Below are 71,885 nucleotides of genomic sequence, written 5' to 3'. Positions count from 1 at the left end.
ATTTTAATTACAATTAGAAAATATCATGTTACAAATTTTGATTGTTAAATTTGTAAATAGTCATTGATAATGATATATAAAAGAGATAGAATGATGAAAGAATGAGAGAGATATACATTAGAAAAAAAAGGAGAAAGAAAAAGAGATAACTCTTTAATTTTAGAAAAAAAATTTGATTTCAATATAAGGTGAGAGTGACATGTAACATATATGTTCGTTATAGAATTAGTAAGATATATTAAATGTAAGCATTAATATTATGAGGAGTGTTAGGAGCCAGCAAGTTTTGTAATTTATAGCCATCAATTAATCGTCATTGATATTTTTAATGGTGTGAGATTTCATCCAATAATGTGAGATTACTCACTTTTCTTTTACTGGTTAAGTGCTTGCCAAATTTTAATTAAAGTGCTAGCCTTCTAAAATTTCTCTAATATTATTACTCTTTACTCTCTCTCTCATGCGCGCGCGCACACACATATGTCTATTTTCTTATAGATTTTCAGAATTATGGCATATATATATATAAAAATAATTGGATTTGTGAAGAAGGGGATATTATGAGGATGATTGAAGAGCATTTTAAAAATCTATTTAAAACTTTAACCAGATCAGAGTGGCAAAGGTGCATAAACAAGATTTTGAAGAGGGTCACACGAGAAATAAATGATGATTTAATGGAAGAAATTAAGGATAGTGAGATAAGAGATGCTGCCTTTAGTATGGGAGCTCTTAGAACACCGGGACCTGATGGATTAAATGGACTCTTTTTCCAAAAGTATTGGGACGACATAAGCAAGGAAGTTGGAGATGTGGTCAAGGATTTTTTTTATAAACAAAAGATTACCAGAGAGTATAGAAAAAACTACTGTGGTCTTAATTCCAAAAATCAAGCAACCAGAGAGCCTTAATCATTTGAGATCGATAAGCTGTTTCAATTACATTTACAAAATCATTGCAAAAATCATAGTCTTGAGGCTCAACAAGCTAATTTCACCTATTCAAAGTGCTTTTGTGGGCGGGAGACTAATTTAGGATAACATAATTATAGTTCAAAAAGCCTATCACAGTTTAGAAAAGAAAGGAAAAGAAGCTTTAGGAAATTTGGCAATCAAGCTAGACATGAATAAGGCCTACGACCGCTTGGAATGAAATTTTTTGGAAAAATTCCTTCTAGCTTTTGGGATCCAAAAAGAATGGGTGCAACTGGTGATGACGTGTGTTAAGAGTGCAAATTATAGATTTAAAGTGAATGGAAACTTAACACAAAAGATGTATCCGCAAAGAGGACTTAGACAAGGTGATCCTTTATCACCATACCTATTCATATTAGCTGCTGAGGTTTTCTCCATCCTCATGGAGGAAGTACATAGATATGGCCGAATCTCAGGGTTCAAAATCAGACCAGGGGCTCCAACTCTCACTCATCTCCTTTTTGCAGATGATTGCATCATTTTGGCTGAAGCAAAAGAAGAAAAAATCTACCAGATTATACTTATACTAAATAAATATACGGAAGCATTAGGTCAAAAGATCAATGTGGAGAAATCAGAGATCACCTATGAAAGACAGGTTCCAATACAAGTAAGGGTGAGCATAGAGAAAATCTTGGAAATGTCAGCTTGGGATAATCTGAAAAAATATTTAGGCCTCCCAGCTCAGTAGGAAAGATAAAAAAGTAGGGCTCTATGATGGATAGAAGAGAAAGTTATGAACAAGATGGATGGATGGATGGAAGGAAAAACTTTTGAATTAAGCAGGTAAGAAGGTTTTAATAAAGTCAGTGATAGAAACTATCCCGACATACGCTATGAATGTGATCATGTTTCCCAACAATTTTTGTCAAAGACTAACTGCAAGAATTACCCGATTTTGACGGGCAGCACCAAGTAGAGATCGAGGCATACATTGAAAGGATTGGGAAACCATTAGCAAGTGCAAGCTGGAAAGTGGGTTAGGATTTAAAGATTTCTAATGTCAGAATATTGCCCACCTAGCGAAGCAAGCTTGGAGGATGATTAAGGATCCAGAGGCACTGTGGGTAAAAATTTTAAAATCCATATATTTTTCCAACTCGGACTTTTGGGATGCGCAAGTTCAAAGGCAAGCATCATGGGTGTGGAGAAGCCTCTTAATTGGGAGAGATTTTTTGAGAAGAAATGACAAATGGAGTGTGGGAAATGGAGAAAAAATAGTAATAGGGAAAGATAATTGGATTGCAGGCATGACAAAAGGTAGTGACAGGACGGGCAGCACGAATATGAGAGTATACGAGCTAATAATTAGAGGAGAAGGGTGGAATAGAGTTAAGATTGACGCAGAAATTTTTCAACATATGATTTAAAAAATCTTTCAGACACCTGTCAGCTTGAGGGAAAGGGAAGATTTCTTATACTGGCCTTATAAATAGGACGGCATGTACACTATTAAATCGGGATATTCCATAACAAGAAAGGAAGCGTCGGTAGGAAAACAACAACAAAAGCCTTCGAGCTCAATAACTGGAGCAGACTGGAGGGAGTTATGGAAAGGTATATGGGAGTTACAAGTACCACAAAAACTTAAAATATTTTTGTGGAAAGCTTCTCAAAATGTTGTACCAGTAAACTCTAATTTACACAAAAAGAAGTTAACTAAGACACCAATATGTCAGATTTGTCGTGAGGAGGAGGAAACTACTGAACACGCCCTTCTACGATGCCCGTGGACCAGAGCTACTTGGTTTGGAGCGCAATGTCAGTACATTCCAACAAAAGAGACAGTATCATCTTTTGGGAATTGGTTCTTAGAAAACATTTTAAAGACAAAGCAAATCGAAGGGAAAGAACAAGATATCATGATTAGTAAAGTTGCTGCCTTATGCTGGGAGATTTGGAAGGCACGAAATAGAGCAATATACCAAAAAGAGGTGGTGACTCCTAAGTTGATGATCATGAAAGCTAGAACAGGAGAACAGGAATACAGAAAAGCCATACAATTAGACATAATAAACAAACACAGTATCAGGAAAGACAGGGTGGGGCACATTACCTGGAGAACACTGCCAGAGAGTTGGTTAAAAGCTAATGTTGACGCAGCATTCAGAGCAAGCACAGGGGAGGCAGCAACCGTGGTTGTGATCAGAGACACAGATGGAAAGCTTCTGTTGGGAGCAGCAGAGATAATTGCTTCATGTTCAGCACTCGCGGCAGAAGCAAATGCTATAAGAAATTCAATGATCATAATAAGTAATTTAGGACTAAGCAATGTTTTGATAGAATCAGATTGCTTACCCTTAATCCAAACATTGAAATCAAAAGGTAGCTTGGGGGAAGTGGATTCGATTCTGATGGATATTGCATAGATGAAGCAGGAAGCCTCTGGTGGAGAGTTCACATGGACACCTAGGGAAGGGAATCAACTGCCCCACCTTGTGGCCACCCTCATGCTCAGCAGAAAACTCATCAATGATTGGAACCGGCGTCCATCGGGAGAAATAGCAAGAATCTTAAAGAGGGAGAAGACGGCAGCATGGCGAAGTAGAAGAAGACAGGAAGATTCGCCTTAGCACCTCAATCAGGGAGAAGAAGTGCGGAGACACGGTATCACAACAGAGCAAGAGCGGCCGTTGACCACCGTGACAGCGAACGGTGAGGCAACGTGCTGGCGGACTCTGGTGCAGCAAATCGGTGATGAAAGGGGTAATAATATGCAATGGCAAGAGAAATCAATGCAACCGGTAATAGAGATGCTTCGAGGAACACAAGCACAACGAGGAGCAACTAGCAAGAAGCAACGACGATCCTCGAAAGCGGAGGAGCAAAGTAGCGGGCTTGAAGGTGCAGTATCAATGCAACCGTTGGTGGAGGCCAAAGGTGGCAATGGATACCAGGCCTATGGAGGGGACGACGTATCCGTTGAGGAAGACGGCGCAAAGTCAATTGGAACAGAGGACAACCATTTGAAGCTAGGTAGATGGCGACGAGAACGGCGGTGTGGAAGTGTCACCAAAGCTGCAATGGAACCAGAGAAGCGAAGCAAAGGAAAGACCAGCAATTGCAGAACCAATGATGGTCTCAACGACCATGTGGGCACGAGAAGGAACCGGCCTAGCGGGTGAAGTGTGCGACGGTGGCATGTTCGCAGCGGATGAAGGTCTTCTTGGAAGTTCGGAGGTGTTAGAGCGGCCTAGCACACATGCAGCGAAGGAGGAAGAAGTTTGAAATCTGGGTCCGAACTTGGGTTAGACCTGCATTTCCTTGAATCTGGGCCTAGATTTGACAAAAAAAAATTATACCGAAAGAAATTAAAATAACTTGTTTCAATATCAGTCGTCATTATTAAATACCTTTTTTCTTCACAAAATTTTAAAATTAGTAAATATGTATTTTGAATATTTTGATTGCTGAAAGAGAGTCACCTACTATATATATTATAGGGATAAGTATTGTTTTGGTTCCTAACGTTGAGGGTCAGAATCGAAACCGTCCCCAACGTAATTTCCTATTTAAAATCATCCTTAATGTTTTTTTTTTCGTATTAAAATCGTCCTTTTTAATAAAATTTTTAATTTTATTCCTAAACTATACCCCTAATCGCCAGCGAGCCACCGCGACCACCTTTCTCCCTCTCCCCTTTCTTCTTCCTCTTCTCTCATCTCTTCTCTGTCCCCTTGCCCCACACTCCTCTCCTCTGCCACCGAATAGCCGCCGCGCCCCCTCAGTGACGACGTTGCCACCCAACCTTCGCCACTGCGCCCTTACCGGCGTCCCAACCCGTCACCACCCCCTGTCCGAACCCTAACCCAGCCAACCACCCCCGCGACCCTCTACCCTCTTCTCCCCTCGCGTCTCCTCTCAGCGTCGAACCACCATCGCGAACCAACCTCCCCATGGCCGAACCCCTGACCCGTAGCCTCCACCATCGACGAGCCATGGCGACCCAACCCAGCGCCGCCGCGGCGTCCAAGCCCCTCCCCTTCGTGCGAAGCCCTTTCCCCTTCCCCTTGCTCCATCGCTCCTCCTACTGTCTTCGAAGGTTAGAACAGGGCAAAATCCCTGTTTCCATTTCACTGCGTACTGACCGCTGCCACGTCGCCAGCGCCACCACCAGGCCAACTGAGTTGCTCCGCCCGTTCCTCACCACCACGTTTCCTTCTCCTTCCCTGCTCCAATTTTCTGCTTCCCAGGTCTCAATTTTTTTCTTCTGTTTATTTTGTTGGTGTTGGTGCTGGTGGTGGTGCTGGTGCTGGTGCTGGTGGTGGTGTTGGTGCTGGTTGTGGTGGTGGTGTTGGTGTTGGTGTTAGTGGTGATGGAGGAGGTAATTGTGCTGGTAGTGGTGAGGGTATTTTTGTCCGAAAAATTAAAAAGACGATTTTAATACGAAAAAATGTTAAGGATGATTTTAAATCGGAAATTACGTTGGGGACGGTTTCGATTCTGACCCTCAACGTTAGGGACCAAAACAATAGTTATTCCTATATTATACTAGTATTTTTGTCCATAATAACGAAACGAGAATATAAATATTTTGAAATTATGTGAATTTTATCATGACATTATAGGTTATGGCCAAAAAATTTATAAAATCAAACTAATTTTACAAAAAAATCGTAGGAGATAAAAGTTTTCGTTGACGAAAAAAACCAGAATTTTCGCAAATAAAAGAATCAAATAATAAATTTTATTATTTTTTTTATGTTTTTTTCAATAGTCTAGTTACAACCGACCCAATTGAAAAAAAAAAAAAGTCTTAAAAAGTTTAATGATCAATTACATAAACTCCTTTAGCATGGGCATCAAGATTGCATAATCACCCCAAAGCCCCAAACAAAAAAGTGAAAAACAGACAAAAGAAGAGTTCAAGTAAGTAAACAATACAACAACCAAATAAATTCTTTGAAAAAAAAAAAAACCCTCCATAGAGTCCTTTCTAAATCACATGGTCTTCCATGAGCAACACACAACTAACATAAGGCCTCCACTAAAAGACACAATGAGTGTCATCAATCCAAACAAGTATTATCAATTTAAAACAAATATAAATCTTTTCTCCAAATCTTCACTTTAAGTGATCCACTAGTTTATTACAAATAATCCCTGTTATATGCACACAAGGAGCAAGCACGTCAAGAGTAATTAGTTTCTATGAGTTGTACTACATTATTCTAATTGAATTTTGTTGTGTTGCTATTCTTTTCTAAACTTTTTAATAAGTAAAATTTTTTGGCAATTACTCAAATGAAGATAGTAAAAATATTTTTTTTATGAAGATGTTTTGTTTAAAAATATAATTTATTTATTTAATCATACTTTAAACAAAGACAACACTTTTATAATATATCAAAATCTAGTCATACAATTCATCATTTAAGAATAAAAAAAAAATATTTTTATATGAAGACAATTATAAAATTTTTATGATAGTATTCACTAAATTCTTTAACATTTCCTAATGAAATATTAAAAGCCCAGTCTTTTATATTAGATTCATAAATTTATTTCTCTCAAAGTTTAGCATGGAATATGTATTCACCTTTTTTTTTACCATCTCACCAAATACTGTTCTTTAGATATGAATACTACGTCATCCAATGATCCTAACTCCTCTTCAAGAATAAATTGTGTCACTAATTCTACACCAAGCATAGCTGCACCCGCATTACATCCTATACCTACAAATTCACACAAAAAAAACAAGCACATTATTATTATGGTTCAAGAGATAACCACCCTGCAGTCACATGTTTTTTATGAATATACTCTATACATAATTACCAACTCCTTTTTTCCTTGAGACAAAAAAAAAAAAAACTCTTTTTTCCTTCATGGTGTTTACTATGACCTATTCTTTCACTCCTATTAATCGGTCTCAACTTAATTAAGTTACTTTTGAAGAAATAGTTTAAACAATAAATGTTTATATTAAAAATAGCTTATAAATAAGTTATTTTGTATTTGATTTTTTAGTTCTAAAAATATTTATTTTAAGAGAAAAGTCATAAAAAGTTTTTTTTATTATGAGAGAAGTCATTTTTTTTAACTTCTCCTTAAGCACCAAAATAATTTTTTAAAAAGTTGCAATTTTATTTTAAAAATTGTACCAGACATTAATACTATATCTTTTCATAAGTTAAAAGTTAAAAAAAATCACTTATGAACCTATCCAAACCGGACCTAAGCATTCAATTTTTTTCATTCATTCCAATGGTGTTTTATTATCTCTCAAACTTCATCCTGTTGAAATTCTTTATTTTCAAAGAGTTTAAGATTTCTAATTCTCCATATTGTCCACACTTTTGCAAAGCATAAATTGATCCAAATTTTTCTCCCACATTTTGTTTCATTTTGATCACACCATGAATCAAAGAAAGTGTTTAGATCCACCAGCCTAACCCATCTAATCCCTTCCATATGCATTGCCTTTTCTCACCGTTTTTCTACGTACTTACATAAGCCGCAATTTACTTCATTTAAACCTAGGACTCTTCACCTTCACCAGTCTCATCTTTGTATTAAATTTATTGCCAACAATAATAAATTATATCATCATCTCCACTCTTAAGAGATCTAATTCCCTTCAAATATTATCAAAACAATGTTTGAATTCTGACATGCCTAACTTTTCTTTTCAAGCTGTGTTCACCAGTGATCTAACCAGAAGCTTTCTTCTTTTGAGAAATTCTAAACTAATCTATCTTCATCACCTGCACACACAGAACAATTTGTAACATAAAATCTAACTCTTCTATTAAAAAAAATTCACAGTTTACAATTGTCTCGAATTTTAACGTGGATATCAAGTAGAGTCTTAGAAATTTATCTTTTAGAGATATTTCACCAATCCAAATAGGTGAAGTCTCTGGTGGCCAAAATACTAATGGCTAAAAATGGCTAAAAGTTGACTTTCAAATAAAATAGTGACACTTGGTGGGTTTGGTTTGTTAACTTTTCAATATTCTAAAAGGTTAAGTGAGTGTGCAATAATTACTAAAAAGTTACCTTGTGGATATAATTGTCATTTGAGATTATCTCATGTGTTGTTGGATCTTAAACAAAAATATTATTAGGCCATTATACAAAATAAAATCAAAACTCCTCAAATATAAGGTCCAATAATTTTTTTGGTTAGATTGTAAAATAAAGTTTATTTCTTTAATAATTTGTTCCTGTATTTGTATTTCTCTACAAAAAAATAACCGTAAAAAACATTATGATACCTAAAAATTTTATTAAGAGAACAAAATTAGTATTTTTTTACGAGATATATTTGTAAGCTTTATTTTTTATATTTGTTTAAAAAATTGTTGGATTGTGGGAGTGTTCGTTTTTTTTTTAATAATGATACAAGAAAATAATAATGAATTAATATAAATATATAAACATTTGTAAAATTAAGTATATTAATAAAATTTTAATAACTTAATTAACATATCAAAAAATTTAATAATTAAAAAGTATCTTTTTGCTATTTTAATATGTTGACAATATTGTTTATAATACGTTTAATAATAATGTCTTTGTAAATATTTTGTGTCATTATATTTTATTGGTTATCTTTTGTATAATATAAAAAAAAGTACATGCCAATATATAATTGTGTAAGAGAGATAAAAAAACATAAATTTAAAAAAGACTAAAATTCAAACTAAACAATCACAATTTTTTTTTTAAAATTTAGGTTCAAATAATGAAATCTCTTTCTCTTTGTAAATTAATTATTCAATAAATTTTTGTGATTTGATTGCATAATTGATTCTGTATAAAATTTACAAGTAAATTTTTTTTAATGAAATTAAGCGTTCCATGCAAGACTAAAACTTCACTAAATAAAGGGTTATGCTATATGTACATTAAAATTAGTCACTAAAGTCAGCCACCAAAATAAAATATATATTAAAATATAAATATACATGTATTATATCTATTATATACTATTAATTTTATAACCAAAATGTGTCACATGTCAATTTCTTATTGCAATTAAAATAAAATTTTTTTTTCCAAAATTAACGAATTCTTCCCTCATCTCTCACCCTTTCTCTATCTCTCTCATTCTTTCACTCACTCTATCTCTCTTATATATCATTATTAATTATTAATTATAAATTTGACAATCAAAATATACAACATGACATTCTCTAATTACATTCAAATAAAATTAAAATTTTAAAATTGAATATAGTTATATTATATATTGTATTTATATATTACTAACTAATTTAATAACTAAAATGTGTCATATGACACTCTCTTATTAAAATTTAGAGAAAAATATTTTCTTCCAAAATTACTAAACCTTCTTCTTACATTCTCTTATCTATCTCTCTTTTTTTCTGTTTCTCTCTATCATTCGCATTCTATATATAATTTATATTTTATATTAGTAATTTGACAAATCAAAATATGCCGCCCAATATTCTTTTATTGTAATCAAATAAAATTTTTCTTTAGCTTCCAAAATTAACAATAAGTTTTTTAGTATTTCATATGAAAGAGTTTAACTTTTTAATAATAATTAATTTTAACATTCCTTATCTAAAATTTGAAAGAATTTATAACTTGTATACTCTTAAATTTAATTAGGTGTTAAGTTTGTTGTACAAATAAAAATAATTAATTTTATACTTGTTATTTAAAAATAATATTTGTTACTCTATATATATATATATATATATATATATATATAATTAGATATTAGCATAAAAAAATTTATATCAATTCTAACTTTTAATCACAGTATTAGTATTTTTTTAAATTATATACAATAAATATTTGAAAAAAAAAAGTGAAAACATAAATTAGAAAGATAATAAGTAGAAAAAAATTAAAGCTAAATAAAAAATATGTATATAATAAAAATTTTTAATTAAATTATATTATGTTGTTAATTTTATTTTTTGTAGAACAAAATGGTAGAGAAAGATAGACAATGAGAGAAAAGAGAGAGAAAGATAAAAAAGAAGAATGGGAGTAGGAGTTTGTTAATTTTGGAAGTTAACAATTTTTTTATTTTAATTACAATAAAAGAATATTTGGTGGCACATTTTTTATTTGTCAAATTTCTAATATAAAATATAAATTATATATAGAGTGCGAATGATAGAGAGAAATAGAAAAAAAAAGAGGTAGATAAGAGAATGTAAGAAGGAAATTTAGTAATTTTGGAAGAAAATATTTTCTTTAAATTTTAATAAGAGAGTGTCATGTGACACTTTTTAGTTATTAAATTAGTTAGTAATATATAAATATAATATATAATATAGCTATATTCAATTTCAAAATTTTAATTTTGTTTGAATGTAATTAGAGAATGTCATGTTGTATATTTTGATTGTCAAATTTATAATTAGTAATTGATAATGATATATAAGAGAGATAGAGTGAGTGAAGGAATGAGAGAGATAAAGAAAGGGATAGAGAGAGGAAGAGAGAACTCTTTAATTTTCGAGAGAAAAATTTGATTTTAATTGCAATGAAAAAATAACATGTGGCATATTTTAGTTGTAAAATCAGTAGTATATAATAAATAATAAATATGTATTTATATTCTAACATATATTTTATATTGGTGACTGACTTTAATGTTTATAATATATATTTTACAAATATTAATATATTTATATTAATTCATTATTATTTTTTTGTATAATTATTAAAAAAAACCGAACACTCTACAATCCAACAATTTTTTAAACAAATATAAAAAATAAATCTTACAAATATATCTTGTAAAAAAATATTAATTTTGTTCCCTTAATAAAATTTTTAGGGCATTATAATATTTTTTACGGTTATTTTTTAGAGAAATACAAATAAACTAAGGAATAAATTATTGAAGAAATAAACTTTATTTTATAATTGTGCCAAAAAAAATTATTAGACCTTATGCTTGTGCAGTTTTGATTTTATTTTGTATAATGGCCCAATAAAATTTTTGTCCAAGATCCAACAACACATAAAATAACCTCAAATGACAATTCTATCCACATAATAATTTCCTAGTAATTATTGCACACTCTTAACCACCCTTCAGACTATTCAAAAATTGTGAAACCAAATCTACCAGGTGTCATTATTTTATTTGAAGGTCAACTCTTAGCCATTTTTAGCCATTAATATTCTAGCCACCAGAGACTTCACCATCCAAATATCCTCCCAAAAACTTATTTTACCTCCATTACCAATAAGAAACTAAATATCTTTTTTGGCTATCTCCAGAAATACAGAAATTTCTTTCACATCCCTTTTGATATCTCTCCAGGGCTCTCTTGATTTTGGATTATGCTCTGAGACTGATTCTTATATGACATAAGGTCATCATTACAAAAAGAGACTATCCTCTTTCACATTGGCTTCTGCTCGTTCGAGTATCTCTACTACCATTTGAATAAAAGAACTGTATTTTTTATTGTGATGTCCCGTACTTAGACCATCTTCAATTTTTACTAATAATTAATTTTAATATTAATTATTTAAAACATAAAAAAATTTAATGTATATATATTTACGTTTGATTAGGTATTAAATATACTGTATAAATGCCAATGAGTAATAGCTCAAATGGCATAGTCTCTCCATACTCAATTAAGAGGTTGCGGAATAATTAATTTTCATATTTATTATTTAAAAATAATATTTTTTTATAAATATAATATATAATTAAACATTAGTAAAAAAATATTATATTAATAGTTATACAATTAATGTAAAATTATTTTTTTGAAACAATTAAATCTTGATTTTAATTATTAATCATAACATTAGTATTTTTTTTAAATTATATATACTAAATATTTAAAAGAAGAGAAACAAAAATATAAATTACAAAGATAAATAATAAAAATTTAAAATCAAATAAAAAAACTATAATAATGTGCATATAATAATAATAATAATAATAATAATAATAATAATAATAATAATAATAATAATAATAATAATAATAATAATAATAATTTTATGTGAATAATATTATGGGATTACTTTTTATAATTTTATGAATTTATTTAAATGATATTATTTTATTAATTTTATTTTTTATAGAACAAAAATTTAGAGAGATAGATAGAGAATGAGAGAAAAAAGATAGAGAAAGACAAAGAAAAAGAATGAGAGGAAGAGTTTGTTAATTTTGGAGAAAAAGATTTTATTTTAGTCATTATGAAAGAATATCTCGTGGCATATTGGTTTGTCAAACTAATAATACAAAATATAAATTATAAGTTATAAGTTATATATAGAGTTGGAATGGTAGAAAAAAAATAGAAAATGGGAGAGAGGTAGATAAGAAGATGGAAAAAGAGAATTTATTAATTTTATTTCAATTTTAATAAGAACGTGTGATAAATTTTAGTTGTTAAATTAGTAATATAATATAGCTATATTTTAATTTTAATTTTAATTATAATTAAAAAATATCATGTTATAGATTTTAATTGTTAAATTTGTAATTAATCATTAATAATAATATATAAGAGAGATAGAGTGAGTAAAAGAATGAGAAAAATAAAGATTAGAGAGAGAGAAAGAGAAACTCTTTAATTTTAGAGAAAAAAATTTGATTTCAATATAAGGTGAGGGTAATATATAACATATTTGGTTATAGAATTAGTAAGATATAAGACTTGTTTGGGTGAGTTTCTAAGAAAAAAAATCTTTTTTCGAGTTATCTTTTTTTAAAAGATGTTATGAAAAAGTAAAAGTAATTTTATGTTTGGATATCTCATGCAAAAAAATTTTTTATCTATCAATTATGTTTGGGTATAATAATATATAAGTACTTTTTGTGTATTTATTATATGAAAAATATCTTTTTTTTAGAAAAAGAAATTTAAAAAAAAATGTAAATTACAACTACTCAAAAAATATTTTTTTTTCTAGTACTTTTATTTTTACTACTAAAAATTTGCTAAACACACTAAAGAATAAAAAAAGATTTTTTTATTGAAAAAAGATTTTTTTTCATCAAAATAATAACACCCAAACAAGCATGTAATAAATGTAAGCAATAATATGTTGCCTTAATTCTGAAAATTTATAAGAAAATAGACATATATATTTTTTCATATATTATACTTGTTCAAGATGGATAGGCAAGGGAGGGTCAAGAGGCACTTTGTATGGTGGGCAGCATAAATATGAATGATAATATTATTCTTCTACTGATGGTACAAGCTTGGTGGTGTTTTTGGTTATGAATAAAGTGATAATGTTAGGAAATAAAATATAAAGGGGCCTGAATGGGCATAGTGAGCAGTGAAATGCATGTACACACAAGTGAAGCATATGATAGGGTAGGAAATATACTCTATGTGGAGTCCCCACACATTGAAAATGGAACACATGAGGATGAGAGGCTTTTGTTGTTTGCATTGTTGGCTCTGGCGTCTCTCACATGCACACATCGGAACATGTTCTTGTTCCCGTATCCAAAGGCTACTTTCATTGACCCTTTTTACACTCATAATTTTGCATTGCCAGATTCTATCTTTTTGAGCTTCTCCATGTGCTCACACAGCTCACATCGCAGTGTTAGTGGGGTCGATTAATCCATAAACAATTCTTTGGGACCCTTTTTTCCAGCTCAAACTCCTCTTCCCATGCCCCTTAATCCTTCCCTTCTTATTATTTATTCCTACTTTTGATAAGGACTATATATATAATTAATTTATAAATATTTATAAATTGTCAAATTGCTCATGCATGGACATTCTATGTTCAAAGTTATTAGTTGTATTGTCATAATTCATCCAACCCCCCAATCTCATTATAATATACTTTCAAGTATACAAAAGCTTAATATTATTCTTGCCGATGCATATTTTCATAATCAGCAAGGGTTAATTAAGTTCTTTGTTACAACAAAATTTATTCATGAACATAATCCACCATCCAATAGAGAAATTTTTTTTTATGGCGGTTATACTTATAAAATATAGTAGCTAATATTATAGCACACATATCAACATTTGGCAAATGATAGGTTCAGCGACAAAAAAGGATACAACGAAAACAGCACTAGTAGCAAGCAATGATGGCAACGTAGTAAAGACGCATTTTTGCTCAATCGAATAAGCATCAATGCTTATATGGCAAAAGTTTTACCTAAACTTATCAATTCCTCCAATGGCGTTACCTTAACATAAAATATCTCGTTTCGAATTGGTTTTAGGTGTCATCATATACTACTAATATATATATATATATATATAATCAATTTACTATCTTAGCCTTAGCTTGAGACATACACAAGCTAATTATATATAAGAGATCAACACTAATTAATTTGCTAAAGGGTTTATTATTTTTGGAGCTTTGCAAATATGCTAATGCTACGGCCCACATACCTCTTTATTTCTTATACTTTTCAGTTTTTGCGTCCTTTAATTCTGAATTCTACTCATATATTCTATTCTATTCCTTCAATATTCCGATCTGGTTTCTAACTTTCCAACTGTTTGTTTATGCAGGTCCAAGATGAGGTCATTAATTGCTGCTAATCGAAGATACTACATATACAACGAGCTAAATAATTAGTTAAGCATCTATCTTATCCAACTTTGCTTAAGCAATACTAAACTATAGTAACGGACTAACGGTTAGAGTTTGATGGATTCAAGAATGTTATATAATCGATAAATATGTTTTTTTTTTTTTTGCACATGTTTACTCCAAACTTAATTTTCATTCTCACATGGTATGTTGTAGTGTATTTAAGCCTTATTGTTAGTTGATGTTACTAAAAGAGCTTTATGTGGTGCAATGCATGGACACTACTAGAATGGTTTTGAAGTCTAGAGCTTAATTAATTGATATGCTGATCAGGAACCAAACCATGTTGACATATCATATCATATCTCATCACATGATTATATTTAGATTAATTTAATTTGTAGAAAGAAATAAAGAAATAAAGAACGCTACATACATAAGGCCCAAGCTACATTCTGATCATCCCCATGTGAACTCACTCACATACAACTCTCTCAAAAAACAAACATCACCCTCTAAAATCCATTCTCTTTCCCCTTTCCTATTTTGTTTTTTTTATTAGTTAAATAATGCCTCTTCAATAATTAGTGAAGTCTCGGAATTCAGATATCGAAAACACGTACTAATAAATAATAAATGCTTCCAACTGTTTTATTTTTGGTGCTAAGTTCTAGCAATAATAAAATTGTTTGTACCTCTTCTACTCTTATCTTATTTCTTGGTTCTCTTCAATAATGGTGGAACAACAGCACAAAAACCAGAGACCCCCAAAGAGTAGTAGTAGTAGTAGGGGCTTGTATGTGAAGATGAACCTCTTTCATCACAAACATGGCTACAACTACAACAAGCTCAATCAGCATTATCAACAGCAACAACAAGATAGAAGCTGCTTCTGCAGATACTACAAATGGCTTCTATGGCTCTCTCTCTCCCTCTACTTCTTCACCTCTTTTCTCATCACCAATAACAACAACACCACCGCCCAAAAGACAGAACCAACCGAGAACTTCGTTAAATCCCATGTTGTACCTCGTACACTGTTAGAATCCAGCAACATTGCAAGCAAACTCAAGAATATGAAGGTGTTCATCTACGAGCTCCCATCAAAGTACAACACAGATTGGTTAACCAACGAGAGGTGCAGCACTCACTTGTTTGCGTCGGAAGTCGCCATTCACAGAGCACTCTTGACCAGCGACCTTCGAACCTTTGACCCCAACCAAGCTGACTTCTTCTTCGTCCCGGTCTACGTCTCCTGCAACTTCAGCACCGTCAATGGCTTCCCTTCAATCTCACACGCCCGCAACCTCATTTCCTCCGCGGTGCAACTCATCTCCACACACCACCCTTTCTGGAACCGCACCTCCGGATCCGACCACGTCTTCGTCGCTTCCCATGATTTTGGCGCTTGTTTCCACAATCTCGTAACTACCTAATAACTCCACACATTTTTTTGCGTGCATTTTCTTTCTTCCTTAGTTCCAATGACCTGACTCTCTTGTTTCTTTTCTTATTGAAGGAAGATGTGGCCATGCAGCATGGGATACTGGAAATAATGAAGAACTCAATAGTGTTGCAGACGTTCGGCGTTGAGTACCAGCACCCGTGCCAACAAGTTGAGAATGTAGTCATACCGCCTTACGTGTCGCCGGAAAGTGTACGGAAGACTCTTGCTAAGAATTCTCCGGCGAACGGACGCAGAGACATTTTTGCGTTCTTCCGTGGGAAAATGGAGGTTCATCCTAAGAACATAAGCGGAAGGTTTTACAGCAAGTAAGTAATTACTAATTAATCAGTAATGACCCCACACTCTCATCATTGATCAATAATTAAGCCGCATTTGGATTTTAACTGAAAAACTTTTGCTGAATTGACGTTTTTTCTATTTTTGTTTCTTTTAGGAGAGTGAGGACGGTGATATGGCGTAAATTCAGCGGTGACCGGAGATTTTACCTCAAGAGGCATAGGTTTGCCGGTTACCAGTCAGAGATAGCGAGGTCTGTTTTCTGTTTGTGTCCACTTGGGTGGGCCCCCTGGAGTCCCAGACTGGTTGAGTCTGTTTTATTAGGATGCGTGCCCGTAATTATCTCAGACGGTATTCGGTTACCGTTTTCGTCTGCCGTGAGGTGGCCGGATATTTCCGTTAGGGTGGCCGAGAGGGACGTCGGGAAGCTTGGGAGGATCCTTGAGCGCGTGGCAGCGACGAACCTCACGGCGATTCAGAGGAACCTGTGGGACCCGAGAACGAGGCGGGCCCTGATGTTCAACGAGGAGGTGCAGGAAGGGGATGCCACGTGGCAGACTCTGGTTAGTCTGAGTGAGAAGCTTGGTAGGTCTTACGGTAGGTCTACAGTTTCTGGCGAATTGGAGAGTGACACGTAAGGCTTTCGGGTTAAAGTTCTTCCCAGCTTGGAATTGCTGGCTGCATATGATGATGGATGACAGCTATTCGATTTTGAATTCGGTCTCTGGCTATGTGTCAGTGGGGACCACACCACACAGAGGGTAGATGGATGGATATTAACTATGGAGTAGCGACTTTTGGTCCAGCTCGTTAATGCTAACGTGGAGGGTTTATTATTCTTTATGACATGGCAAAGCAACCATTGTTGTATAATTATTAATTTCCGATGTAAATAAACCATACTAATTATTAAATGAATTCATGATATGGATGTGAAATAAACAGTCATAGTATATGTATATTTTTTGGTGTTGGGACTGAGAAGTGATGAATTGTCAGAAGTTGAAATGTGTACGTCTGTTGTTATTTGGATTGAGGCAGTGAATAAGTGTGGTCACGGGTAAGGTGAGGAATGGACGTGAAATTTAATTGAGGGAGAAAGAATCCAACGGTGGCATTGGAGTGTAGTTTTTATGAGTGAATGAATGCTTAATGTCAGCATTCAAAAATAGGTAGGTAGCTAAAGCTTAAAAGCTAGCTGGCCACTCTGTAATGGAATGTAATTTTCATTGTCTTTTTCTCTCTGTTTGTTCTTGTACCAAAATGCTTTTTTGTACCAACTCCCAATAACTTATTTTCGTTGCATGAGCGCCTCTATTAACGTGTTATGTTAGTAACATTGGCTATCAAAGCTTCAGTAAGTTGTGCAGTCTCTGTTTCTTTCCTAATCCGTGAATCCGTGAATCATAAGTGTCTTTGTTTTCTTGTTTAAAATTTCCAAAACATGGTTTACTCATTAGTGGAAGAACTCAATTGAAATTTCAAAGTACGTTACTCTAAATAATTTCTGAGAATTACAAAAGGATATTTAAGAATAATAATTTCTGTAGTAAAATATAGGAAAGTAAAATCAAGGGGACCAACCCAATTTGGTTAATCAGGTGAGTACTATGAATCTATGATATCTTCATGCAAAGATAATGCCTGCAAATTACTAAATAATTTAACATATTCAATTAAATTGCTTCATGAAATTGAAGACCAAATGATGACTGACCCTTGTCAATATCACATAGCTGATCAATTTTCTTAAATTTTTTATAATATATAAAAAATGGATCCACAAATAAAGATAAGAGAAACACATGGCCCTTTCAATGAGACAGAGTCTTACTGATAACTTTTTCAATGGGCTAGGCCCTTGTCCAGAAGCAATTACCCTACAGTTTTGGGCTTCATATTTTCCTTATCTCTTTAATCTAGCATCCAAATCCAGTACAATTTTATTTGAAGGTCTAGAATCATTGGATATGATAAATACCATGATAAAGTCCAAAGAAAGACCTCCTTACCAAAAAACAGAAGTCCAAAGAAAGACCATCTTTTTTTCAGTTTAGGATTTTCACACAGATCATCATTAACATAGGGAAAAAAAAACATTAACATAAAAATAAAAATAAATTAACCAATCAAAGCGCCCAACGAGCGCCCAACGAGGTGACAGAATAATTATAAGAAAATCAAAGTGATCGGTTGACTCGTCCGCTTAAATAAGTATTGGAGTTCGAATTTTGTTTTGTGTATGTAGTAATTCATGACAGACCTTTAAATGGAATTCAGATTCGCAACGAATTATTCGTTAACCTGTCGAGCTAGGAGATACGGTGCCTAACAAAAACAAATTATGAGAAAGAAAATGGAGAAAAACAAACATTGCCTTTGTATTTGTATCCCCCGTGAGGCCGTGACAAAGTCAAAGGATCAAAATGGAAAGTGTGTGAAGCCAATGAAGTTGCATGAATCCAAATCATTCTTTTTAAACAAGGCATGGGGAAATGCAGCAACTATGGTAGTATCCTAATTCCATTCATGTGACATTTGACAATGCCACAATTAAACGACAAAGTAAGGTTTCTGGTCATTCACGAGATCAAACAGAAATCCATGGTACTAAACTGCGTAAGATGCCATTTAGGGGGAAGATCGATATTAGTTCACGTGAAATATCAAATACACTTCAACTTGGCCTAGGAGCCAATGAGGCATGTATAAAATTTGCTCATACCATATAGTTTAATGTGTCTATCACATGACATATAGAAAAACCCTAAACTAATACTCGCATGGTAATGAGAATCAAAAGAATGATCTGAGAAAATTCTATGTGATAGAAACACTATCATTTTCTGTTATATATTGAATATATAGTTATTTTGGGGGGGTCCAATAATTCAGCAACATAGTCCAATAGTTATCTTTCACACGGCTTACTTTCAACTTTCAAGGGAACATGGTCCGTTTTTCTCTTATACATGACACACCATGAATTCGAATTTTTGTTTATATATATCTATCATTGATTTAATTACTTTTAAGAAAAATAAATACAAAAAATGTATAGAAAGAAAGATAAGAGATATAGTCCTATATTAGAAAAAGCATACAAATTGATGTATATATATATTTTGGTACATGCATCCAAATTGAATTATTTAATTCAATAAGTAATAGTGAAAATTAAACACACAATTGGCAGAAACAACAAATACATCACAATCTTGAATGTTGGGGGTGGCTTGGACGCTCAACTGCCCTTGCAATTACACTTTAATTAAGCAGGTGGGGTCATCTCAATTACCATCCCCTTTAAGAGTATAAATAATTAATTAGCATTCTGGAGTAAGGGTATGGTCTCTATTGGGATCACGGCAATAGTCATAGACCAAGTAATTGTTTTGGACCCATTGCATTGCATTATACTGTTGAGGACTTAGTGAATTGTAGCCAGGTGGTGAAGGTGAGGGTGGCTGGCATGAGGAGGAAGATTGAGTGGTGCAACCTTGGAGCTTGAAATCTTTGTATCTTCCAATGAATGGTTGGTATTTGTAATCAGCTTTGTATTTACCATTCTCTGTGGCCCATGATGATGCATCCCATATTGATCCGTACACGTACATTGCTCTTTCAGGGAATGTTGCATCATTCTTTCTTGGGTAATTCCTTATTGGAACATCGTCCACCAAAAATCTGCATTCAAATTCATCTATATTAACAATCATAACAAAATAATAATAATGTTATGAATATGTAACAAAGATTACATGATGTCAGTGGGTGTCCATAGAATAGCATAGTGGTGAAAATCTTGTGTTGGATCGAACCAAAGGTGAAACCTCATCTCTCTTCCTATCACATTATTCTTGTCTCCGCTTCCTCTCATGAACACATTTGTCTGCAGCACATATTGCTTACCTGGGATGGTACCAAGGAACTCAATGTCCACTTCATCATGGTCTCCTGGGTAGTCTTGGTTGTTTGAAAGCTACAGCAATTCCCAAATTAATTAATAATAATGGATATATTCTTAATAAAAAATGTTATTCGTACGCTACAATCAATTTGTATTTGTATTCAAACATGTATTTTATACTGGTAGCTGACTTTGGTAGTTGATTTTAGTGTACACGAAGCATAATTGATTCTTAATTAAAGAGTTATACACTAATGATTCTCACATAGAGACATGTAATCACTCCTGCAGTGTAACCAGATTGAAGCTTAATGGCAGCACCAAAGTATCCGGATCGATACGGCCGGATTGACTTGAATCCACTTCCTGTTTTAAACAAACAAATTCAAAATGTCTAAGAAGCATAATAATGCTATAGAGTTGTTACATGGTTACATGAACGTGTCATTTCAATTCAGCAAAATTTTCAAGCATTTTCTTTTGAAGCACATTATTTAATAATGTACCAGAGTAAGAGTCAAGCCAAATAGTTAGTGAGCCAGATTGGTCTAGTCTTTGGTGCTGAGGTCCCCAAAGGTTTCTATAAGCTTGATCAAAGGCAACAGAACTAACTTGGGAACTAGGGTAGTAGCCAGGTGAAGGTGGAGACTCATCAGCAATGATTCCACAAAGCATGAGTGAGATTATAAGAGAGAATAGAAGAGGAAGCATTTGAAGGAGAGAAGAGGAAAGCAATGATGGCATTGTTGGAACAGAGTGACTCTGCTTAAAATGCAGGGTTGATGGCCTACAAGTTATAGTTAGTGATCATGGAAGACTGTGGCTACCAAAAGTTAGAGTATGTGTATGTATTTATAGGGATTTTGGAGGGCCCCACACTTCCTATGGACTGGTAAAGTTGGTTACTAATTTCTAATACTAAACATTTTTTTGTAAAAGAGAAAAACCCAAAATAGCTTCTGAGAATTATTTAAAAAGGCAACGAGGTCTTTGACAAAAAAATCCAACTCGATCTCTGACAATTACCTCGAAAGGACAACGAGGTTTCTGTGTCAAAAAAAAGTTAATATTATTTTTTTTGACACAGGAGCTAATCAGTTCCAAAAAAAATATCAAGGACCGAATTGGGTGTTTTTTTTTTTGGGGGTCTCGTTGTCCTTTCGAGTTAGTTGTCAGAGGCCAGGTGGGGTATTCACTCTTTGTAAAATTATGTGTAATGAGTAAACACTCACGTACAGTTATTTTTACGTGAAATTGATAATTAAAAATTATTAGATAATAATTTAATTAAATTTATCAATTATCTAATAATTTTTAAATATTAACTTCACATAAAAATAACTGCATACAAATTTTTATAATGTAATATTTGGTATTTAGAGTTTAGGGTTTATATATATATATATATATATATATATATATATATATATATATATGAAAAATCAACTATTAATTAGCCACTTTATAAAAATTTTGATATACCAGAAAAATACATATTTAGTATTTCATAAAAAATATTATACTGTTATAAATAAATTTGGTTATTAATATATTATAAATTTAATTATTTTAATAATTAATTATTTAGTTAAAAAATATATAAACCAATATTATAAATATACACAAATACACCATGATTAATTTGTTAACTGATCATCTACGTGCACATGCTATTTGAATGAGTTTATTAAGAAATAATATTTATACTATTTTTTACATTCACTTCTTTTATACATACACCTCCATTTTGTCTTCTCTTTTCTCTTTATTGATCACTTTTTAATATCGAAAGTAAAAAAGAAAAAGAAAAGGAAAATATGCACACACTTAATACACATAACAGCTTTTTCTTGCCATTTTACCCAGAGTAATGAGGGTTGAATAATTGATTAGTCAACACTCAATGAGCAACTTCGACAGGAACTCACAACCAACCACAACCTACAAAATGATTAAAGAAACGGTAAGACACATGTTAAGAATAAGCATAGGGAGTCTAAGCGTACAACGTGTACAATGAAAGTTTAGAAAGTATTAGAAATATGACTATTAGTCTTAGTTTGGTAAAGCTTTTACTTTTGAAAAGTAGCTTATAAAAGCTAATTTTTAAAAGATGACTTTTTAAAAGTTGTAGCATTTATGTTTGGTAAATCAAATTAAAAATTACTTTTAATAATCACAAGCAACAACAATTGCATTTGGTAAAATAGCTTTTAAAATTTAAAAATACTATAATAGACATAAATGCAAGCATTAAATTTGAAAATTAGTTAACATATGAGGTTATATTAGACTTTTAAATTTTGAAAAGCACAAGCCAACTTTGAAAAGCTCTATCTTAGGTGCTTTCAAAAGTACCTCTATCTTTTAAAAGTTATAAGCACAAGTACATGATCTTTTTTATTTACCAAACACAAAATGAGGAGCTTGAGCTTTTAAAAAGCACATGCACCTCTTCGAAAAGATTTACCAAACCAAGCCTTACATTGTCCTATCAGGTTACGCTTTTGGGATAAGTGGTTTCATGATATGGTACTAGAGTTCTAGATCCAAAAGGTCAAGAGTTATGACATGAGATGTTTATTCTCCTAGTATCCGGATGGTTATTCTCCCTAACAGTACTTGTCGATTATAAAACAAAAAAAAAATTATTGAAAATATAAAAAATTTAAAATTTTAATTTTATGTATTTATTTTATATTCATCAAATGAAAATATTTAAAATTTTTCAATAATAATATTAGCTAAATCCTATTTGACAACATATAATTTTTTTTATATCCGGAAAATATATCTCAACTTGAAGCTTCTTTGATTATTTCATGCAATCATGCACCGTTGTTGCTAACAAACAGTTGTATATAATTATTATCTGCTTTCATCACTCTGTTTGCAACATCAACAACTTTGTACGTTTTGTCTCTAACAATCATTCAATAAAAATTATGTCTAATCAACTGCCCTTACAATAATAAAATGCAAAATCTCAACAACTAAGATATATATGGATAAAGTAGTGGTTAATTTTGTTATATGGTGGTTAATTTTGTTAATACCAAATGAAACTTGTTCCGTAGTAGTTTGCTAAATGTGGAGGTTAGTTATGTGAATGCATAATTGCCAAATTTTGCATGGTTCCTCGTCTCTGATTGGATAATGGATAGGATTGGAAGTTGGATGAATACAAATACAAAGACCCCTGCTTTTTCGTAAAGAAACAAAAGAAGAACAATTCAACTACGCAAGTTGTTCTCATCATCATGTGCAATGTGGATTCATCTTCCATATGTTTCGCAATTTTGCTTCCATCTTTTATGCTACAAATTCATTGTCAATCCTTTTCCATGCACAACCATCTTTAATGCTTCATTTTCGACAATTATTTCACAATATTAACTAACAATAGTTGGAATGAACAAGTCATTGTTAAAACATAGATAATAGGCATTAATTTGATACAGTAATAACTCTTGAAGAATGAATGTACTAATAATGTAGTGTCATAATTATTATACCATATGCTTATATGAAAATTGAAATACATTAATTTGTTCAACTAAATCTGATTTGGGATGTATATCAATTAATTAGTCGGCAATCATAAGTTATGAAACTCGATTCTTGTAATGTGGGAACCCCGTTAAGGACTATGCATGGCACAAGAATTGGACGAACGTGTTTGTTGGGTTATTGTTGGGGGGTGCCTATGCCCTACAAGAAATGGTATGAGATTTAGTGCGGTATCATTCTCTCGAAAAGTTAATGTACCATCAAAATCAAAATAGTGAAATTATGGGAATTCCTAATCTATGGAATCATGTCATGTAAATAATTATGGGACCATGTGGAATGTGTTCCAAATCATACCAACCCTGAAACAATGTGCAATGGCTCTCACATGACCTTTCTACTCACATTTTTTACCATATTAGGAAAATCATTTTCTCTTTTTTATCATTAAATTTATAATTTTTATTATGTACGAATTTATTATCTTAATTTAAAAGTAATTATATTTTTTATTTTTATTTTACTAATTTCTTCATTTTAAAAAAGACTATACTTCTTTGTGTTCGTTATTATGCTGAACTCTAGTGTTTTTTATGTTTGTCTATAGACACATTAAATGTTGATCTAATTTTAAATGAATTTTGTCTTTAGTTTAATGTTAGATGATGTATGGATTAACACAACTTTTTGTAGATGATATATATAAAGTATTGATGACATAACATGGATCTTTTATTTTTAATTACCATAATTATTATTGTTCGGTTGTCGGTTACCGGACAGTTCGGGTTGGATTCCTGGGTGGTGGTAAGGACTCGCCAAGGCGCGGACTGCCGGTCAGGGGTGCGCGAGGTCCCGAGTACTTTATGCGAAGGGGGGTGCCACCTGCAAAGACACTTCGACGCTCTAGTCAGTAAAGTGTGCAGGCGGAAAGGGTGGAGTGATATATGACGTACCTCCGGGGAAGGGTGTGCCCCCGACGCGCCAGTAATGATCGTGGGGGATATTGATGGCGCGTGGCTTCTTCGTTCGTGTGTTGTCGCCGGGTTGGCTGGCCGTGGGAGGGACGTGCCCCCTGCGCGCGTGTCTCTTGGTTGCTGAGGCGACCGTTTTGTCGCTTCGTTCTTCGCGCTGAGCATTAAATGCTCATAATGGGTTATAAAAACCCCGCGCGCAAAGACCATTTTACCCCTGGCCTTTTCGCGCTTTGTGCAGCGGTTTTTAAACGGTTTCTTCTTTCTTTTGCTCCCACTCTTGCTATTCCCATTTTCTTCTCTCCCTGATATCCAAAGCTTCTTGTTCTTCGCGCTGAGCATTAAATGCTCATAATGGGTTATAAAAACCCCGCGCGCAAAGACCATTTTACCCCTGGCCTTTTCGCGCTTTGTGCAGCGGTTTTTAAACGGTTTCTTCTTTCTTTTGCTCCCACTCTTGCTATTCCCATTTTCTTCTCTCCCTGATATCCAAAGCTTCTTGTTCGAGCGTCTCTGTGCCTCTTCCTTCACTTTCAAGTTCCTGCAACCAATTCAGGTGACTCTCCATCCCTATTCTCTTGCGCTTTGTTTGTGTTTTATTGTTGTGTGCTTGTTGCTTGTGTTTGCTACTCTGCTTGGCTTTCGTTGCTGGATGTCCTTCCAGTGCTTAGGTAGATGAGTTAGGGGAGGGGTACCATTCCAGGGTAGGTTTTTGGGCGGTTTGCTTGATAGGTGTAGATTTGTCCATGCTCCATTTTAACTGTTTAGCAGGATTATCGTAGTTTCTGGGTATTTTCCGGGCTCCCGATTTCATAGTCTAACGGAGTGGTACCCCACTTGTAGGTATGCCTCGCATTGTCGCTCGATGTTCTACTTCTGCCGCAAATTACGACCCGTACGCCTGGGTGACCTCCGATGTGAAAGATTCTCCGAATCAAATGGATCTGGAGGAACTGACGGAGTTCCGGCAAGCCGGGTACCTCTGTGGTGGCACAGACGAGGAGCTCAATTATGAGACCATCGTCCCTGCCTCCGATGAGCGGTTGTATGAGATCAACTTTCATGCTCCCCGGGTTGCTGATTGGATTTGGTTTTATAAAGCCATGTTCACTCAGGTTGGCGTTCGGATACCGTTTTCCGATTTCTAGATGGCGCTTCTTAGTCGGATATCCGTGTCGCCGTCACAGCTCCATCCGAACAGCTGGGCTTCTATCCGCTGTTTCGAGATGGTTTGCGAGTATCTCGAGCTGCCGGTGTCGGTGGATGTCTTTCTCTTCTTCTTCAACCTTACCAATCCCTCCAAACAAGGGAAAGCGAGGAAAGGGTTCCCCTCTTTCCGGTCTGCCCAAGGTAGGAGAATATTTGGTCTGTTTGAGGACTCCTACCATGGGTTCAAAGATAAGTTCTTCAAAGTCCGCCCCGTTAAAGGGCGTCACCCCTTTTGGTTGTCGTTAGAGGGGGAGCGCCTTATCCCCACTTATTGGAGTTTTGGGGCGGGGTCGAACTCTTTTATTAAGGTGACGTATAAAAGGATGTCCTTTGTAGATAAGAAAATAGCCGATGTGTTATTTGCTCTTTTTGAGAAGAACCCCGTGAATCCCTATCTCCTTATGGGTGAACGGGAGGCCGCCAGGAGCTATATCCGTGAGTCATCTTGTTTTGTGTTTGTGTTGTTTGTCACCTTTTGCTTTACCTGATCTAACGACTGATGTGTTTGTCTGTTTGCTGCAGTGGAAATGTCTGCTACAGTAACGGGACTTGAGAACCTGATGAAGACCTTCTTCGAGGAAAGCGATGAAGAGAAGGTTGAGGAGAGAGATGCCGGGAGGTCGGAGGGTCCTTCCGGGGAGAAGGAGAGTCAGGCTGAGCCCTCTCCCAGGGACGCCGTTATGACGGGGAAGAAGCCCGTCGAGGTGCAGAGCTCCCCCATTCCCGAAGAGGCGGCCGTTGGGGGCACTCATCCTCTTCCCACCAAGACTATGATGATGTGGAGCTCATTCATACTCCTAAGAGGCGGAGGGCGTCTGCCAGCCCGGAGGGGACTCTCACCATCATGGAGAGAAACTTTGATGCTACAAAATTCATTGACTCCCAGCTGATCCCTGGGACGGAGGAGCACTTTCTCGGCACTGACCTGGCCGGGCAGGCAAGATGGATGTACCGGACTTTGCTCCGGGGAGCCGTGATAGCTCGAAAGGCTGAGTTCAAGTTGTCGGGAATGCAGGCTCTCCGGAGGAAACTTGAATCCTCTGGCAAGGCTAACAATGATTTCAAAGCACAAGTCGAGCTGCTCCAGAGCCAGTTGTCCGAGACGGGGGAGAAGCTCAAGGTTTCGGAGGAAAAAGCGACCTCTGTCGCGGAGAAACTGAAGGCTTCCGATGAGACGGTGGCCCGTTTAGCCGAGCGGGAGATGACCTTGGAGAGTCAGCTGAATGCCGCTCAAGGTCGGGTGGCGGGCTTGGAGAAGGAGTGTGACCAAGCCATCTTGCTGGCTAAAGCCGCCAAAGCCGAGGTCGAGGAGCTCAGGAAGAAGCTGAAAGCGACCAAATAGCAGGGGAAGAATGCGATTTCTATGACTGAAGATGCCCTGAAAGCTCAAGTGAAGATCGTGGCTCCCGACTTCGATACGTCGGCTATCGGGGTCTTCAAGATGGTCCAAGATGGCAAGATCGTCGATATGCCTAGGAAGTGATCTGTTGTAACTTGGATATTTTAGTGTGGATTTGCTGAACTTTTTGCTGAACGTTTTGCAATTTGAAACTTTATAACTTGTGCTTATCTTAGTCGTCTAGCCGATTTGCCATTATTATCTTTTGTCTTTGCTTGTTGTATTGTTTTCATTACCGCCTTTTCGGGGCGGGCTTATTGCTTGTGCCCGTTTTGCCGTTTTACGTTGGTAATGGTTTTGGACCGCTTTGGTCGTGTTGTCGCCGCCGTTAGTTATGGCTGTGGTCCAAATGGTTCCCGGGGTGATCAGTCCCGGGCTGCCGTTTTAGGACGCAATTGTGTGAAACACGTATTGGGAAGCAACAGATAAGTAAGAAAATATTTTGACAAGTGAGAATTAATCGTCAACTAGGCAAGTTTGTTAACATGGCAAGTATTCGATAGGAGTAAATAGCTAAAAAGTAACAAGCGCTAAAAATTTACATGTTAACAAAGCAAGCATATATGAGCCCGTTAGGCCTCTTGGTCGGTGTGCCCGAGTTAGGAGTAGAACCTCCTCAAGTTACCTGCATTCCATGTTCTAGGGATTTCTTTGCCGTCAAGTCTCTCGAGTTTGTAGGCACCCTTGCCAAGTACTTCTTTAATTCTGTAGAGACCTTCCCAATTTGCCGCCAGCTTCCCTTCTCCCGGGGTCGGTAGACCGACATCGTTGCGTCGCAGGACGAGGTCTCTTTCCTCAAAATCCCTTCTGAAGACTTTAGCGTTGTAGCACAGGGCTATTCTTTGTTTCAACGCCGTTTCTGACAGGTGGGCCATCTCCCTCGTCTCCTCCACCAGGTCCTTTTCCACCGCTTCGTCCACACCTGCGAGTAGTAGCCGGGGCTCGGTTTGCCGATTTCAACGGGTATTACCGCGTCGACCCCGTACGTTAGGCGAAAAGGGGTTTCCCCCGTAGCGCTTTGCTCAGTTGTTCGGTAGGACCACAGGACCGAAGCGAGCTCATCGGCCCATGCGCCTTTCTTGTTGTCTAGGCATTTCTTGAGGCCAAGTAAGATGACTTTGTTTGCGGACTCCACTTGTCCATTTGTCTGGGGGTGTTCCACTGAGAAAAACTTCTGTTTTATTCCTAGGCCGGTGAGGAACTCCGTGAACTTCTTGTCAGTGAATTGCGTCCCATTATCCGAAATGACGACCTCCGGGATACCGAAACGGGTTATCACCTGCCTCCACATGAACTTCCGGCAGTTGGAGGAAGATATGCTGGCCAGTGGCTCAGCCTCTATCCATTTGGTGTAGTAGTCGATGGCGACTATGAGGTATTTGACTTGCCTTGGGCCAACTGGGAAAGGTCCCAGGAGGTCAACTCCCCATTGAGCGAAAGGTCGTGTGGTCGTCAGCAGGCTCAGCTCGGAAGCCGGCGCCTTGTGGAAGTTGGCGTTTTGTTGACACTTTACACACTTTCTGACAAATTCTCTCGAGTCTTTCATCATTGATGGCCAGTAGTATCCAGCTCGGATGAGCTTCCTCGCTAGGGCTTTGCCCCCGATGTGGTGGCCGCAACAACCCTCGTGGATTTCTCTAAGTACATAGTCCGTCTGGTCGGGGTGCAAGCACTTCAATAGGGGTTGGCTGAGCCCCTTTCTGAACAGTTGCCCTTGTATGATTGCATAACTGGCCGCCTCCCTTCTCAATGTTTTGGCCGCTTTCTCATCGTCAGGCAGCTTGCCGAGTTCCAGGAAGTTTGCGATGGGGTCCAACCATGAGGGGCTTGACTTTGTCAAATGGAGGGAGACCGTTGGCTCCTTCATCATGCCTTGGATGAGAGACCGGTTACCCGCTCCTGGCTTCGTGCTCGCTAGTTTGGACAGGAGGTCCGCCCGTGTGTTCCTTTCTCTTGGTACGTGTTGGATCGTGACCTCTTGGAACTGACTTGTCATTTCTTTAACCTTTTCCAAGTATTTTTGCAGAAGGGGGTCCTGGGCTTGGTAGCTTCCGCTTACCTGCGAGGTGACGACCTGTGAGTCACTGCATACTTCGACCTTCGTTGCCCCGACTTCCCGAGCTAGTATTAGGCCGCTTAAGAGAGCTTCATATTCCGCTTGATTGTTCGACACAGGGAACTCGAACTTGGTCGATTGCTCGTAGATGACTCCTGCCGGGCTTTCTAAGATGACCCCGGCTCCCCCGGACGTTTGGTTGGAGGCCCCGTCCACGTGGAGTCTCCATCGTATGCCCATTTCGTCGGGGGGATCACCCGTTACCTCAACCAAAAAGTCTGTCATTGCCTGGGCCTTGATTGCATGCCGAGGCTCATACTACAAGTCATATTGGGAGAGCTTGATGGCCCAGGTCATCATCCTACCCGCCAAATCAGGTTTTTGGAGTACTTGGCGAATTGCCTGATCCGTCCTCACGACTATACGGTGGCCCTGGAAGTATTGCCTTAACCTTCGGGAGGAAGTTAGGAGTGTCAACGCCAGTTTTTCCAGCTTGCTGTACCTCAGCTCTGCTCCTTGTAGAGCCTTGCTCACGAAGTAGACCGGTTGCTGAGCTTTCCCTTCTTCTCTTACAAGCACTGCTGCAAGCGCTTCCTCTGTTACTGTCAGGTAAAGGTAGAGTGACTCTCCGGCCTTGGGCTTCCCGAGCACCGGAGGTGCTGCTAGGATCTCCTTAAAGTGGTTGAATGCTTCCTCGCACGCTGGGGTCCATTCGAATGCTATTCCCTTTTTCATCAGATTGAAGAAGGGTAGGGCTTTTGCTGCCGATGCACCGAGGAAACGGGATAAAGCCGTCAGCCTTTCCGCCAATCGTTGGACGTCTTTGACACAACCCGGGCTCTTCATCTGGAGAATCGCTTGGCACTTCTCGGGGTTGGCTTCTACTCCTCTTTGGGTGATCATGAATCCCAGGAATTTTCCGTCCTCCATGGCAAAGGCGCACTTGAGCGGGTTAAGCCTCATGCCGTGTTGCCGGAGGGACGCGAATACGCCCCCCAGGTCGCTCAGGAGATGGTCAGGTCGTGTGGTTTTTGCGAGGATGTCGTTCACGTAGACTTCCACTGTCTTGCCTATGAGCTCACTGAATATTTTGTTCATCAATCTCTGGTACGTGGCGCCAGCATTTTTCAGACCAAATGGCATTACTTTGTAGCAATAGATCCCTCCTGGCGTTATGAACGCCGTTTTTTCCTCGTCAGGTCAGTGCATCGGTATCTGGTTGTACCCAGAGTAGGCGTTCATGAAGCTCAGATACCGGTACCCCGCCGCTACGTCGATGAGTGCGTCAATGTTGGGCAGGGGATAGCAGTCCTTAGGACATGCCTTATTGAGGTCGGAGTAGTCTACACACATTCTCCACCTCCCATTGTGTTTTTTCACCAAAACTACGTTCGATAGCCAGGTCGAGTAGTCCAGTTCTCGGATGAACCCTGCTTCAAGAAGGCTGGCCGCCTGCCTGGCCACCTCCTCTGCCCTTTCCTGTGACATCTTTCTCTTCCTCTGGGCCACTGGCTTGGCCTCCGGTCTGACGGCCAGATGGTGTGACATGAGCTGGGGATCTATCCCTGGCATGTCGGCTGGCATCCAAGCAAGGAGGTCGGCATTGGCTCTGATCATCTCCATCAAAGGCTCCTTTAATTCATGGGGAAGGTTTCTGTTTATGAACGTGAACTTCTCGTCCCCATCACCGACCCTAAATTTTTCCAAATCCCCTTCTGGCTCAGGTCTGGGCTTGTCATCTATCCTGGCATATAGGTCGGCCAGGAAAACCCCAGATGCTTCTTTGGATTTTTTCCTGAGAGAGAGGCTGGCGTGGTCGCAAGCGACTGCCGTTTCCAGGTCCCCTCTGATGGATCCTACGGATCTGTCATCAGTAACAAACTTCATTACGAGTAGCTTCGTGCTGATAGCTGCCCCCAGGTCGTTGATGGTTTTTCTCCCCAGGATGATGTTGTAAGCTGTGGAATCTCGTAAGATTACAAAATCGGCCATCACTGTCCTCCGTCTCTGCCCTTGTCCCACGGAGGTCGGAAGTGAAATGACCCCATCCGGCTTTATGAAGTGGTCTCCCAACCCTACCACACCGTGCTGGTGGGTCACCAGGTCGGCATCTCGTAGTCCCAAGGCATCAAAAATGTTTCGAAACATGATGTTTGAGTCTGCCCCCGTATCCACCAGGATGCGTTTGACGAGGCCGGTTCCAACCCTGGCCGTGATGACCATGGGGGAATTTTCCGGCGCCTCGTCGAACCATTGGTCTTCGGGGCCGAAGGAGATGGATGGGAGTCCCCGGGAACTTCTAACAGACGAGGAGGACCGCGAGGACCTTGGCATCTTTTTTCTGTGCCGACTTCGACCTTGGGGCGGAATTTCTTGCTGTGACCACGTTCACTACCGTGAGACCGTGGTCGTCCCCCTCTGGCTCTTGGCGTCATCTTGTCGCCCGGGACCTGTCCTCACTTTCGCGATCCCGATCGCGTCTCCTCGGCTCCCTTATAAGGTGTGAGAAGTCGGTAAGTTTCCCATCCCTGATTGCTTGCTCCAGGGCGTCTTTTAGGTCGAAACAGTCTTGGGTTTTGTGCCCGTATCCCTTGTGATATTTGCAGTATAAGCTCTTGTTTCCCCCCGTCCTGTCCTTCAGAGGTCGGGGTCTCGATAGTATCCCCTTCTCCGCTATCTGTTGGTAGATTTCTGTAATCGATGTCGTGAGGGAGGTATAGTTAGTGAATTTCCCGACTCGGGGAAATGGCTTTGGCACTTTACTTGGACCGCCGTCCCTGGCGTGTTCCTTTGGTCTTTCTCTGCCCTCGTGGTACCGGGTTTGGTTGTAGGCGGGCTGCCGTTTATTGGCGGCTACGACCCGGCTTACTTCCTCGTCGTTGATATACTCCTTGGCCACGCACTGGATCTCCTGCATTGTCCAGACGGGCTTTGTGGTAAGGTGCTTCCTGAAGTCCTCATTCAAGAGCCCATTCGTCAAACATAAACTCGCCACTGAGTCTGTCAGCCCGTCAATTTCCAAACACTCGTCGTTGAAACGGTCCAAGTATTTCCTGGTCGGCTCCCCGGCTCTTTGGGTCACCCCTAGCAAATTGATAGGGTGCTTGGCTTTGGCGATCCTGGTTGTGAACTGGGCCAGGAAGGCGTGGCTGATGTCGGAGAATTGGATCACCGAGCCCTGCGGGAGGTTATTGAACCACCGTATAGCAGGTCCCGCCAGGGTGACCGGGAAAGCGCGGCACCTTACCTCGTCTCCCACTCCTTCTAGGTTCATCTTGGCCTCAAAGGCCGTGAGGTGTTCCAGTGGGTCTTGCGTTCCATCGTACCTCATGTCCATTGGCTTGTCAAAGTGTTTTGGCAGCCGGACTTCGAGTACGGAACGGTGGAATGGGGTCACTCCCATTATTACGGGTCCCCGTGTTCCCGTCGTTCTTCCCTCATTGCTTTCCCGACGGATGTCCTCGTCGCCGCGGTTCCTGGTACGCTGCCCCTCGCGTCTGGCGTAAATGACAGGGTCATGACGTCTTCTCGCGCGCCCTCTCCCCCCGGTGCTTTCGGATTCAGCTTGGGGGCTAGGCGTGCGTCTGGAGCGACTCCTGGAGCGAGAGCGGGAGTGACTCTGCTCTGGGGTGTGTTGGTCGCGTTCCCTATCTGCTAGCCGGCGCTCCAAGTCTTGCATCCTGTGGCGTAGCTCTTGCATTATTCTGGCGTGGTTGTCTCCGGTCCCCCCCCGAAGGGGCGTCTTTCATGTGATTGGGTTGCGTCCCTCGGGGGTGACCTTGGATGTTGTCGGGTTCCCGCCCCAGCGGTGTCGCCTCCGGGTACGGCCTCGCGGCCTGCCTCCATTTCGACTAGCACGAAGTCCATGGACGAGTCCCCACAGACGGCGCCAATGTTCGGTTGTCAGTTACCGGACGGTTCGGGTTGGATTCCTGGGTGGTGGTAAGGACTCGCCAAGGCGCGGACTGCCGGTCAGGGGTGCGCGAGGTCCCGAGTACTTTATGCGAAGGGGGGGTGCCACCTGCAAAGACACTCCGACGCTCTAGTCAATAAAGTGTGCAGGCGGAAAAGGTGGAGTGATATATGACGTACCTCCGGGGAAGGGTAGGTCCTTCCCCATATATACTGTGTCAGAGGTGGGCCCCGCAAGGACAGGCCCACCTTTCTCAAGGCCACTCCTGCACAGCTGTGGAGAAGTTGTCTGGGACGCGTGTCAAGGACGCGTGTCCGGGTTAGCAACGGATCTCCTCGCCTTCGACCGTTCGGGTCGGATAGTGCTCGGGTCGGGCCGGCCCGCGAGTGGTTTGGGCCAGGCCGTAACAATTATATACTGATAATCTCTTATTTTTCCATAACCTTCAAATAATAATGGCGGAAATAAAAAGAAAATACTTGACTTATTGAAAAATACGCTAATTAAAAGCTTAATACAGTAAAGTAGAGCATCAGAAATAAATATAAATATAAAAGAAGTGTCAGAAACAAGAGACTAAACTGGAGGAAGGATTTGTGTATTATTGAGTGTATTAAAGTTGTCTATTCAAATTGTATGGAATGATACAATATAGAAGGGTATTTATAAGGACTAAGAGAATCGTAATAATAAAGACGTAATATTCTATAATAAATATTCAGATATACTAAATAATTCTAATTTATCCTAATTGATCCTAATTATATTCTAACATCTCCCCCAAACTCAAGTGACAACTTGAGTTTGAAACTTATTTAAAACAACGAAATAAATAGGAAAAAAAACTGCATAAACTGATAAAACGGGTGCAGACAGAACTGTCGGAAGGAAGCGCAAATGGAACTGCTGCTAGTCTGAAGGAAGCGCAGATGGAATTGCCGCTTGTCTGAAGGAAGGAAACGCAAACGAAACTGCCGAACAGAAAAGCAGACGGAACTGCAATACGAGAAAGCAGACAGAACTGCCGGATGAAAAAGCAGACGGAACTGTCAGACGGAAAAGCAGACGGAACTGCTGGATGGGAATGCAGACAAAATGCAGACAGAACTGCTACGAGAAAACACAGACGGAACTGCTACGAGAGAACGCAGATAAAGAGAAAAAAATTGCATAAATTGATAAAACGGATGCAGACGGAACTGTCAGAAGGAAGCGCAGATGGAATTGCCGCTTGTCTGAAGGAAGCACAGACGGAACTGCCGCTTGTCTGAAGGAAGCGCAGACAGAACTGCCGCTATCTGAAGGAAGTACAGACGGAACTGCTAGAAAGAAACGCAGATGGAACTGCTACAAAGAAACACAGACAAAATGCAGACGGAACTACCACGAGAAAACGCAGACGAAACTGTCACGAGAGAACACAGATGGAACTGTCACGAGAGAACGCAGACGGAACTGCTGAAAGAGAGCAAAAACTATATGATTTCTTCATGAGAATAGGTAAGCAGCGGATGGCAATGGTATTTGATCATACGACTCGAAAAAACACCCAAGACAGAAAAAATAGGCTAGTCGGTGAGGTGAAAACCCATCAAAAGAGTGACAAAAGGGAAAGAAGAATGGCATAGAAAAAAATACAAAAACTATGGCGATTTCATCGCAAGAAAAACAACCTATCCTCTTCAAGGAGGATACCATGGCTCTGATACCATGTTAGAAACAAGAGACTAAATTGGAAGAAGGATTTGTGTATTATTGAGTGTATTCAAGTTGTCTATTCAAATTGTCTGGAATGATACAATATAGAAGGGTATTTATAGGGACTAAGAGAATCGTAATAATAAAGACGTAATATTCTATAATAGATATTCAGATATACTAAATAATTCTAATTGATCCTAATTATATTCTAACAAGAAGAAACAAAAATTTACGAAAACAGCAAAACTAATTTTTTTTTTCACGGTATCCCCCAATCCTGCAGGACAAGAACTAATCTGTCACGGATTTAAGCTCCATTTAAGGGTTTGTGCTGGCCAATGAATTGCTGCATGCACAAAGCGAGATTTGAACTCTCGACACTTGCTTAAGCAACTTAGTAAGCTAACTACTAGACTAATCCAACTTAATTACCATACTTACCATCAACAACTAAATGGATCAACACCATACCACTATTTATAACTTGAGCAGGATCTGTTGATAAATAAGTCAACACCTGTCTCTTTGTTCCTAAAAATTCTTTTCAAATATTTCAAGTTGTCGCAAAAAATCTAATTAACCATTTTTTACACTCCTCTTTTCCACTAGACTCTCCTGTCCAACACTCAAAGTGTTGTCTAATCCTACCTAAAATGACCCACGTTCTACTAAAGTACGTTCGTTATTCATGCACACCAAAATCTACTAGGTAAACTCACAGTCAAAGAACAAGTGATGAATGAATTTAATATCCTTCTTACACAAAGTACAAATATTATCACTATTACTAATAATTCTTAGTCTACTCAATCTCTGTATAGTTTTCACACTGTCCACCATAAACAAATTATGCAAATAATTCAATTTATGGAAGAACCAATCTTTTTCAAATTGCTCTAGTGTAACAGTAACTGGTTATGTCTTTCGGTAGAATTTTTTCCTGCAAAATCTGCAGAAAAAAAGTTAGTAAAAAATACATATTTTTTATCAAATTTTTACATCACTCTATCCGCTCTACCAATTGTTAGTTTAACTAGCCTTAACATGTCATGAAGTTGGTTAAGAAGTTCCAACTCTCATTAGTAAAGATTTTTTCTCCAATTAAAATTTTATATTCACGCTAGTCAATTCCATAACTCACAATCTCCTATCACAAATAAAAAAAAAAACTCTTAAAAAATTATCTTTCAAATAATTATATTGTAACTATGTATACTCCTAGAATTGAATTCTCCTTCCATCTTCTGACTCCATAGACACTCTACTAATTATCTTATTTCTAACGGAAACAAGATTGAAAATTAAAGACTTGATTTACTAAAAAACGTGCTAAGTAAATTTTAACCGTACATGAATATAAATAGTTATTTTGGTTTATCCCTTGTATGTCAAGAAATTAAAGTAGTTATCTTGTTAGTTGGTTTGCTAGTTGACGGTTACTTTCTTGCTAAGTCATCATCTCATTGTAAACCATCTTGTGGTTTGAAATGAATCATAGTCCATACCCTATCAAAAACTCAGGTTTTCACACACCATCCTTTACAAGGGAAACTTCAATTTTATTCTCCTTTTCCAAACCTATAATAAATTCAAGTTCGAACTTCTCAACAATAATATACCATCATAATTTAATATATTTAGTCAAATTGTTTATCATAATACGCAATATATGTCCACATCTTGTTAGTAGTTATCTTATAATTATATCCAAAATCGATACCAAAGGGTATGCCATGATTTTCGCATTTTAATTTATTTAAGCAATTAATTAAAATATAAAAACAAGATTATTTAAATTCCCATCTTTTGCAACAAGAAGAAAAACTATCTTCACGGGTCCCCCAAGCATAATACATCATTATACCAAAAGTCTCGAACCCAATTTCCAATAGATTAGAATATAATTATCCACCAATTATTATGTAGCCATGACGATTATAGCGCAATAGAATCATATCATCAACTACTTGCATTGCACCAATCAATATATGCTACCCTTTAACCGTATATAAATATAGATGCTTTATCCAATCGAGTCATTGCCATAATCTTATCATCCCTTCAATTTTTCCATATGGACAAATAGATAAGGAATATATCTTTATATTTCTGATTATATATAAGGACAACAAATACAAATAATGTTGAAACAAGCTTACGTTTCTACATAACTTGCATTACTTGGGTTTTTTAATAATAAATTCCAATGGATCCGAACACCCTTCATTGAAATGCAGAATTGCAGATGAGGATTGTGATGTGACAACCGGGTTATCTTCATCTTAATATAGGTTAATAAGTAGTTTCACATCTTAGTTAAAGCAATTAAAATTCTTCTATTTCAAATAAATGAATTGTTCTTGCCTTACTACTCCAAGGTATAACTCGTCCTCTGATAAGGTCGGTAGACTTCTCGACTAGACCAAGATATACATCAGCAATGGATGAACGGCGAGGGTGGATATCTGTAAAAGCACTCCAACGCTCAAGTTAGTGTAAAGTGGATAATAGATCTTATCTTAGAAAGAGTGACATACCTTCTGTAACTTTCTTGTCTGCTTTATATTTTAGCGAAAAAGGTCAGGATGTAAGGCTCAAGAAGAGGATTAATTGCATATCCGACGTTATTGATTTAAAGTTGTTTATGGCTATTATGAAATCGTCGGTTATAATTAGAGTTTAGATATTACCGAGCTATAACTTGTAACCGATGTTTACTGGTCATATCATGAATAATTTTGTTAATTTCATTTTTTGTTACAGAAAATAGCATCCAATATAGATGAGTATGCTTTTATTGATTACTTTCACTATCACTATGAATGAATATATATCACTTTGAAGTTTTAATAAAGTTTTCTATCAAAACTTCAAATCAGAAAGTTGCTTGCCAGATACATTGCTTTCACCTTATCTTTATATTATTGTTAATTTTTTTGTACAACATATATATCTTCACATCTCATGAACCTATCCTAAATACTATAGTCACTCACGATTATGATTAATTGGCTTGTTAATTATAAGCACAGAAACCAGCACAAATGGTACGGTGTTCCTACTTAACCACGATCCACAATTTAAGTCGTGCAAGAGAAAACTTGCATTAAAAGTGAATTGACATTTTGATTTTGATATGACCTAAATAATTAAAGTGTTTAGGCCTATTATTGGATAACTAAGCCCAAACAGCTGATAGTGCTTAATCTTTACCCCTATTAATAACATATCCTTTCATTCCTTTCAGGGAAGACAAGTTGTATGTGTATGCTAAAATGAAAGTTCAGATTTACTGTAATTGCTATATCTATATATATGGAATTAAACCCTATTATTCTTGAGTGGCCGGGTAAAAAACAGTACTAAACCCTATTAAGTTATATGACAGACACATTTGAATGATTTTTATATTAACTTTAATTTCAACAAGCTATTATTAATAGATCATCAATTGTGAAATTTTTATTATATAAGTTGAGAGTTTTAAGAATATATCAACTTTAATTTAATTTTAACCATTTGTTCACGATGTTATTATAAACAAAAATACTATTTGTATACCAAAATCAGTTACCAATATATTTGTATATAAATATATGTGGTTTAATTTATTTTTCAATATATATTTATATTTCAACATCTATTTTAATTTATACTTATACCTAACTTTGTTGGCTGATTTTGGTGCACATACACGTAGCATAGTCATGTTATAAATTATGTCTAGAATCAAACTATTTTAAAAGTTTAAATTAAGGTATAAACTCACAAATAATTATTTTTATGTGAAATTGATAATTAAAAGTTATTAGATTATTATAGGTTAATCAAATATGTTACATTAAATTTATAAATACATCCAAGGACAGATCCATAAAATTTTGATAATAGAGGTAAAATATATATAATATAATAATAATTTTTACAATAAAAATATTATATCTATATAAAGATCAGTTATCAAAATATTTATTAACCTACCATTATGTATTTATGTATAAATATATATGTTGTTTAACTCATTTTTAATATTATTTTATATTTTAATATGTATTTTATATGGACGGTTATTTTTTTTATGTACATATAGCATAATTATTGTTATAATTATATTTTGTTATTGTAAAATATGATTAATTTTCAAAATATCTAATTTATAAATTAAAATACTAAAATATTAATTTAAATAATAATATATAATTTAAAATTATATTTTTTAGCTTTTATATTTTTTTAAAAAATTGAATAATTTTTTTCTTAACAATAGAATCGAAATATATCTCTTTATATATATATATATATATATATATATATTTAAAAATTTATTTCTCATATAATAGAAGCTAACTTTTACTGATATTCATAGTTGAGAAAGTTCTTTTAATTAATGTAGTTGTTATGTAAAAAATTAAAACTAATTTTAAAAGAAAATAAATAATACTCTTTTAAGTCGATTTTTAATAAAAAAACATCAATTTTATTTAAATTGAGAATTAATTATTCTAATAGACATCTAATATAAAATTTTTAAATTGACTATTAAATACTAAAACTTAAATAAAAAATTATTGTAGAATCAAATTTAATAATTTAATAAAAATAAATAAATATTATTATCATTATATATTATTAAAAAAATTATAAATTATAATATGATATTTATCCCCACAATAATATAGATAAATTTATTTATGAAAATAACTATACTTAACTCTTCACCTTAAATTAAACCTATAAATACATAAATAATAACAATCTCATCTCCATTAATTAATATCTCAAGGTAGTATAGTAGATTAGTAGTGACAACTTACAAATTCCAAAAAAGAATTGAAAACAATAAATAAATAAAGAAGTAAAGAACCAACCCTACATTTTATTTTATAAAAAGGCGTGTCTCATGCAAAGGACCTATATAAATGATAATGGCGCTTTGTGGTGATATAAGCCCTCTCTTGCCTTGCCTACAATGGCCAAAAGAGGACCATTTGCCTTATAATAATATATTTCCTTTTTTATTCCATATTATATATCATTAGGTAATCATGATAACATTCATTTTATTAAATGAAATGCGAAAATACTTGTTTTCCTAATGAAATATTATACATGAGTGTGTAGGTTTTAATTTAATAAAGAAAAACTGAAAAGATAAGATTAAAGTGCAAAGGAATAACGAATGCTTCATCAAAACATTGACTTTTTTTCCCTGTGGGCCTTAGAAGGCATTGACTTGACCTCAACACAAATCAGGTTTGGAAGAGGGATTGAATATATATCAATCATCAATAACCCAAATTCAAGTTGCTTTTGGGCTTCAAATTATTTATTGGTTAAACAACACCTTTTACCCAAAAAACTAGCTAAGACAGGAAGCCCAAGAAAACTTTCATACACATCTTGGTCCTTTCCCCCAGACCCAAACAAATGAAAAAATATATATGTAATATTCTGCTGGGCTTTTTAGGCCCGTTTATATATATATATATATTGAGAGAGGTGCATGCAGCAATCTATTGGCCAGCGGCAGACCCTTAAATGGAGCTCCGATCCGCGACGGATTAATCCTTGGCCTATCGGGCTGGGAGATACCGTGGGCAACCAAAAAAAAAATATATATATATATTGAGAGATAATTATCCTACCTTGTGCATATAGTAATTTATTGGCCAACAGCAAATCCTTAAATGGAACTCATTATCGCAGTGAATTAGTTCTTGACCTTTGGAGAATACCGTTAAAAACCCAAAAAAAAAAAAATGAGAGATAATTTAACTTTAATACACAATGTTGTCCAATTAAATTTATATGTTTAATTTTTTTTAAGTAATAAATTTAATAATTTTATTAGTGTGACAATATATAATTAGTTGTCTGTATAAAATTATTTTACTGAATATCAAAATATCACCAAAGATCGAACTCTTAACCTTTCGGATCTAGAGCTCTGATATCAAGTCATGAAACCACTCATCCCAAAAGCACTAAATCGGACATTTCTAAACCTCTATTGTACACATTGTACAAATATTCCATTGGCTCTCTATACTTCTTCTTATTTTATATATGAACGGAAATCTTAGCGAGTTATGAGAGGATTTTTCGCATGCATAAGGAATAACCATAAGCGATGCTGTGTGATAGAAACATATATAACATAAGTGAGACCAAATATTGTTACTATACATTTATGTAGTCATTAATTCATCGGAATATATATGATTTCGTTATGTGGTTATTTTCATATGCGTCATTGCCCAGAGCGCAAACGATGATAAAGAAATGGGAATGAATATGGTGGCGTCTCATATCTTATATGCGTGCACATAAAGTGGCAAATTACTAACAGAATTAAATCGTGACTCGTATATACAAGTTGTTGATGAAACTAAAATGACGTATCATCACTGAGGTTTTATGCATGAGGAAGAAGACAAGTTCCTTTTTCTCAAAAGTGGCAAAAAGAAAATATTGAGGATTTAATGCGCACACAAACATATATGCAAATGCAAGTGTCACGGGGTCATGGATTGGATCCTCTACTTTGATTCTGAGTTTAAGGCATTATTGGTGGACTTATACGCCACTTTCAGTTATAAGTTGTACACCTACCTTCAACGGAAAACTAACCAATCTCATGTTATTATATTATATGGGCTAAAAAGTGGGACACACTAATATATATGATATGATACTCGTTTATCTATGATGTATATTTTGTCAAAATTGCGTGACCTTTTATTTAAGGCATCACTATTATATCTTACACGCAACACTTTCTTAACCTCCTTTTCTACATAGCTTCACAATTATAGAACACCCCATGCCAATACATATGCATGTGCCATGCTGGGAAAAAAACGAATTAAACTATAAAAAGTAGTAACATACTAACATGCATATATATATAAATAGATAGCAATTGCACTTCTAATTGCATATATATAAACATGATGGTTTTATATATCTTTTGGATTAAATTTTTGTTACTTTGTCTATTTTAATTTTTAGCCATTGTTTATTCAAATGAAAATCGTAAACGGAATAATTAACAAAACGTAGTAGCTAGCATACTTAATACCATATATATGGATATACATATTTTAATAAAAAATAAAACTAAGAATTGATGATTATATATGGAGGAATCCATCCTTGTAAGGCATGCTAACTGAGTTGTCATCCCTCTGTTACATTTTAGTAATGAAATTATACACTTTCCTTTATTAAGATGATTATTCACATGAATATGTTTTTAAATGAAAATTGTAATTAAAATATAAATGAAGGAATATGAAGGCATTTTGATTACACACCTCCAAGAATTCAATTATTTGAAGTTGCTTGAATATATATTGTTAAGTATAATTAAATATTAAGATGAGACTAATAAAGTGCGTAGTGGCAACTGTTAACCCTCCCATACTCAAACACTTTTGAGACTAATTACTATAAATTGAGATGCCATTCATATTTATTTCTACTCATTTCAAAACAAACATCATGGCATCATCTTCTATGTTGTTCTTCTTACTCTCCACCATCTTCCTCTTCATTTCACCTTCATTCTCCTCTCCAGCTCAAACTACAACTTGCCCCTCAGGCGACTCTTTCACGGCCGAGAGCCTCATCAGAGGCCTTAACCTATTCCCTAAAGGCTCCATTAACAGAATAGAGAGTAACACTCATCTTGTCCCTGGAAAGATTGTGAAGAAGAAGCTCACATTCCCTTACAATCTTGCTTCTTCTTCTTCTTCTTCAGGTACATCTGTTCAAGATCTTGGTCATCATGCAGGGTACTATCGCCTTCCTCGTTCCAAAGCGGCAAGGTAAGGAAACTAAACATACATATGAACCCTGCTATGCAATTTGAAGTTCCAATTGAGTTATTTACTTATCAAATTCTCTGCTAGCTTCATGTCAAAGAAAGCTCTGTTGCAGTTCTATGCAGTTATTGAGAGAAATAACTGCCAAGAAGTTGGATATTTTGGTTAACAAAGTTAAATTTCTTGCCACTTTCTCATATAACTCAAGCTGTTTCATGAGTTGTAAAGATTCTTTAAATGATTAAGGCTCAAATATTTATTTATCATCACATGACTTGTACTGGTTTAGGCTTATAAACAATGCTTGCCTGTTTCCTTGCATATTAAGAAACTCAAACTTATTTTTTAGCCAAAATATACATATATTAAGGCACTATCTATGGTCCTAACTGCATGGAATCCCCCCCCCCCCCCCACCCAACTCTCTTCAAATCAATGGTGCAGGATGTTCTACTTTTTCTTTGAATCTCGCAATAAGAAGGAAGACCCTGTTGTCATATGGTTGACCGGAGGACCAGGGTGCAGCAGTGAGCTTGCTTTATTTTATGAGAATGGTCCTTTCCAAATCACAAAGAACTTGTCTCTTGTTTGGAATGAATTTGGCTGGGACAAGGTGCCTATAAATTTTCTCCTGCATTTTCTCTCAAAATATTACTTTAACATGTTCATTCCATGCAAATGCCTCGCTTTTAAGAATAGTTAACAAAAAAGAATGTCATAATTTATGTCTCTCAGCACATTCACACATGGGGCTATGGCTAGTACCTATCTCAGAGAATCAAACTGTTACATTAGCTTTATTGGTTATGGTTGGCATCAATGTTTACTTTTGATTTGTAGGCATCAAATATTCTTTTTGTAGACCAGCCTATTGGGACAGGCTTTAGTTATACTTCTGATGATGATGACATCCGCCATGATGAAGCAGGTGTTAGCAATGATCTCTATGATTTCTTGCAGGTAAAGTCCATTTCATAATTGTGATTAAACAAAACAATTCATAAAGTGAAAATGCATGGTGGTAAAAATAACATGTACACTCCAATTCTACATCAATGACAGGCATTTTTCAAGGAGCACCCTCAATTTGTCAAGAATGATTTCTACATCACTGGAGAGTCATATGCTGGACACTACATTCCAGCTCTTGCATCAAGGGTTCACCAAGGCAACAAAGCAAAGGAAGGAATAATAATCAATCTCAAGGTCTCAAAACTGTCTCATTATATATGTACATTACAAGGTTTGTTAATTGCCTTTACTTGATAATAATTATACTGATTCTCTTGATCAATTTCATAAACAGGGTTTTGCTATTGGTAATGGTTTGACCAATCCGGAAATTCAGTACCAAGCATACACAGACTATGCATTAGACAGAGGACTGATTAAAAAGTCTGATTATGATAGTATCAGCAAGTTGATCCCATCATGCAAAGATGCCATAAAAAGCTGTGGTATGTTATGTTAGGTTACAAATTAAATTTTTTAGCCCCATGATGAATGATCTTAGAAAAGAAAAACACAATGGGAGAAAACTTACCAGCTTATTGCTCAAACAATATGTAATTTTACTTGTTTGACACCCTTAAATTATATTGTATTTGTCAGGTACCGATGGTGGAGATGCATGTATGACTTCATTATATAAATGCAATGCCATATTCAGTCGGATAATGTCCATCGCCGGCGACATTAATGTATGGTATTATAAGAGAACATAGTACACTTTTCTTACCAATCTAATTATTTGCCTAAAAAACACTACCATAGTTTCACTTATGAATTCTTCTACTATTGAAACTGCAGTACTATGACATTAGAAAGAAATGCGAGGGAAATCTGTGTTATGACTTCTCCAATGTAGAGACATTCTTAAACGAGAAGACAGTTAGGGATGCTTTAGGTGTTGGGGACTTGGACTTTGTTTCGTGCAGTAGCACAGTCTATGATGCTATGATGGAGGACTGGATGAGAAATCTCGAAGTTGGAATCCCAGCTCTTCTTGAGGATGGAATCCAGGTTCTTGTATATGCTGGAGAAGAAGATCTCATATGCAATTGGCTTGGTAAGCTTTTTGCAGCCAACTCAATTAATTTGAAGCTAAAGTTGGTTGTGTTGGAAGGACAAAAAAAGAAGTGCAATGATCAGCATTCTTAATGCTTTTGTTTCTCATTGCTCAGGGAATTCAAGGTGGGTTCATGCAATGGAGTGGTCAGGTCAAAAGGAGTTTGAAGTAGCTTCTACTGTCCCATTTTTGGTAGATGGCGCGGCAGCAGGGACTCTTAAAAGCCATGGACCTCTTGCGTTCCTCAAGGTTTGTGTTCAAGGGTGTGTTCTTGAGTTGACATTGTTATATCCACTTTTGATAACTTTATTTTGTGAAAAAACAGGTGAACGAAGCTGGGCACATGGTTCCCATGGATCAACCAAAAGCTGCACTTCAGATGCTAACAAACTGGATGCAAGGGAAACTAACACCGAAAAAGGGTGGAGCCAATGTCTCTCCTAAATGATGGACTCAAAGCAAAAATAACAAGGCATAGCTTGTGATCATATTAACTTGTGGGCATGGCTCCATGCATAATATTTGGGATTGTCTAGCTTCTACTACTATCCCTGAAATTGTGCACAAATCTGTATTTTATTTTATTCATTTAGAAATAAATCTTTGAATAAATATGTTAGTTCAGCATGATGCCACGATCCTCAGTGAATGATCTTTTTCTTTTCTCTTTTACTTTGTCATGCCATTAACTGGCACAAATATTAAAAAAAGAGGACTAAAAATCACACACAAACAAAGGCTGTATAATGAAATAGAGAGTTTTCAGTATGGAGACACCATCCAAACAAGTAAACTAAATGGAGCTAATACTTCTTTCTCATGAATCATGGCTAACATAAAATGAAAATAACTAACATTTATTTCCCACCTTCTTGTACCTTAATTATGCCACTGTAAAATGATTTTCACTTAAAATTTTTACACAAAATAAATTGTGACTATGAACTAGTACGTGATGATGTGTAGTATTCTCTTAAAACCTGAATGATGGGCTGAAATGTAGAGCTCAAGGGAACAGCGGATGCAAGCCTTAGATGTCTAGCATTGCCATTGAGGGGCTTGGTTAGAGTCATAGTGAACATCTCTCCCTCCAGAATCTCATTTACAGTCACACCTGCAGATACAAACCAGGTTCAAAGCTGAATGCAGGACCCAAAAGGAAAAAAAAAAGAAGGAATCTTTCACAGTATAAACTCTATGTTCAAGCTCTACATCATTGAGAGCTTGGATAATCCAAATTCCAAATGAAAGGGGTAGAAGATTACCACAAAAAGGGTGGAGCTTTGCAAAGTGAAAGAAGTCATCTGCAGAACAACCGAACAGAACCCTGGCAACTCTATCGAAGCATATGACACTGAATACCTTTGTTTCTGTCGCAACCGACATCTGCAAAACAAAGCACCCCCACAACAAAATTCAATACTATTTGGTGTAAATAACACAAAGGGTCACAGAAAAAACAGAACTTTGAAGGGGGAAAAAAAGAAGAATAAGATACCAGGATTCGGAAGAGTCTTTTGGAGGCAGAGGAGGCAGAAGCAGGGTGCGGGTGGCAGAATTTGCAGAGGGAAGAAGCTGGGACATCAGAATCATCACCGGAGGGAAAGGAAAGGGTCCTTTCACAAAGAGCGCAGACTCTGTAAAAGAGATCGGTGTGGTCTATCCCTAAAACCGTGCCTGTTAGCATCTGTGTTCTGCTTCCTCTCTCTCCTTGCTCTGCAGCTGCTTCCATCCTCAATTACTATGAATATCTCTATCAACCCTTTTAAAGTTCCAATCTAGTAAGAAAATAATGAATAAATAAATAAAATCCAATTAAAAAGGATATTATGATATGAGCAAATTAAAATAGAACAGTCACAAAAAAAAAAATTAAAATAGAACAAGTGAAAGAATGAGATTTGCACTTAGTTCATTTTTTAACTTACTGAAGTTTTAGTTTATACATATTGGTGAACTTATTAATTTCTTTGATTTATTAATAAACATGTCAACAAAAAAAATTTATCTTAGGAATTTTGAAGGCCAATGCGTGCAAGTTAATAACCATTGAAACTTGGAAGATTTGTTCTTGATACTATGAAAGTAAATTACACAGCAATTTACACAGATTACTGCTCTCCTTATTGAGAGACGAGTCCTCTACAAGATTCTACAAAATACATGGGGAGCAAAACAGATACCAATTCCCACATACATAAATGAGCAAAAAATTTTCTTCTATTTCTGTGTAACATACAACTACAAGAAAAATAACTGAGCAAGTTTACATTGTAGCTGTTGAAGTAGCAGTGTGAGAGTTGTCTTGTGTGATAATATGAATAACTTGAGTTGCATTGAAATGGCTTGTTAATACTGTATCATCATATATGCTGCTCCAAATGGTAACTGGATCCATGTAGATCCCCAAGTATGATATCAGTGGATCAGCTCTAGACTTGCCAATAACAAGCTTCAAATGCTGAGATTTTACTTTTGGAAACATCAAAAGCCTCTGATATCCAATTGTGGTGCCATTTGTAACTCTCTTCCATACATCATCTTGATGCAATGCCTCGAGGTGAAACTCACTCACTCTTTGTCCCATTTGAATAGGCTCTTGTAGTTGCAGAACATTAAAGGATACTAGTTCTTGAAGATCTATGTACAATATCCAACTTGATTGATACTCCTCTGGAGCCCAATAAGTGTATATGCCTTCTTTCAGAACATTGTAGGGACTAAACTGTGAATCACAAGTCCCTCCTCTTCCTCCTCCTTCTCCTCGCGTGCTGCTGGCTTCAAGAAGCGCATTTATAGCTAAATTGTGGGAGAATATAGATCTTCTGAGTTCAGTGAACCCTTGAAGAACTTGGATATCCTCGGGTGAAATGAGACCCGACGAGTTTGGAGGCACATTGAGTAGCAAGTGACAATTTCGACCAACCGACTTATAGTATATTTCAAGCAGATTGATTGCAGACTTTGGAAGTTCTGAAGGATGCCAAAACCAACCAGGTCTGATTGAGACATCACAGAGGGCAGGTACCCACTCATGACCAGCCGGATCTCCCTCGGCCGCATATCTGTTAGAAACAAAGAAAACATTGAACAATCTGAGACAAGGCATAACAAAGCATAGAGCTTAAAGCGTAGGAATTTAAGTAACCCACCGAGGATCATTGTAAATGCCAGCAATTGGAGTGAGACTGGAGTTGTAAATAGACCAACAAGTAGAGGCACCAAGACCAAGTTCATTCCCAACCCACCTAGTGTCAGGACCAGCATCGGAAAATATAATGGCGGCGGGCTGAAGCTGGTGAATGAGAGAGAACCAAGTGTGAAAGAAATACTCCATGTCCTTCTCCCCTTCTCCTTTTGCACCATCCAAAAATACGTCCTTTATCTCTCCATACCTCCCATCAGGAAATGCATATTATGATTAACACAATGTAACCCTATTATGAATCTAACAAGTAACAACTACATACAACTAACATAACTAACTAATCAATTGTAATACCAAATTCGAATTCGAAAACCCAAATATTATTTATTATACCTAGTGAGTAGCTCAGTCATCTGGGCCAAGTAGAACTGATTGTAGAGCAAGGTGTCACCGTAACAGTGCTCGTGTCGATCCCAGGGGGAGAGGTAGATGCCGAGGTCAACGCCGGCAAGTTTGGCGGCGGCGGAGAGGTCAGCGAGGACGTCCCCGGTGCCGGCCTTCCAGGGAGAGGAGCGAACAGAGTAGTTAGTGTATTGGGAAGGCCACAAGCAGAAACCGTCGTGGTGCTTGGCGGTGAGGATGACGCGGTTGAAGCCGTTGACTTTGGCGAGGTGTATCCAGTGAGTGGCGTTGAGGTTGGTGGGGTTGAAGAGGGAAGGGTGTACGTGGCCGGAGCCCCACTCTTGTCCGGTGAAGGTGTTGAGACCGAAGTGGAAGAAGAGGGACATGTGGCTCAGCTGCCATTGGATCTGGAAGGCGTTTGGGAGGGGCAATATGGGAAGTGGCGGAGCCACTGAACAACAGCAACAACAACATGGGAGTAATAGTAATAGGTTGAAAGACAATACTAACCTTAATGGCAGGTTGAGGTTGTCCATGGTGTCTGGAAGGGAAGAATATTGAGTTATGATAAATCAGCGTGGGTTTATAGTTTCAGTCTTTCACTTTGACCAACACAATGGAACACTGCTTTCTCACCATACACCAACACTAGTTCCACATTTTCACTCATTCATAACTTCAAATAAGTGAAATAAGTCAAATAACTATGCAAATTCATTTCCCAAATAATTTTAAATCAATTTTTTTATTTTTTTAAACGGACACTAATTTTTCTAAAAATATATTTTTTGGAATCTAATTGTCTTGTAATAATATTTATTTGTCTAATATGTGTATTAAAAATTTGATTGAAAACAGTAAAAGAATCCATCTATCTTAGTAGATTAATTCTTAAAATTTCAAAGAATAAAAATTTGATGAAATTGTTACATCTAAAATGATTAAAGATCATTTTTGTCGAAGGAAAGTGCTAGGTCCAGCAAGTTTTGTGATTTGTAACCATTAATTAATTATTAATGTTTTTAACAAGATTCTGAAAACCGAACTGATTATCAAACCGCTTTAATCACTGGTTCACTTATTTATTGGTCTAACCAGTCCAACCGATGGTTCAACCGAAAAAATCGTTTTAGAATAAAATAATAAATAAATTATAAAGGACCAAAGATGAGGGTACTCCAAGAACTCCTATTAGATGCAACAGCATTCAACATTATCACATTCTCACACACACATACAAAGCCTTAACTCAGAACAACCATAGCAAGTGACTTGGAAAGAAAATGTAAACACCGAAACAATCACAAGCATACAGAACATGTGAATATTATTATAGCAAACATAATAATAAAATAGCTCTTCTAATGCGTCTTCGAAAATATCCCAAATCAAGAAAATTACATAATCTGATCCACTTGATTCAGAAAGTTACATATATTAGAAAAATTAAGAATCAACTAAATGAAAAAGAAAAGGAAGGCCTGGTTGATTCGATTCAATTGCCTGAGATGAAGAATCAAACAGGGCTGAGAAGCTGAGAGTTTAAATGTTAAACCTCAATATTCAAGTAACATGACTCCATTATTGTTATTATTACACCCTTCTAATGTCACAAATTCAATATATGTTATAGTCCGTTGACACTTGTGTATTCACAACTTGGCCTCATCATTCTGATTCATACCTTAAGTAGAAGAAAAAGTCCCAATAAGCTTTCATTACAATTTTATCCAGAGAGTTGGGGCTTCGGTTCGGAGTTCATGCCAATGGTTCGGAGTTCATGCCAATGATAATGACGAGAGGGATGAATCCGTGACTCAGTAACATAGGCGGTGCAAATTTTAACAAAGTTCACCACAATGATTAACAACAACAAAAAGCACTGAAAGAACACTCAGTAATATAGGCAGTGCAAATTTTAACAAAGCTTATTACAATGATTAACAACAACAAAAAGCACTGAAAGAACAGTGAATCAGTAACATGGGCAGGGCAAATTTAAAATTTAAAAGTTATCAATTTAAAATTTATCATCAAATACAATCGGTGAGCAAAGCCAATCAATCAAACACTGACTGAGCATTCTGTTCTGATTCTGTGACTGGGAAGCAACAAATTCAGCAACAAATTTAACAAATCCTAGTAAAGTCCCGAGTTACAGCAAAAAGGCAAATTTATTGATTACCAATTCAGCAACATGCAGAAATACAGGGAGAAGGGAAATCTGGAAAAGAGAGAACACTAAACCAAAACATTAACCAATAATCACACTAAACTTGCAACCAGCAATTACAAAACAGCAACAAACATTAGTACATTATAAAACATTCCAAAACAGTGATGACACTAAACCTGCATAGTAAATAATCTCAAAGACAATGATCACCAATATCCAGCAAATAAACAATAAATACACAACAACAATTTAGCAAATAAACAAGAACAAGACCTAAATAGAAAATCCAACAAATTAAGTCGCAGCAACCAAACAATTTGACAAATTAAAACAACAGCAGCCCAACAATTTAGCAAATCAACTTAACAAATTCAAGAACAGAAAATCACAACAAAACAAAAAAAAATAAAAGTAACACAAGAACACAAGAACCATTAGCAAATTAACAAGTTCACAATAACAGTTAAAAAATTTACCAGAAGAACACGCAAGTGGAATCATCATGCTAACATGTTTTCTGCAAAGATGCTATTTGTACAGCTAAAATTTCCTAATTACTATGATCCAATTATTCTAATTTCACATGCAATCAACTTACTAAGTTTCTAAAAGCTAGAAATTATAAAACCAACCAGAAATATGGTTAAAGCATTTCATCAAACATGTTGAGTGCGGTAAAATTAAAATGAAATAAGAGAATTCAAAGCTTAATTTCAATGTGATAGAGAAGAGAACATAACTATTGTAACTTTAATTTAGTCTATGAAAAAATCCAAACCACTACCAAATCAAATAATTACTTATTGTAATAGAAATCAGAAGTTGCAGAGTTTGAAGAAGAGTATTGGTGTTGTGTGAGTGTATTGTCTGGTGGCGGGTTTAGGGAACTCACGGCGGGGACAAAAGAGAGCAGTTCGACGGCTGAGTGGAGCGCGCGGGTTGGTGGCAGAGTTTGAAGCAGAGTAACGTGGCTTCCAGACGAACGCGAACTCGAACGGTGAACAGCGAGTGAACGCGAACGGTGAACGCCGAGCGAACGCGAATGGCGAAGAACGCGAACGAAGACGCGAACGTGAACGGCAAACAAACGGCGACGGAAGCGCGGCTGAGCAGACAAAGACGACGGACGCCGAGCTCGAGGAAGCAACCGCGATCGGTGACAGCGAACAGGGGTTGAAGATTTGGAGCACGAGGGAAGCTAGATGACGGATGGCGAACTTTGAGTGCGACGGACGGCGACAGTATGCCACTCCTTGTGGCGGTGGTGTAGGCTTACAGTGCTAGGGTTTTGTGGCTGGGTTTGGGTGATTTCTCTGACTGAAACAAAGAAAGGGAGAAAGAAACGAATGAGCTTCCTTTTTTGTGTAAACCGGCCGGGTTCTAGTTCGGTCCGACCGGCCGGTTCTCATTCGGTTCAATGGTTTTTTACCGATTTATGATTTCCGGTTTTACATACCTGACCGGACCGTTAGTATTGCTGGTTTGTGATTAAACCGGTTCGATCGGTCAGTCCGGTCCAATTTTCAGAACATTAATGGTGTTAGATTCTAATAGTTAGGGGTGTCCGCGGATCGGATCGGATCGGATATGGCCGAAAATTCGATCCAATCCGCACAATTTTCATCGGATCGGATCGGATATGATATCCGCACTTTTTAGTGCCGGATCGGATATCGGATATATCCGCATAATTAAACCTTCTCTTTTTAATCATATTTCTATGTAAAAGAATTCGATAAAAATATTTCTTTCATACTTTTAAACTTATTTATTCCTAAAATATTTTTAATCAAACTCTCTCTAAATAACAAAAATAAAATAATACAATATATAAATAATAATTACTAACTAAAATATACAAACAAGTAAATATAATACCAAACATATATATATATATATATATATATATATATATATATATATTTATTTATTTATTTTTTAATTATTATAGTGCGGATTTGCGGATCGGATACGCGGATATAGAGCAGATATCCGCGATCCGATCCGCAAAGGGTGCGGATCGGATCCGATCAATTTGCGGATCGGATTGTATCCGCAATTTTCGGATCGGATGCGGATATTTACTGCGGATCTGCGGATACGATCCGATCCATGGACACCCCTACTAATAGTGTAGAATCATTCACTTTTTTTTTGTTAGTTAAAGTAGTATTTGTTTTGAGGTACTAGGACAGACACTGAAAGACTGAGACACAGTATCATGTTTGTTGACTCAGAGACTGATATTAAAATTTCTGTCTCTATCGCTGAAATTTTAGTATTTTAGTACTTCCAAAAAGTGAGGACACGGGGACTAAAATTTTAGAAACAGAGACTGAAACTTTAATAACATTTTATACCTAAAATACCTTCATTTCAATTAATTAATTCTAATTTTATCTTTTGTACAAATTAAATTAAAATTTCATTCTTGTTTTAATTTTTGCACTTTACACCAAAAAGAATACTGAGATTTATTTCTCTTTCTGTCTCTTAGTCTTAGCCTTTGTCTCTTCACCAAACACTACCTAAGTGTTGGATAAAATTTAATAAAAGTGCTCCCACTTAAAAAGTTTTTTTTAATAGCAATTTGAGTTCTTTGTTTTTAACAATTATTAAACACTTTGGACTAACTAAACTGTACTCTGATCTATAGTTTATATCCTTCGCCAGAGTCCAACAAGGCTTGGACCAACAAAATCATAACACTAGTGTCCAGCCAGGCCCCTTTTTGGACTCTTAGTTGGGCCTTAATTCCATATCCAAATCTCGAGTGTCAGAATACGTATATCTCGTTAAGTTCACTATTATCTTTTCTGTCCAAAACGAACAACACAGTAATCAGCCCAAACAAAAAAATATTCGGGTATTATATTATATTGAAAAGAAAAAAGAAGCTGCATAAAGCCTAACAGATTTTAATCATATGTACGTATAACGTGTCACATGTTTTTTGGTGAAATCATATATATGAACCACGCATATATGTTATATAATTTTGAATAATATATATGTATTTTGAAAAGAAGATGATGAGTCAACGAAGGGCAGATCGATGCAACGTTTTTGAAGTTGTCGTCTTGCATTGTATTGCTTCTTTGTTAAATCAAACTACTTTCCAAATTCAAACTTGCAACCTATCTTCACCAACTTCATATCAAACATCATAGAAATCTACAACGAACCAGTAAATATAATGGTTTCTTGGTTTTACCCTGCTAGTAGTTTATATTTGTTTTTTTGAATGATATGATTGATTGGTCTTTTATTTAATCTATGTTTTCCGTCTTCCTTTCCCTGATTATTATTGGACCACCATTGGCCACTTAATAACTCTCTCTCTCTCTCTCTCAAAGCAAGAGTGCTGCAACTTCACCAGAAAGTAAGGTGCAGTCAGATATAGAGACCTTAGCTACTTCAACGTACCATACTTCTTAATTAATGCCGCATGCATCACTTCTCTTATTAATTTAATTAATTTATTATTCCATCAAAACCTTTTTCATCTTTATCATTATTAAATGAAATTCTTAATCATTTATCTCTAGTTGATGATAAATTAAAAAAACTATTCTATATGTTTATATGCGAAGAATTGGCTAGGGTAGTATTGTTCAAGCCTTTTGGTAGAGCTAGAAAGATTCGAAAATCCTATTTTAAGCGATAGAATGAACAAAAACTTATCTGTTAAATTCTCTTTTTATTTTATTCGTTTTTTCATTTTTTGGATATAACGTTATTAGACAATTATTAGATTTGTTTATGAAAATAGGATAAGATAAGATCATAAAAATTAGATATAAAAGATATAGATACAAAATTTAGTGTTCTTGGTGATAAAATAAAATAAATTATTGAAATCTAATTTATTTTTATTTTTTCAATTTAAAAAATTAAAAAATATATATAATAATAAAAATTATAATTATAAAAAATTAATAAAAATAATAAAAAATAAATTATATCTTTTGTTAATATTTCTGTATTCTTCCTATCAGAATAGATATAAAATCAATTCAACTATGTATTCTTTAAAAATAGTACAATATTCAGCCTTTTATTACAATAATTTAGTAAAATAAAATAAATACATCTAAAAATTATGAATAAATTTAATACCTTTTTAAAATTAAATACACATCTAAAATACAAACTAAATAAAATTTAAATTTAAATTTTAAATTTTAAATTTTTGTTTCGAATTTAATATATTTAATTATTAATATATTACAATTTAAATATATATCTAAAAATCAAATTAATTAAAATTCAAAATTTCGATTTTAATATTTTAAAATAAATCTTAAACCATCTAATTATTAATTAATACCATACAAAATCTTGAAAGAAGCAAAACAGTCACATTTATCGCACATCATAAATCTAAAAATACACGTTCGTCCGTAGTTTATCATATTCCGCCGCTGTTTATCCGCGCCACCTTCTTGCTCGGCGCTCATCTTTGACGTCGTATTCCTCCTCCTCATGGCTCATATTATAAGTATTATTCTTGTCCAAAACATGTATGGATGGCAGAGTGTGGTTGACAAGCTTTGAAGATGTTCAAATATTATTCCCCATAGAAGTAGATCAGAAGGGTACTATAAGTATATAGTAGTAGGACTGTATGGAGCGAGCGTGCATGCACGTGCGGGAGGCGTCTTCGGTATTCACACAAGGGACACGTTTCGAGTGATGAGCATAGCCACGTATCATGCATTCTTCAAAGTTTCAACGCATGCCAATTCATCTTCTCATCCAAAATCACACATCACATCCTTCATCGACCAACCACATATCCCACTTTATTTTTTTTTATTTTTTCTTACACCTTCTTTGACTTTAATTCTCTCTTCCACCCTACACTAATAAGTAATAACCAATTATTTTGTTATACTCATGCGTGCCTACATCTACTTACAAGTTCAAGGTACTTAAGAAAAATCAATGCTCAAGGTAAACCAAATATTATTAAATATGTGTCACATTCATATTATTAGGTCATGCATACAGATGTTTAATCATAAATAATAATAAACAGTAGAAATGACGTCCAATTTGATAAAGTTTTTGTTTTTTTTTTTAAATAACAATTATATTTAATAAATTAAATCGAAATAAAAGTGAATTTTAATAATAATTTAATTTCAATACATTAGCAATATAAAGTAATTTTACACATATATCTAACTACGTATATAATATTATATGAGTAAAAATAATTATTTTTACGTTGATCGCATGAATAATTATAAAAAAACAGATATAATTACATTGTTAATACATCAAAATTAAACTCTTTTAATAAACATAAGTAATACTACTAATTCTATTTGATAAAATTATTTTTAACTATAATTTAAACATAAATTTAATAGTCACAAATATAATTAAAAATAAAAATATTTATTAATCAATAATATTAGACGTTCAAACGGTTTTTAAATTAAGTTTTCAACTAAATTTATTGTGTACTTCTTCTTCTTTTTCTTCTTAACATACAAATTGTTTGCTGCTTCTTATTCTTCTCTTCCTCTTCTTTTTTCTTCGTTAATTTTTCTGCGCATTTTTTTCTTCAACGTTATCGCGTTACCACCGCCTCCTTCATCATCGTTATCTTCTTCTTCAATATCTTCTTCTTCTCTTATTTAATTTCTTTTCTTCCTTTTTTTCTTTCTCAACCTCTTTCATCTTTTTCATCATCTTCTTCTCATATATATTCAAAAAATTAGAGCATAAAAATTTTGATGTATATATACAACACTAAAATTTTGGTGCACAATACCAAAAATTGGTGCTCAACACATAAATTTTTGAGGGCCAAATGTCTAAAACATTGATATCTCAACCAACAAAATACGTATAATATATAAATTTTGGTGTATAATATACAAATTTTTAAAGGATCACATACTCAAAATATTAACTTACTCAACTAACAAAATATATCTGCAATACAAATTTATGTGTATGTGCAAAAATTTTTATACGATATGAATAAATTTTTTTATTCTCTAATAAAAATTTATGTACTGCACAAATACCAAAAAAAAAGCATTTTTTTATGGATTTTTATATAGTATCACCGTTTATTAATATATAGTATATTATATTAAATATTTGAAATTAGTAATTATAAACTAACTTCAAAAGTATTTCTTTATACGTTTTCAAAACACTCATAACTTTATATATATAACTATATTTTTTCATTTACTAAAAATAAAGTGAAGTGTTTATATTTTTCAAAAATGTAAATATCTCTTAAAAAAAATTATCAAAACCAACCTCAGATTGATCTTTAAGAAGGAACTTTATTCGTTTATTTATTTATTTATTTTAAATCATTATATTTATAATAACTTAAAGTACATTCTATTAATTTTGAAACTACGACATTCTAATATTACATACACTACACATACTCCAAAACCTCCTTTTTTCACATTCTAAAATTTCCAAACTCGTCGTTTGTGTTTAGAAATCAATTTCACTTATCAAAACGAATAGAAAGCAATGTTGTTACTCTTGTTTTCTTTCTTTCTTCATTTAGATTATTTATTATTGGTACGGAACAATAAAATCGCTTTCTAAAGAGAGTCGTTTTAGCACAATTCACATGCCACAAATCAATTTTGTCAGCTTAGTTCGCCAACCATACAGGAAAGGGAGACATCACTTGCTGTTTCAGAGTCAATGCCAGATTATGACACCACTCCCTTCTATTAATTAATTAATCCAGTCATTTTGAATTTCTTTCTGAATTTCATGAAATCATTACCGAATTTTTTTAATTATAATGATTTATTTATTTGACTTTAATTGATTAGGAAGGCCATGGCCCCATTGTGTTTTTTCAATTCCTAGACTTCATAAACGGAAAGAAAACAGACGAAAAACAAGTACACGTTGCTTGGCAGAACATTTGATAATACAACCAAAATTTTAAATTATCATATTCTAAAAAATTATTTATATAAATCGTTAAAGGATTTTAAATTTTAGCATTTTAATAAAACCTAACACATTTTCACAATTTATGTACAAATATAAAAATCAAACTTATAGATAGATCACTACAAGTCTTGTGTTTTGGGGTTTTCACGTATAAATCATATTAACATTTTTTTTTTATGACTTATTATTTTCTCTTCATCAGAAAACAAAAAATAAATTAACTATCAATACAATTAATCAAAAGATAATTACTTAATAATTAACAACATGACTTAAATTAATTTTTATATTACCAAATTAGGCCATATACAGAATATAAAATTTTAACACAATGGTCCCTAGCTTGAATTTTGCGATCACTTATTCGAATAACCAATTATGTGGCAATCCCAGCCAGTAATCTTCAATATATTATATATAAGACTTTAATTTTGTCAGCATCTTGACCTTTATATAAATATGGTAATATAAGGCTTTGTTGCAATGCCACCTAGCTATATATATATTCACCCTAATATATATTCATCAATTTAATTATATATACTCTACTACTACTCCACTACTACTACTCCTCCTCCTCCTGTCCCATATCCTGGCACCAGATTGATGCTGCTACTTTTGAACTACTACATGTCACAACTTTATACAGCATGACATTATATCACTGTAAATACTGAAATATTTTGTGTATGCATTGCAAGCAAGAGATTTAGTCCAATTCGTTCATAGCCCCTAACCTTCATAGAGACACAGCTATATGTTTTGCCGAATAAATATTTGGGTGATATATAAATGTACGATATATTTATTTAAATAAGAAGAAGAGGACAATATTTATTTGTGTAGGCCTTGTTGCTGAGAGTAATAAAATTGTGGAGATATATGTATGGTGAAACGTTTCTATCGTATGATTAATGATTGCCTTATAATTGTTAAATATTATATAGTATGGTCAAATATAAGTAGTATATGTTACTGTAAACAAGCACTACTATATACAGTATAGTAGTGATATTTATTTGGGGGCATAAAGGGAACAAAAATGCAGGCATTATATATAGGTCTTAGCTAATTACAAAAAGCCAAAAATATCATCCTAGATCCCTGCCTACCGATGCAGATTAATTACTTTGATTTAATCCCTAAAGTTTATTACTTTATGGAACCCACTATACTCTTCTTTCATAGGACCATGACTTTTGGTGTTTAATTAATAGGGGCCACGTAAATCCAAATAGTAATTAAATACCAACATTTTTGTATTATTATTGTTTTTGTTGGTCAAATCCACGTTTGACCGAGACATAGCCGAAGATGAAATTGTGGAAAACTTGAATATGATTATTCGTTTGAGCTTCTTATAAAAGAAAAGTTTGCAAGAAAGTTTGTGTTATGCAATGAGTTTTATGTGAGTGTGACAAGACGAAGGAGATTCGAGAATTGAAATCCAGAGGACTAAGTAGACTTCTTCTGGCAAATACTAACCTTGAATTACTATAAGGTTCTAACAGAAATAGAAAGCGATATGACCAAAATTGAATACCTAGTAGATATTTAATTGGTTAATTGCTTATATTAAAATTACCCTAATTATAGGTGCATTCACAGAACTGCACACATATATATAGGTTACAGTTTTAGCTGCAAATTAAATCCACACGTTATCAGTGACACGCACAACTGGACTTAGTTCCATGTATCAATTTTAATATTTGAGCTCGTGTAATTAATTAATTGTATATATTCATCAATCAACTATCACTTTCTACGTTACGTATGTAATCATGTACGTACTCTCTTGTTCATTTCAATAACTAGAACAATTAGTAATTATAATTAATGAAAAGAAAAAAGAGTGAGGAGGACTAGTGTATAGGCACACCATGATGGTATATGAAGTACGAAAATGACTTAAAGCCATTCCCGAGACTCCATAGCTAGGTTTTCTTTCTATTCCTATAAGTCACAACGCAACAAAATAAAATTAAAAAAAAAAAAAAGAAAAAAAAGAAAAGGAATGTTATGTATAGAGTGACACGACCCATCTGCATATGCAAGATCATTGTTTTACCTTTTTCTTCACAACAAATCTTGGTCCTAATAATGCTAATACATATCTATATATGTATGTGATGTATCATCATCCTTACCCCTTCCATTGATTAGTCAATCCCAAAGAATCTGATCCACACCACATATGAGACACTACAATAAGTACATGCGCGATTCCCTTAATTCATTATTAATATTAACAATTATTTTTGCCTTTTGGAAAGTTGTCCAATTCTGTTTGTTATATATAATACTACTATATATTACTGCATTATTATATATCCACCTATAATAATTCCTTCTGATTTTTGGCTGTAAAGTTTATATGGACGTGTCGTATGCTGTTTCAAAATATACACCTCCCATCCTGCTGCAAGCACTACTTTAAAAACTATTATTTAATCCTTTTTTATTTATGTACATCAATATTTATTATACAAATTAAATCAATCTTATTAAGTTTCATGCCCTAATCATACATATAACATTATATCCTTTCGTATGTATAATAATGGTATTACTATATTTTAATTAGTTGCGTGCAGCATTTAAATATCTTTTGTGTGTGTCTTTTGCTAAATACACATGGCCTGGCATTTTACTTTTTGGCAGAGTGTCAATGCATTATTATTTATAAAATAATAATTAACTAAATAGGAGTAATTAATTAAAGAAGGCACTAGTGTATGTATGTCGTGCGAAGAAAACCAGGCGAGTCTCCATTTTGGTCGTTGTGTTTGGAAAGAGTCACAATTCTGGTAGCTGTATCCATCACTGCAATAGCCCTGTTCTCATCTGCTGTGTTTCTTTCAATTCTCTATCTCGCAAACTTTGGATGCTTCTGTAATTACACCACAACAGATACATCAAATAAATAAAACTGGGTTTTAAATTTTTAATTTAATAACTCAGCCATCAATATTATAGAAACTTCTCATCTCATAACTCAATGGAAAGGAAATCCTCTATATATAACTCATAATATAAGCATTTTGTTAGTGTTGCAAGTGTTGAAGTTAGTCCCACATCAAATAAAGTATGAAAGAGTGAGGAGTTTATAAAATGAGAGACTCATTAATTTAATATCTTAAAGTTTTGAGTTGGATGTGATGCCTTCTCATCTTATGTTATTTCATTTGATGCTAAGTGACGAAAAAGTTAATATATTTTTTTTTCAATATTTAGTTAATTTTAAATATTAAAGATTAATTGTTAAATTTTAATAGATAATTTTATATGAGTGATCATATAGGTATTATATTGGTATATGATTTAAGAGAAATATTTTTTATCTTCTTTTAGTATTAAACATAAAAGATAAAAAATATATAAAATTAAATTTAAATTTAGATTTAGTGCAGTGTACTTACTTTAGACTTTAGTGTATTTGGATTAAATAAGACGACTTAAAAGCACGCATGTGTAGTGGAAAATTAAATTAAACCGTGTAATAAAAAATGAATTAAACGTCTTGTCGATGCTTTCGATCAGTTCGCTATCATGAGAAATTTGTTTATAATAATTTTTTCTAAGTGTTGAAAAACTAGGGTCTCTTATTATAAGTGAGAAAGAAGCAGTAGTAGCCAGAGAAGTTTGAGTTTGAAATTTGGATCGTGAAAAAGATCAGAGAAATAATGGGAAGAGCTCCTTGCTGTGACAAGGCAAATGTGAAGAGAGGGCCATGGTCACCTGAAGAAGACACAAAGCTGAAAGAGTACATAGACAAGCATGGAACTGGTGGAAACTGGATCGCTCTTCCTCACAAAGCTGGTAATAATAATAACATACATGAACCTTTTTTTGTCCCTAGGTAGCTACATAATAATTAAGATGGTTTATTTTTTATATGTAGGTCTAAAGAGGTGTGGAAAAAGTTGTAGATTGAGATGGCTTAACTATTTGAGGCCTAACATTAAGCATGGTGAATTCTCAGACGAGGAAGACAGAATAATCTGCAGTCTTTATGCTAATATTGGAAGCAGGTATATAGTTATATACATACCCTCATGTCCATCATATCCATGTATCTAAAAGAGGTAAAATGAAAAGAGATCTTTGGCTTCTTTGAGTTGCACATGCATGTATCTATTACTTATTAGATCTACCTATAGCTCTATCTCTATCTCCACAATTAGATAGTTTTTTGAATTTGCAGATGGTCAATTATAGCAGCACAGTTGCCAGGAAGGACTGACAATGATATCAAGAACTATTGGAACACCAAGCTCAAGAAGAAGCTCATGGCTTTGCTTCCGAGTCATCATCATAATCAACAAAACCCACCACCATTCTTTCCCTACTCTTCTTCTTCTTCTTCTATTCACATGACAACAGATAATAATAATAATAATAATCATCACTACTACTATTACAACACTACAACTACTACTACTCCACCAAGCATGTCTTTCACTACTGCTCCTCCTCCTTCAACTAGTACTAATTATTATAATTACAATACCACCATTGCAACATCACCAATAATGTCTAGTCTCCCTTTCTACCAAAACCAACAACAAGAGCAGCAGCAAGCATTGATGAGCCCCATGCAACAGTATTACCCTATGTTTGGGAGTGAAGGGAGTTGCAGTTCATCTGATGGGAGCTGTAGCCATGGTGGGAGGGAGATCAAGAAAGAAGAAATGGGGTTTCATCATCATCATCACATGTTTCATCATCATGAAGAGCAGCAGCAGCAGGCTATGGTGGTTGATCATGATGGTATTAATAATAATAACCAGTGGACAGAGAAGCTAGACAAGTGGCTGTTCCAAACGGCAAACCCATTGGACTATGATTTAGAGGTGATTAAACAACTTGTTATTAGCAATGATGGGTTGTTCAGTGTTGATGAAAACAAGACCGTACAAGAGAGCAAGCCCATCATCTACTCTGACTGATCACTAGTGTAGTAGGCTAGTAGGGAAGATGAACAACAAAAACAAAGGACTCATATGAGGTTGCTTTTGGGGTTTTGTGTTGTGTTTCAATGAACTCAACTCAGAGACATACATTCATTATTGCATTGTGAATTCTGAGTTGTGACAGTACATGGTAATGTCTTCTTTATATTTTCTGCACTGCTCTTATTATTAGCTTACATTTTCATTTTTTTTTTTTGTAACTATTTCATCCCCATCCATTAGCTAGAGACATTTATATGTTCTTATTGTTGTTATCTAAGAAAAATGTTAATGCCTCGTTTTGATTTATTAGAATTTTATCATCATCATCAAGACAAATTATTAGTCCATAGCTTTTCCTGCTTTTGTTGTTTTCCCCTTTATATTTGTATGTCTTTCAGCCTCAATTACTAACCCAAGAAATATGGGACTAATTAATTTTCTTTTAGTGTGTTTAGAATAAAGTGAAATTGGTATTGTTTTTATTTTTAAATTATTTTTTTGAATAGATAAATAATAAGAATTAGATTGATCTTATTATATGTTTTATAAATTTATTTGAACACTTGTTTTAATTAAATCTTCTCATTTTTCAAGAATTTGGATTAAAATTAAAATATTTGAATAAGTTATAAAGGTTTAACCACCGGTAGTAAAATGTTATTTTATTTTATATAACTATCTTAAATATAATAATTTATTTTCAATTTATTTCGAATCAAATCATTTTTTTTTATTCCAAATACAATTTGTCTTAAACTATAGTAATCAAATATATTTTTCTGAAAAATATTAAATGACTAACATTTTTAGTTAAAGAAAAAGAGAATTGGCTAGGATTAGCAAATGTAAGACAAATGAAAAACAATGTTGAGTACCCTATTTTAATAAAAAAAAATAGTTTATTTTTAAGTATGAAATTCATATCTTCTAAATTATAAACATAAAATTTCACATTAATACGATTTAAAATAAACTACTTAATTACATTTTTAACTTAAAAAATTGTACAAATAACTTATATGATATATATATATACAATTCAAACTGCTAAATTTTAAAAATGCCATTATTTAAAAATATAAATTTATTAATTGCTATACCAATATAACGTACTTTATTTTCTCCCGCTCTATGTATATAATGGATTTATTACGAAAAAAAAAAATTCAGTACACATTAAATAAGGTTATTATCCACTTAAACTCCATACACATACACATACACATATAAATAATGGTATTTTTTATATTTAAAAAAAAAAAAGAAAAAGAAAATTGCTATGCGAGTCGTTTCTTTTATTTGATGAGAGGAGGGAGAGTCCCCTTTGGGAACCCAAATAACTCTGATAAGGCTCCAAAATTCCATGATCGTTAAAGAGACTTTTGTCAGAGTAGTTCATGTTGCAGAATAATGCTGATAATTATAAAAACTCCACCACACATAGCAGCTAAGTCAGAGACTTAAATTATTATTCAGAAAAATTAATATAATATGTTATTATTTTCTCTCTATATATATTTCTTATTTAGAAACAACTATATTAAATTATTAATACACTTTTTGTTCAGAATGAGATATATATGAGTTATTATCTGACGAGTTCGTAACGTGTCAACTGTTTAACTCTCTGTTTGCAGATCTGCATCACTAAACTATACCCTGAAATTTTATCAGCACGCATTATAGATTATGGAATTTAAATGTTTATTATCCAATGTCCTTTCTGATGAAATAAATGTAAGGGTGAATGAAAAGGCCAGTGTGGCCCAGTGATATGAACATCGTGACATATTAAATTATAAAGTCCCACTTTAATTAATTTCTTCATATTTAATAAAGTAAGTTGTGTAATTATTCAAAAAGTATTAGTTGTCAACAACAAAGAAGTAGGAGTAACACTTGGAAATTTGCATTGCCGCATACCCACTTTCATAATACCATCCTATATATACAAGATACTATTTACATTTTAAAAATCTAATACAATAAACATCACGCAAATTATTTTGTTATGTCGAGGTAAAAATGGTATTTTTTAGAATTATAAATTATAAAGGTGGTATTTTTAAATGTAAAATTTTTTTATTTAAAATATAAAAATTAGATTTTTCAATTCTTTTGGAAATAAAAATTGAACAATTTGTTAAGAACAAAAATCGAATCTTTTAATTTATAAATTTATTTTTAAAAAATTACAATAAACAAATCGGACCTTTCAATTTAATATTAAAAACATTTTAAAAATCAACCTGCAAAAGTAATCGTAAATCCGATTACTGATTCTCATACTAAAATAAAAATACATACATAACCAATAAAATTAAATTACACACATTTTTCTTTCATAATAAAAAATTTTAGTCTAAACATCAAACCTGAAATTTTTTTCTAATATTAAATTATTACGAGTGAATTTTTAAAAAATGACTCAAATAATGTTATATATTATTGTCTGTCTTTACAAAATATCAATAACATTTTGTTTTTTTATAATTAAAAAAATATTTATACAAAACGTCTTTTTATAATTAAAAAATAATTTTTTTTTACAAAATGTCAACCAGGTTTTATGTTATTACTATAATAGTATAAATATTAAAATAATTAAATATTTTTTTATTTTATGTTAAAATGACCTGTACGTAAAAAAAATTAGCCTTAAATCTGTATTGAAGATATATAAATTCATTGTTTGTTACTGTTTTCCTGTCACAAAATAATTTGCTTAATTTAAGGTCTAAACCATTGAGCAGGGGTGGGATTCTCATAATTGGGCGTTGTCAGACCTATAGAACAGTCATCAGCATAAATAGATTATTACTGTGTCACACTTTCTTTCAACTTGTTAACGAAGTATTCTGATCTCTACGCATAAAATAATAATTGAAGCTTTCGCTATAGCTGCTTAATTAATTAAGTAATTAGATATATTGAGAAGTTGGTTTGACTTGTCACGGTGAGAAGGAAAAGCAATAAGTTATGAAGATGATTATTCTCGGGACTGGTTGCTTGCACCTCTCAGATCAGAAGAACCTTGTCTCTTCTGATGATTACTACACCGGAGATAGAAGACAAGTTTTATAGTCTGCATACACTGTTCATACTTGAGATTGCACATCAACAAAACTTTGTATTGTCAAAACAAATTCTTTTCTACTGTTTTCATACAATGATATCCTCTCCATCAAATTAATTACAGATACATTTTATAATGTCACTTTAATTATTTTCTAATCATACAAATTTATTTAAGAATGAACAAATTAATTTTATCATAATTACAGATGCATTTTATCATAGTTCGTTCTTGTGTTAGAACTTAGAAGATCCTTATAAGGTTTCATAATTCACATCTTAGAGGAGAAAGAGAGAGCTTGGTTGATTGAATTACTTTACGTCATGTTAGCATTCTTTTTTTAGTTTTTTTTTCATCATGATTTGGGCCCATCACCATATATTTGGGTCATGGGTAACACCAAACTCGAAGAGGGCCAATGTGTGGATTTAGGCCTGTGGGTAAAGGCCCGTTATGATCCAACAGAGCAGAACAAAAATGATATTGATGTAGTATAGTTGAGTAACGAATACGTCACACTAATACCAAAAAATAAATGAACATGTGACACATGGAATCTATATATTTATGTCATCCAGGTTAGAACTTTTTAATTTTTTTGAGGACTATATTAACAAATAACAAGTCAATCAATATTAGAAAGTTACTAATTTAAAAAAAATTCCAATGACAGTGAAATCAACTAATGTAACTGTCTTACTTTATTAGAAAATCGATACTAATACTAAGCATACCGTCCTTAATGAATTTTTTATTTGAAAAAAAACATATCAACATCAAACTTCTATAGTTAAATACTAGTAATTTAGTATATACCGAGTATAACAAGAACAAACAACCTTCTTTAGTTCTTCTAACAAATTAGATTCTATAGTAGAGATTGCAATTGAATAGAGCCTTGAGTATGAATATACGTGGGAATGGAGGCAAAGTGCAAAAGTGTTATTTAAACTCTATACTTTAGGCCTAAAAAAAGTGAGCGAATACTAATGCGTGATCCTTTTGCCATTTGCTTTGTTCCCATGGAGTAACGTTGCCATCCAAAATACAAGCAAATTAGCTCAAGGCCAATAAATTCCACACACTGCTCTTGTCCTTTTTCCCATTCTCCGTCATGTGCTGACTCGTATAATCACATTACTGACACTAAGTATAGTTTAAAAAACGAATGGTACAACAATAAGGATTTTTTATTTAAATAAATTAAAAAATATAATAATTACTAAATTAAATAATTTTAAAAATTATTATTGAAATCTGTCTGCATCTCTTATCTCGTTTACACTGTAAACAAAATAATTTTACACGTATTTCATTTACAGTGTAAACGAGATAAGACACTTAAACATGATACATGTATATCTCATTTACACTGTAAACAGATACGTAAAAACGAGATAAGACTGGGCGACAACTATATATATAGCTCGTTAACAGCGTGTACCAATTTAAACTTTTTAACCACTTTCTCCTCTCTTTTACTCCTTTCTAACCATATAATCGATAAATACGATGATGGCGCGCGAAGCTGGTAACGATAGAAACATCAACAGGCTGAACAAGACTTCATTACGTCGGGGCAGCCGACTTTGCGATTAATTCTGTTATGTTGAATTTTATGCAATCTCATATAGATATATGTGTGTATGCAGCCATGGTTAAAGTAATCGCCAAGAACTAGAATATAGTTTGTATAGTTAAAAATAGGTCACTAGTAGAAATTTTGAACTCTATTTTATTTCACTACATAATTATTAGTTTAGAACACTATTTTATTTCTTTTAGTTTCATCAAATTTATAATTATATTTTTATATTTTTTAATTTAGTTATTATATTACTTTTAATTTTATAATTAAATTTTTTATATCAAATATATTAAAACTAACAGAATAATATTTTTTCTCAAAAATATGTAACTAAATATCTAATTATGTTCTTAATTATAAATATCTTTAATTTATAAAAAATTATTTATTTAACTTTAATATTTTTTATACTAAAAAGACCTAATTACAAAACTAAAAACAGTGTAAGAACTTAATAAAAAAAATATAGAAACCTATTTAAAAATTTAGGGTTTAGGGTTTTGAGTTTCAGCACCTTGTTGTATGACTCCTCCCAATCTTCATAGATATGAGCAATTGCCTTCTATTTCGTCATCCACACCTTTCTGTAGAAGGGTTTGAAGTGATAGCTCTGTCGGACCGCACCTTGTAGGACAAGGATGCTGACCTTGCAGATGAAACTGTCATTCAACTGTCGATGGTCTTGGGAATGGTAGGTGCTAAACAAGTATGTGCTCCACCAACCCTCCGGACCTTCCTAACGAAATAAAACAGCCATAATGTTTCAGCCCTGGTTCAAAACTACTTAACATATAGCAATCATAAATGAGTAAGTACGGCTCAATTAAACTTGAACTCACCAGTATCCGAGATTCTGTTGAAGGGCAACACGGAAACTCCATGGACAGCCATTTGCAGCTTGACGACATTGCACATGGTACTTTAATCGGTCCGATTCGATCACCCGGTACTCAGCACTCTTGCGAATACTGTAGTTCTTCATACCCTGTATCACTGCATCTCGGCATTTGAATCTGTGGCTGATCCGAAACTCTAACCTATCGTCTAGGTTGTAATCCTCTCCCCCCGTGTTGGAAAACAGAGTTCTCTCATGTATGGCGTCCAGATCCAATGTATAATAGTGACTTGGTACATCTGATAGCACCGGAATTAGGTGGGGGGAGGGGGGAGGCAAAACATAGTGCATCGCTGTCCCGACAGGCATTTCCGGTACAAATTCCTCCTCATCACCCCTTCAAAAGAATCACCATCGGCACTATCAACAACGTACTCTTTGTTGGAGTCTTCCTCACCCACCTCCTTGTCCTTCACTAAAATGGTGACATGAATGGGTGGTGATGCGAGAGGTCGGTCGTCCTGTACATAGGTCGAGTATATAGAACTACCACCACCAACATCTCCAACCTCGGTGGAAAACTCCATCACTTGTTCCGCCATGATTCTTCTATGGATATCGAACATGAGTCGCACATGCTCGTCCCCTAGAAGCCGAAATAGTCGAAATCGAAAAACTCCATTACCCAACGGTGCCAGCAACCTATACCCCAACCTCCGACCTCCCTCGTTTCTGTGCCACCAAAGTTGCTCAAAATCAAACTCTTTAACTCGGACAACATACTCACATGCTAAGTGTGCAATAGTATCGGATTCTCACACTCAAATATCACCCCATTGTCACAATTTCTCGTACGATAATTGGGGTAAACACACACAACTATGTATATGCTATTACTGGCCATTGTTACCTTCTTTCTGTGAAAAAAAGGGATAAAAAAAGATATAAAATGTATGTGGAGAATGTCAAGGATTACACATCCTTTTATAGTTGCTGAAAAATTGTCTCACTATATCTCGTTTACACTATAAACGAGATAACAGATGCTGATGGATTTCGATAATAACTTTTAAAATTATTTAATTCGATAATTATTATATTTATTTTATTTATTAAAATAAAAAAATCCATACAATAATCAATTTAATCTTCGTCTTTTCAAATTTTCGTTCTACTTTAAAATTTTCAATGAATATAATCTTACAAACCACAAAATTCAACCAATATCGAATCTAAAATTTGACTTAAAATATGTACACAGAATTACTTAGTGCTCAAATCAAGTTTGAGTTGGTTAAAAATTAAAACTGGAGTAATTTTTAAATGCTGCTTAAACATATCTTTTTAATCTTTTTAAAATAAGTTATGTACATTATTTAAAAAAAAAAGAAACCATAGTTTATTATTTTATTTGCTTTCTCTAGTAGCAAATTAGTTTTTAAGTGCTCTATTCTTTGTCATATTTTAAGATGATTAAGTAAATAAAAATAAAATTAATATGTTTTTAATTAATATTTGACAAGCTGTTATTACGCGTTGATTGGGTAATTAATTTTTAATAATAAATGACATAAGCAGATTTGTAAGAATGAAAAGTGAAAAAACCAATGTTCTAAAAATCGAATCGGATTGGCTAGTTTAATCGAATTAATCAAGAATCGATCATCTATCCGGTTCAATTGATATGAAAAACCGTTTTATAAAAATTGGCTCAAGAATCAAACGAACTAATAGTTAATTGGTAAACTGTCAAAATCGGCCTAGTTTTTTTCGGTTCAATGATATATATATATATATCACTGAACTCTTCTCCTCGGGGAGTTGTCGCCGCCGGTGAAGGCCGCCCGTGGAAGATTGCTCGCTTCTTCTCGATCCTCTTCTTCTCGACGTCGCACGAAGGCCTGCTTGGAGCTGTTGGCTTCGCCACGCGAAGGTGTACTCCGTCGTCGTCTCTGCCCGCCTAGCCATTCTCTACCGCGAGTGACGTCGCTGCTTGCTTCTTCGAGAGACGTCATCGTTCTGCTCGCCTCTCTGCTCCAGTTCTGCTTGCTTTACTCACTGTCTTCACCGACATATCTCTCTGTCTTCACTAGCAATTCCGTCTCTCACTGTCACTGCAAGCTTATTCTGTCATCGCCGCTCATCTCTCACCATATCTCTCGTAGGCTAATGCTTCTTCAGTTTTATCTCTTTTTCAAATCAATTTGTAAGTTTTTCTGGTTGTAGTAGTCTAAAGTCCCTGTCACTTGATATTGAACATTTTTTTTTCTGTTAGATACTTTGGTAGTTGATAATTGTGACAAGTTAGAATTATCATAGGGACATAATGATTAACATTTCAATTTGAGGTAAAGGTTCTACATTTTGTATCTATACCAAATTTGTTGACCTTTTTTCAGTGACTTCAAGGATCTATGAAGACATTACAATATTTGTTGGTTTCAAGTTGTATCAATCTTGTAGTGCTTCTTGAGTGGCTACCAACTATGAATTCAATTTAGTTTTTGTTGTTGATGTGTATTTTGATTCAGAAATAAGAATTATGAAAATTGTTGCTGATTTTTTTTATTATGGTATTAAAATGATATTGTTGCTGATTTTTTGATTGTTGCTGATTTTCTCAATTTTGATGATTAGTAATTTTGTTAAGTTTTTTTTGGTGAACAACCAAGAGAAAAAAATAAAAGAGCAGAAAAGGAAAAGAAAAGAAATCAGGTTTTTAACAGTAAGAGAGGACAAACCAACTCTGGTGGCTGGTGCCAAAGGTGAACCTCATCAGTTCCGCTACCTCCAGATCCCATCTTTACCAACCGATCTGCCACGACATTAGCTTCTCTTGGGATAAAGCTCAAAACGAATATCCCAATCTCTTCTTAACTTCAAGTCAAAGATCAGTTGTATCACTTCTTTTTCAAGATGCCAGAGTGGAACTTGCCAACCAGTCACTAGCTCAAAAGCTGCTGCGCAATCTGTCTCACAGACAACAAGCTTAAGACCCGCCTCTCAAGCCCAAGCCAAACCTTTCCATATACTCCACAACTCCATCTTGATGACACTAGATCCAAAGGAATTTCCTGAGCATCCCATTACCTATTAACTGGAGCTATCGCGAATTATCCACCCAAAACCAGCACAATCATCCCCCAATTTCACACTCCCATCACAATTTAACTTCCAAGCACCAGGTTCTGGCGGAGACCAACACAGAGGTTTTAATCCTTGGATACAACACACTCGATTCTGAGTTGTATATTCAAAATCCACCATGCACCTGCGAGCCTTGTACGCAATTGACCCAGCAGATCCAAAAACTCCTTGAAAATTACCCATATTTCTGTCTTGCCAAATTGACCATATTATAGCTGCAAATTTGGAACAACATTCATTGAGGAGGCCATGCTTGAACCAATCATGCACCTCCGTGAGAGCTAAAGAAACACATCAGAAAAACTTAGAAAAACCCAAACCAATCGCACCACTTCACAATCCCGAAAACAATGAAGAATTGTCTCCGGAAGTTGATTGCAACGTGTACATAAGGATGAGGAAGAGAGATGCCGCCGAAAACGCAGATATTGAGTTGATACAGCATCATGAAGACAAAGTCACACTAGGAGTTGAAAACTTGATTGTTAATTTTTTTTATTGTAGTAAAATATTATGTGTTTGTCATTTAAGTACATATTGATCTATTTTAGTTCTAAATTTTGATATTTAAAATTGTTTATAATTTTTTATTAAATTAAAAATTATTAAATTTAAATATTTAAAATTATATATTAAATTTTTAATAATTTTATTTAATATTTAATTAAACTGATTAAACCTAATTAAATTCCAGTCGAACATTAAATTTTAAACCATCTCTCGGTTCATTGACCGGTTCAATTCTCCCGGCCTTAGAGAAAAACAAAAAGGGATTGTAACTTGTAAGTGTGGCGCTGCCACATATTGGTCTTAGTGC

The 71,885-nt window shown here is 34.8% G+C and overlaps 7 protein-coding genes across 8 annotated transcripts in view; 4 read left to right on the top strand and 3 right to left on the bottom strand.

Annotated features, from left to right (window-relative positions):
• The first annotated feature begins 14,286 nt into the window (after positions 1-14,286).
• Positions 14,287-17,514, top strand: FRA8 (Exostosin family protein). 2 transcript variants are annotated; one of them, XM_016316345.3, is made up of 4 exons: positions 14,287-14,515; positions 15,221-15,895; positions 15,991-16,244; positions 16,373-17,514. In XM_016316345.3, exons 2-4 carry the CDS (start codon positions 15,278-15,280, stop codon positions 16,851-16,853), a joined length of 1,353 nt encoding a protein of 450 aa, XP_016171831.1. In that variant the 5' UTR covers positions 14,287-14,515; positions 15,221-15,277; the 3' UTR covers positions 16,854-17,514. The 2 variants fall into 2 exon arrangements, with proteins under 2 accessions (XP_016171831.1, XP_016171830.1); XM_016316344.3 differs by lacking the exon at positions 14,287-14,515 and having other exon boundaries at positions 14,563-15,895.
• A 1,790-nt stretch (positions 17,515-19,304) lies between these two features.
• LOC107612809 (xyloglucan endotransglucosylase/hydrolase protein 31) lies at positions 19,305-20,955 on the bottom strand. The gene is made up of 4 exons (XM_016314560.3): positions 20,632-20,955; positions 20,391-20,491; positions 19,977-20,197; positions 19,305-19,902 (listed from the first exon to the last, which is right to left on the bottom strand). Exons 1-4 carry the CDS (start codon positions 20,867-20,869, stop codon positions 19,542-19,544), a joined length of 921 nt encoding a protein of 306 aa, XP_016170046.1. The 5' UTR covers positions 20,870-20,955; the 3' UTR covers positions 19,305-19,541.
• Positions 20,956-42,247: 21,292 nt separating this feature from the next.
• Positions 42,248-45,408, top strand: LOC107612810 (serine carboxypeptidase-like). Its single transcript, XM_016314561.2, has 9 exons — positions 42,248-42,716; positions 43,158-43,326; positions 43,554-43,673; positions 43,776-43,919; positions 44,020-44,170; positions 44,325-44,413; positions 44,523-44,781; positions 44,897-45,030; positions 45,107-45,408. Exons 1-9 carry the CDS (start codon positions 42,349-42,351, stop codon positions 45,227-45,229), a joined length of 1,557 nt encoding a protein of 518 aa, XP_016170047.1. The 5' UTR covers positions 42,248-42,348; the 3' UTR covers positions 45,230-45,408.
• Positions 45,409-45,503: 95 nt separating this feature from the next.
• LOC107612811 (replication factor-A carboxy-terminal domain protein) lies at positions 45,504-46,573 on the bottom strand. The gene is made up of 3 exons (XM_016314562.3): positions 46,280-46,573; positions 46,047-46,167; positions 45,504-45,895 (listed from the first exon to the last, which is right to left on the bottom strand). The coding sequence occupies exons 1-3, from the start codon at positions 46,511-46,513 to the stop codon at positions 45,720-45,722; spliced, it is 531 nt and encodes a 176-aa protein (XP_016170048.1). The 5' UTR covers positions 46,514-46,573; the 3' UTR covers positions 45,504-45,719.
• A 241-nt stretch (positions 46,574-46,814) lies between these two features.
• FUC1 (alpha-L-fucosidase 1) lies at positions 46,815-48,998 on the bottom strand. Its single transcript, XM_016315995.3, has 3 exons — positions 48,323-48,998; positions 47,934-48,176; positions 46,815-47,846 (listed from the first exon to the last, which is right to left on the bottom strand). The coding sequence occupies exons 1-3, from the start codon at positions 48,865-48,867 to the stop codon at positions 47,048-47,050; spliced, it is 1,587 nt and encodes a 528-aa protein (XP_016171481.1). The 5' UTR covers positions 48,868-48,998; the 3' UTR covers positions 46,815-47,047.
• Positions 48,999-61,078: 12,080 nt separating this feature from the next.
• LOC107614332 (uncharacterized) lies at positions 61,079-62,745 on the top strand. The gene is made up of 3 exons (XM_016316545.3): positions 61,079-61,286; positions 61,369-61,498; positions 61,672-62,745. The coding sequence occupies exons 1-3, from the start codon at positions 61,151-61,153 to the stop codon at positions 62,414-62,416; spliced, it is 1,011 nt and encodes a 336-aa protein (XP_016172031.2). The 5' UTR covers positions 61,079-61,150; the 3' UTR covers positions 62,417-62,745.
• A 9,072-nt stretch (positions 62,746-71,817) lies between these two features.
• The window catches only part of LOC148547052 (putative CoA ligase CCL7), a 3,270-nt gene continuing 3,202 nt past the window's right edge, over positions 71,818-71,885 (top strand). The window contains exon 1 of the mRNA XM_088497129.1: positions 71,818-71,885. This exon is cut by the window's right edge and continues 1,269 nt beyond it. The gene's annotated coding sequence lies outside the window, so the exon portion shown is untranslated.

The sequence above is a fragment of the Arachis ipaensis genome, chromosome B8 (assembly GCF_059453495.1).
Source record: "Arachis ipaensis isolate K30076 ecotype BB chromosome B8, ASM5945349v1, whole genome shotgun sequence".
Lineage (NCBI taxonomy): Eukaryota > Viridiplantae > Streptophyta > Magnoliopsida > Fabales > Fabaceae > Arachis > Arachis ipaensis.
This window is presented reverse-complemented; position numbering and strand designations above follow the sequence as displayed.

Coding starts and splice junctions, on each gene's coding strand:
- LOC107612811 (XM_016314562.3), bottom strand. CDS start 46,513: ATGGAAGCAGCTGCAGAGCAAGGAGAGAGAGGAAGCAGAACACAGATG. Junction 46,168..46,279: donor AAAGACTCTTCCGAATCCTG/GTATCTTATTCT, acceptor TTTGTTTTGCAG/ATGTCGGTTGCGACAGAAAC. Junction 45,896..46,046: donor AAAGCTCCACCCTTTTTGTG/GTAATCTTCTAC, acceptor TTGTATCTGCAG/GTGTGACTGTAAATGAGATT.
- LOC107612810 (XM_016314561.2), top strand. CDS start 42,349: ATGCCATTCATATTTATTTCTACTCATTTCAAAACAAACATCATGGCA. Junction 44,782..44,896: donor TCTCATATGCAATTGGCTTG/GTAAGCTTTTTG, acceptor CTCATTGCTCAG/GGAATTCAAGGTGGGTTCAT. Junction 45,031..45,106: donor GACCTCTTGCGTTCCTCAAG/GTTTGTGTTCAA, acceptor GTGAAAAAACAG/GTGAACGAAGCTGGGCACAT.
- LOC107612809 (XM_016314560.3), bottom strand. CDS start 20,869: ATGCCATCATTGCTTTCCTCTTCTCTCCTTCAAATGCTTCCTCTTCTA. Junction 20,198..20,390: donor GAGTGATTACATGTCTCTAT/GTGAGAATCATT, acceptor GAATTGCTGTAG/CTTTCAAACAACCAAGACTA. Junction 19,903..19,976: donor TGGACACCCACTGACATCAT/GTAATCTTTGTT, acceptor ATTTGAATGCAG/ATTTTTGGTGGACGATGTTC.
- LOC107614332 (XM_016316545.3), top strand. CDS start 61,151: ATGGGAAGAGCTCCTTGCTGTGACAAGGCAAATGTGAAGAGAGGGCCA. Junction 61,287..61,368: donor CGCTCTTCCTCACAAAGCTG/GTAATAATAATA, acceptor TTTTATATGTAG/GTCTAAAGAGGTGTGGAAAA. Junction 61,499..61,671: donor TATGCTAATATTGGAAGCAG/GTATATAGTTAT, acceptor TTGAATTTGCAG/ATGGTCAATTATAGCAGCAC.
- FUC1 (XM_016315995.3), bottom strand. CDS start 48,867: ATGGACAACCTCAACCTGCCATTAAGGTTAGTATTGTCTTTCAACCTA. Junction 48,177..48,322: donor ATGACTGAGCTACTCACTAG/GTATAATAAATA, acceptor TCCTGATGGGAG/GTATGGAGAGATAAAGGACG. Junction 47,847..47,933: donor GGCATTTACAATGATCCTCG/GTGGGTTACTTA, acceptor TGTTTCTAACAG/ATATGCGGCCGAGGGAGATC.
- FRA8 (XM_016316344.3), top strand. CDS start 15,206: ATGGTGGAACAACAGCACAAAAACCAGAGACCCCCAAAGAGTAGTAGT. Junction 15,896..15,990: donor GCGCTTGTTTCCACAATCTC/GTAACTACCTAA, acceptor TTCTTATTGAAG/GAAGATGTGGCCATGCAGCA. Junction 16,245..16,372: donor AGCGGAAGGTTTTACAGCAA/GTAAGTAATTAC, acceptor TGTTTCTTTTAG/GAGAGTGAGGACGGTGATAT.